We start from the raw sequence: 70,380 nt of genomic DNA on the forward strand, positions 1-70,380 counted from the left end.
AAGGGGCAGAAGCTTTTCCTGAGATTATCATTTGCCTTATGTTCTTGATGTGTTTTCCTTCTCCTATTCAGTCTTCCTTTTCTGATTTTATTTTCAAGATCTTGAGCAATTTTAGGGGATTGGACTAGGGGCTGGGGAGAGCAGAAAGAGGTGGTTTGGGGGAATGCCAAGGCCAGGAGTAGCAGTGCCCACCAGGGAGGGGCGGGATCTCAGGTGGCAGGGCTGGGCTGTAGAGGGCATCAGGGAAGGGAGCGCGCAGGGCCCAGGCCCCCAGTCACCAGTCTTGGCAAGGAAGCAGCACAGCCTCCCTGAGGCTTGGACGTGAGGCTCTCACAGGGGCCTAGACACACTGAGGAGTCAAGCCCCCCCACCCTCTCCCTATTTTCCGGCCTCATGTTAGGCTCCTGGCTTCTTGCACAGGCCTAGGGAAAAGAAGCCCACTCCCATCTCCAAAAGCAAGGAAGGAATTTTTCTGCAGTTCTGGTAGACGTGGAGTCAGATCTCATTTGATTTTAATGAAATAAAGAAGAGAGTTATTTCTAGCGTGCCAGAGTCCTGTTACATTCGCATAAAATGGATCTCTTGGGAGAAAGGGGGAAAGAGCACCACAGGGTGAGTCTGGCTCAGTCGTTCAATAACTGGGGAACCCTGAGACACTGACTTCACTTCTCGGACCCTCAGTTTTCTCATTTGTAAGATGGGGATGAGCTTCCCAGCCCACCAGGGTCCCCCCGGTCTGGGGCATGAACCCACCTGCCTGAGTTCTGGGCTGCAGAGCAGCTGCCCCTGGAGGGTGGTAGGTCCCCCTTGCCCCGTGCCAAGGAGCATCCAGAGCCAGCCCAGCCTGGCCAGCAGAGGGCGCTGCCGCGCCACACAGCCTGGTCCTCCTCAGCCTGCAGAACAGCTGCCCAGGCTCTCAGGGTGGCCTGGAGCAGGAGCCGGTGTCCAGCATCCACCCACCATTCAGTGGAGCGGCCCAGCTGCCTGGACCCTCAGGTCTCACTAACCTGTAGGCATGAGGTGACATGTCTCCAGGTCCTCTGACCCCTGAGGCTCCCACTCTCAGATCCACAGCCCCCTCAGCAATGTGCCCTGTTTGGAAGCCCCTGGGGTGTCTCACCTGGGATCACAAACCAATCTGTACCCACAGGGCACCAGTGCAGCTCTGCCAGGCACCTGGGTGTCCTAAACTCGCAGCAGCTCTCACCTGTGTGTGGACCCCTCTCCCAAGGGTCAAAACTGGGCAGTTGTCAGGAGAGAAAATGACCCTGCTCTCTGTGAGTCTCAGCTGTGAGTCCTCAGGGGCCAGAGCAGGAAGCACCTGCCTTTCCTGGGGCTGGGTCACTGGGTCATCCCCTCAGGCCCAGCCCCCAGACTACCTGGAGGGTCCAGGTTACCCCTACTGTGTGACTGCACTTAAACAAACCAAGACTCCCACTCCTACAGTGTGCCAGGCTCTCTCATACCTCTCCTGTCACTTAATCTGAAGGACATGAGATAAACATGTCACCACCACACCCGATGGGGAAACTGAGGCTCAGAAGAGCTTGAGAGACTTGACAGGTCATGAAGACAGGACAATTAATGGGGACATAGAGACAAGGTGAGCAGGGCCTCACAAGCCCAGGTGGGTAGGGAGCCCAGGCCACCCTGTCACTGTCCTGGCTGTTTCCTGATCTGGGCGTGGATTTCAGGAACACGGAGCTGATTCCCACTTTGTCCCCCACCTCCTAAAAGCAAGCTGGCTTCGGCCTCTCTTCTTCCCTCACACAGGTCACTTAATCAGCCCAGATTTGCCATCAGAGAAAATTCAGTTCCCCCAAATGGGAGACCCTGCTGTGCACAAGAGTCTAGGCCAGGCTTGCAGGAGTCTTGATAAGGGACCGGGACCAGAATGAGGGAGACAGACATATCCACAGACCAGGGTGGTCCAAGGTCAACAGGATGAGTCCAAGGTCGGGTGGGAATACTGGGGCAGCTCAGAAAGGGAGTGAGCCTCTGGAGGGGGTGGCCAGGGAGGACCTAATGCACAGACAATCAGCGGACAGAGCTTTACACTGGGAACAGGCTGAGCCAAACCAGGAGGTGGGGCGTGCAGGTTCAGAACCGGGCAGGCCTGGTGGGCTGCACTGGGAGGTGCTGAGGGCACTTGGCTGGGATGAACCTAGGAAGGTTGGCTGGGGCCCAAGTGTGGGGGGTCGTGCCAGGCTGAGGACATCATGGGCACACACCGCTGGGCAGCAGTTCAGAGTGGCAGCCTAAGATTCTGAAACAGATGGCACGGGCTCAAAACCCAACCCAGCCAATAACTAGCTGTGTGACCTTGGGGAGTCATTCAGGTCTTTGGTGTTCTAGTTTCTCACCCACAAAATGTGGTTAAAAGTATTACCTCACTGGACTATGGTGAGGATTAAATGAATTATAATATATGTAGCACTTAGCATTTGCCTGGCTCATGGTGGTGCTATTGCTCTTACTTCATACAAACAATAATGACAGCTAACATTTAGTGAGCACCTATGGTGTGCCAGACTCTGAGCTGTTTCCCTATCTACATCATCTCTTTAATCTTCACAGGAAACCTCTGAGGTAACTTACCATTTTTGCATCCATTTTACAGATGTGGAAAGGGAAGCCCTTGCCCATAGCCACATGAACTGCAAAATGGTGAGCCCAGGTCCCACTCGGGCCTCCCTGACTCTAGAGGCCAGGCTTGAAGGATCGCTGAGCCTCCTTGTCTCCTCTGGCTGCATCTTTCTGCCAGGGGAAAGGGGCTAGCCCCACACGTGTGGTTTGTGGATCATGGGAATTCTGAGCCCAGGGTTTTTTCCCAGGGGTGGTAGAAATTTTCAGTTCCCTACCCCCTCCTCTGCACACCCTGGCCCACACTGGGAATCCTGGTTTTAGGGAACAAGTCAGTGATGCCTGTTAAAAACAGAGCAGAGGAAAGGAGCTGAGCCTTTAAACAGTACAAACGTGTCCCTTGCCGCCTGATTCTCCTGGAGGCCCGGCGCGCACAGACAGAAGTTGTGTACACAGGATTTTAGTATTTCCTCTCCGGCTCCAGCCCCAATTTGAGGGCCTGTAAAAGCTTGAATGGCGTCCAGAGTGGCGTGGTTTGCCTAAGCTCGGCGCAGAATCAGGCAGCCCACAAGGGCCGGGGCGCCTGCTGGGGGGTGCCTCAGGGGCAGGAGTGCCCATCCCCAGGCCGCCCTGCCCAGGCTGGCTGCACAGCCCTCGGAACTGGGGTGCCTGATGTGGGGAGCGGACCCCTTTATCCCCCTGCACCTGGAGAAAGAAAGGGGGAGCTGGAAACCTCTCAAACATCGTGGGGGTGGGGCTCTGCCTGTGCCTGGGGGCTGGTCCGGGCAGCTTTTCTGGCACCTGTACCCCTGGTAGGGTGGGTGGAAGTCTGTCTAGTCCCAGCTTTCGGACATGCCCCCAGCATCTCCGCCCCTGTCTGAAATCGCCCAATCTTGTTCTGGACTAGCTACGTGAGTCTACACAACTCACTTACCCTCTCTGGGCCTCCACTCCCTCATCTGTCAAAGGGGGCTGGTGGTGCTTTTTCACCAGTCCAGCTGCAGCTCCCACTTCTTGGAGTCTGGGGAGACTGTGAGCAGCCTGGGCTGCAGGCAAGGTGCTCTCTGCGGGAGGGGACTGGGCCCCTTCCTCTGGGAGCTGTGACCCCCACAACCAGTCAGTAAGGGCAGGAATGTGTTTCAGGGCCAGGGAGGGACACCAGAGGGGCCCCCACACTCGGGGAACTGGCCACCCTGCACAGTGGCCTCCGTGGCCCCAACCCAGGTCACACAGGCCTCCACACGTGGGGGTGTCAACCTCCATGCTCGCTGCTCTGCACAATCGCTGCCCTGCAAGTCCCAGATCCAAAAGCTCTGTGTTTATCCCATTTACTGGTTATACTAATATAGTGCATCAACGAATATTAATATTAACTTTTTGATTACCAGGAACTGCTCCTCACCCTGTTGGTGGGGGAGGGAGTTACATAAGAAACACCATAGCACTATATTGCTTTTCTAACCCCCCTCAAAACAAAACTTTCAAAACTTCCTGGCCCCAATGGTTTCAGATAAAAAGCTGTGGACAAGTGAAAACTATAAAACAAAGAGAGTGAAAGAGAAATGGCTGTGGCAATGACTCAGTTGGTTCTGCCATGCATTCCACATAATGACACATGCATCACGATTCCTGGAGTGCATCATACCGAGAGCATCTCACAGAAGAGTGGCTTTGGTGTTTATACAGATGCTATGAACAGTATGGTCTCTGAAGTACATTTCCTTTTTGAGTGGCTGAAGATTTTTTTTTTGTCTTATTTTGAAATAATTGCAAATTCACACAAGTGCAACAAAATGTACACTGAGGTCCCATGTACCTGTCACCCAGCCTTTCCCAGTGTTAACAGCTAACATCACCATAGCACAGTATCAAAACCAGGAAGCCTGCATTGGCACGATCTTCAGAATGTATTGCGATTTTACCAGGTATACATGAATTTATTTGCGTGTGTGGAGCTGTTTGTAGTTTTATCACATGGGCAGCTTTGTGTAATCTGTCTTGGATACTCTTAGAAGGCTCTTTGACAGAGCAAAAGCTTTTCGTTTTTTCATTTTTCGTTTTCACATGAGGTCCAGTTTATCAATTTTTCCTTTTGTAGCTCATACTTTGACCTAGATCACAAGATTTTCTCCTATGCTTTTTCAAGTTTTGTAGTCTTGTGTTTAAGTCCATTTAAGACTGTGCTCCATTTTGAGTTAATTTTTTCATACAGCGTAGGGTAAAGACGAGGTTCATTGTTTGGCCTATGGATATCCAGTGGCTGAAAGGATTTTAAAAGCCATGTTGACCATATCCAGTTTTTAGCCTTAGCAGCACCCTGGTTAGATGAAGTAAAGGAGGCCTGGAGAAATTCAATGACTGTCCCCATATTACTGTGGTCATGAATGCTGCACACTGCACCCCTCCCACTCTCCCTCCCAGGCTCATGGCGGGCTCACACGCTGGGCCGCTCTGTAGCTGTTCGGGGCCATGTGACTGGTCCTCCCCAGTGAGTTGTGAGTGGAAATTATATGAGTCCCTCCCAAACCTGAGCATTCAGTGGGGGCGGGGGGAAGTGTGAGGCACAGAGTAGTTATGTGTAATATGCTACTATTTGTGAAAAATTGTATGTATGTGGGTATCTAAAATAGGCAAAGTCATAAGGACAGAAACTAGAATAGAGTTACCAGGGGCTGGGGGGAGGGTAAGTGGGCAGTTCATGTGTAATACGTTCTGAGTTTCAATTTGGGTTGAGAAAGAACTTCTGGAGCTGGATGGTGGTGATGATTGTATAACACTGTGGATGTATTTAATGCCACTGAACTGTGCACCTTTTTAACAAGAGTTTAAAATGATACATTTTTATGTTATGTATATTTCACCAATTCAAAAATCTCCCCCAAAAAAGCAGGGAAATAAAAACTATGCTTGAAGCAAATCTGTGCAACCACCTTACCAGATACTGAAACTAATTTGAAAAGAAGGGCCCCAAAACAAGAAAAGCCCCAGTCCACAGACCAGCAGTGTAGGGATAGCCGGGCAGCAGGGCAGGAGCCCAGCAGGTCCACGCTGGTGCCGTCTCCTGGCCACATTGTGTTATTAGTGAGGAGCCGCTGGACAATGACACCAGAATGCCACCGTAGAATATTTATGGCCATATGGACTTGAGCTTAAGTTTGCATAGTAAAACATATATGGTTCTCATGTCACAGTGTGGGGTCATTGACATGAAGACAAATCCTTCCATTGACCTCCTATAGTCCTGAGTTTAAACAAAGGGGAGGATCCCTTCAGCTGATAACCTGGGTGGGTAAATCTTACCTCGCTATGAAAATTGAGATTCTGCAGTCTGAGTGGGTGGAAAGCCACTCAGGAAAGCCCAGTCCCACCCCTCTGAATAGAATTCTGCCCAAATGAGGGTTTGATTCTGTCTGGATGTGTGACCCGTGCCTGTGACTGGGGAGAGATGACATTGCTGAACTGCACATTGGAAGAGACGGAGTGTGTCCACTGCAGCCCTGCCACCCCCTCTGTCCCTGAGGACTGCAGAGCCTGAGAAGGGAAGGGAGGGTGGGGGCTGGGAGCGGCTCTGAGGGCAGAGATCTGAGGCCAGGGAGGAGAGATCCACCGGTTTGCAGTTGGCGCTCTGCACAGCAGGGGAGTGAGCACCAGAACAGTGGGCCTCTCGGGCCAGGGAAAGCCTGACCACCTGTGACCCCCAGCAGCCTCACCTGCCTAGACCCCACAGACCCCTTCAGGGCGTGACAACCCAGGGCCCTCGTTAACGAGAGTATTGCCTGTTAAACGTACTAAGCAGCTCTCACTTCACAGAGTGTCTTTGTTAGGATAAAATTTGGCTACAGTGACAGAGATCCAAGGGCTCCCAAATTTTATTCCCATTATAGCAACTATAGCTCAGTGGGGTAAAAGAATAAGGCTGCTTGTGTGCCAGGGCCATTGGTCCTGGGATGGAGGTGATCAGGGGCTTCACAAACATCAGGGAGGCCCAGCATAGGTTGGAAAGCTCTGGTTTTATTATTACATGTTTGTCTTTCCCTCTCAGAGAGAAGACTGGGTTGTTAGGCTGACTCTGCTCTGTGAAGCCATCAGGGGCCCAGACCCCACCATGTTGTTGCTCCTCCAGCCGTTGCATGTTGCCCTCATCTGCAAGAGCCAGGATGGGACCCACACATCCACCTTCCATCCAGGGAGAGGGGAAAGGGGAAGGGAAGGCCCACCGGTCGTCTTTAGAGCACTGTTGCTGTAAAGCAGATTACCCTAAAATTTAGTTGCTCAAAACAGTAAACATTTATTGTTTCAGTTTCTGAGTCAGGAATTCAGAAGTGACAGTCAAGCTCTCAGCCAGGGCTGCAGTCATTTGAAGGGCTAGACTGAGGCTTAAGGATCAGCTTCCAAAATGGCTCACTAGCATGGCTCTTGGTATGAAGCCTCAGTTCTTTGCCACATGGGCTTCTCCACAGAGCTCCTTGATTGTCCTCATGACATGGTAGTTGGCTTCCCCAGAGTGGTTATTATAGATGGAGCAAGGAGGAAGCCAACTGCCTCTCTGTCCTGATCTCGCACACCACACACAGTGACTTCTGCCACATTCTATTCTTTAGAAGCAAGTCACTAAGTTCAGCATCTGCATAAGGGGAGGGGAAGGAGGTTTCATCTTAATGAAAGAAGGAGTGTCAAAGAATTGTAGACACTAAATATCTAAATGTCTAAATATCTAAAACCACCACAGGATCCACCCAGGAAGTCCTCCCTAGGTGTACCTCTTCTGCCTGTACCGCATTGGCTAGAACCCAGTCACATGAGCACACATAGTCCCAGGGGAGCTGGTCTGTATTGTCTTTATTGTAGTGACTATCCACCCAACTAAAAACTGGTGGTCTGTTACTGTGGAAGAGAAAAGGGACCTGAAAAAAGCTCTGCCTCAAAAGAAGCAAAAATGAAGGTATGCTAGGTGGAAAAAAAGAGAATCCTGTGGAATATGATTTATATTCTAGGAGAGGGAAAACATGTTTTTCATCACTGGCTCCCTTTAAGATGCTCATGACATATGGATGAGTGAAAAATGCAGGTTGAATAGCAGCATGATTCCAATTAAGACAATTTATATACATATATCTCAGTCTGTAGAGGCTGAGGGGTGACTGGAAGGATGCTTAATTTCAAAGGAAGGATGTTACCAACAGAATAACTGTGGTCATCTCCAAGTGGTTGAATGGCTGGCAATTTTTTTTCATATATTTCTATCATTTTTTTATATTATTTACTGTTATTTCCAAAACAGAAAAAGTTATGAAAAATATTTCTTCCTATCCTTCTTAATTGATGCACCTCTGCAAGCTGGTCTGCAGGAGGAGGGTGGGTGAGGAATTCCTGGGTGTCCTGCAGTGAATCTTGCTGGTGGATCTGTCAGCTCTGAGGCAAGCCAAGCACAGTGCAGGCAGAGGGGCAGGGCTGAGGGTCTGGTTAGACAGTCAGGATGTGCCAGTGGACATGACATGAAATCACAGCTAAGACCATGGGGTGGGGGGGTGGCATGCTGGGAATCATGAGAACAGAAGGTAGAGGCCGGAAAAGCAGGCCAAAAGTGGGAGCAGCCAAGGTGTGGTGCCCAAGGAAAGGTGCCAGGATCGCACAAAGTGCCCCTAGTTCCAACAAGCTCCAGGGTCCAGGAGAAAAGAAACTCCAGAAAGTGATGCTTGGTATCCATGGTGGTAGCCCGTGCAGGTAGAAAACACCCCAGGCATCCCAGCCAGAGCCCCTCTGGGCAGGAGCAGCCAACAGGACTAGAGCCCCAGTGCGACCATAAAGCCTCTGGGGAGCATGTCGCTGCCCCAGCAAGAGAGGCTTCTGTGGGGCTGGGGCTGACTGCACAGCCTCCTGCCTAGGCAAAGATGGGTGCATGCGTTTGATCTTGCCTGCCAACTCTCATCTGTGACTAGTAGCTCCCTGGGTTACTGGGTTGAGAAAGATTCTAAGGCTGAGTCTGGGCTTAAGGGGAAACCATTGAAGTGATTGATCAGTGATGTCTGGCCAGCCACAGAATAGAGTGTTGTAGGCTGAGTGCCATCATTCCAACAGCCCATCCTTTATCACTAGAGATTCACCATCACCTCTTTCCCCACTTGCCTGTCTCCCATAGTAGGGAAAAATTACCTATAATCCCCAACACCCCCACCATTTCACTGATTCACTGCTGGAGTTTGTAGATACAGAGAGCCTTTTTATGCCACTGTCGTCAGAAAGTGCATCCTAATTCTAACTGTGTTCTCTGCCTGGCATCATGACACAAGGATTTTCCCATGATTGTTTTTTAATTTCTTTATTTTTAAGTAACTCAAGTACATTGTAGAAAATACAGTGAACCACCACCAACAACGAAACACTTCAAAACATCTTTAATTCAGAAAACCAAGAGGACTCCAGAACATGGTCACATGGTGGCAAGCCAGGGGGATGTCACTCTAGAGCAATACAGAGCTCCAGAACATCCATAAGCATCAGAAGTACCTGGGAATTTCTTTTCAAGAAGTGAAGGTTCCCTCTACAAACTCATTAGTAAAGTTAAGCCATCCCCTGTGCCCCTCCAAAAAACAAACCCCAAAATAAACAAAGGCTATGGAACAAGCCCATTCATATAAATAAGAAAATCTCAAATGGCCAATAAATAAGAAACATGTCCTCTCATTATTCAGGAAAGTGAAAATTCAAAGAGATGCTTTCCTCTTCCTCCGACACACTGGCAAGAATGCAAGTGTGAAATCCCATCTAGTACAGGGGGGAAATGGGCATGAATTGCTATAACCTCTTGGGAAAGTAATCTAAAGTAATTTAGAGTAAAAATACTCCATATTGTGCATACATTTGACAGAACACCCTCACTTCCAGGATCTGCAGAAGTATAAATCCCAGAACATGAAGATGTATGTACAAGGACATCCACTGAAGCACCCACTCATTTGTTCAACAAATATTTGTTGATTACCATGTGCCAGGCATTGTTCTAGACACTTGTAATACAGTGAACAAAACACATGAAAATCTCTAATACCAAAATGTTTACCATCCAGAGGGAAGAGATAATCAATAAACATGTAGATTTAAAAGACATGAACATTGCATATCAACTATACTTCAATTAAAAATGATAATATATCTGATAATAAACAATAGAAAGTATAAGTCAAAATAAAAAGACACAGCATGTGAGTTAATGATGAGTACTATGGAGAAAAGTAAAACAGGGAAGAGAGAGAATTTCAGGGTAAGCTGAAGGTGGGGCAGTGGGTGGGGGTTGCACTTTAAAATAGAGAAATCAGGGAAGACCACACTGAGAAGGTGACATTTGATCAAAGAAATGAAGGAGGTGAGGGAACAAGTCATGGGGATACTTGGGAATTAGAGCTTTCAGGAGGGGAAATAAGCAGATGGAAAGGCCTAGAGGCAGGCGGGGTCTGGTGTGTCAAAGAACAGCAGAAGAGAGTAGTAGAAGGTGAAGTCAGGGAGGAAAGAGGGCAGGTGGCGCAGGCCTAGAGGTCACTCTAAGGACTTGGCTTTATTCTGTGGAATCTAGCCACCTCTGGGTCACAAATATAAATTTGAAATTTGACAGCCTACAAAAGGTGATACCTTGAGTGAGGGAGGAGAGAGAATATCAAGAGCTGAGGACTGAGCCCCAGAGCATGCCCACACACAAAGGTGGGCTGAGATGGAGCAACAGGAAAGGTGGGGGCAACCCAGAGGCCTGAGCTCCATTTCAGGGAGAGCGGTCGGGCTGCATCCAAGAGCTGACAGGTTGGGTCTGATGACAGTTAAGGGCTTTGCATCATGCACATCCTGAAGCAGACTGGCTGGAAGATGGTGGCCCTGGGGAAGGACTTTGATCATGGAGGGGGCCACTTGTACAAACCCTTGGGGGCGGGGGAGTAGAAGAGCCATTAAGAGCAAGGATGAGCCAGAGGGCAGCAGCTGACAGACCCTGACAAGCAGTTGCAGCCGGCAGCTGGGTTTCTCCAGAGAACAATGGAGTACCCTGTGTCCTTGAGCTCCCTAGGCGGGGGCCTCTCACCCAGAGCCGGGAGGAAAGCCATCCCTGTGTTAATTAAGTCTCATCAACAGCAAGTCTGTGCTGGCCAAGCTGCTGGTCCGGCCTGATCCAGGCCCTGCCTCTGAGGAAGCCTCCAGGCAGCCGGACAGGCGCTGGCTCCTTGGGAAAGTAAGTGCTCAGGCCTGGAGGAGGAAATGAGCCCCTGACCGCGGGCCAGAGGAAGGCCACAGCCCTGGGAGGGGCCCAGAGGGCCTGGGGAGAGGCCAGGCCAGCTGAGGCCAGTCCTGAGTGAGAAAAGCAGATGGAATTAAATGCTTCTTCCTTCCTGCTGTGGGTGATGCCTGGTGGGGCCTGGTAAGCTTAAAATGGTGAATTTAAAATAGAAATTAAGTGGATTTTTCACCCAGCCTGGTGTTAAGTGGTATTTTCTAGAGAGACTGGAGTCTACAGCTGGAAGAGGCTTTCGTCCCTATGTCCTCCAACCACAGATTTTACAAATGAAGAAACAGGGGCTCAGAGATGGGAGAGATTTTCTCTGGGTCACACAGCCAGCGAGGGCCCCTCACACCTGTGACCACCTGCCTGGCAGGGGGTGCCTGGGAAGTGCTATTGCCACCTGAATCCACTCACTGAGGAAAGCAGGCTGGGGAGGGAAGGCTGGAGCCGGGAGGGACACAGTGGGCTCCCACAGAGGAGTAAGGACAGAGAGGCCTGTCTCCAAGCAGGGTGCGCTGGGTGAGCCGGGAGAAAGCAGCCCTGGAAGCAGGCCATGCCTGGGGAGAGAGGGAGAGGGAGCTCCGTGAGAAGGCAGGCCCCACAGTGGCTCAGGCCTGGGAGGGAGTGCAGACTGGTGTAGGTAAGCATACCCCACCTCGAGCTGGGGAGAGGCGGTTTCGCTTGGATCCTCTCAACAGCTTTGGGGTGGAGACGCTTAGTCCTGTGGGGTCCCACAGTGTGTTCCATCCATTCCCACCCCTCATCCATGTCACGCTGAGAACACTCACCCCCCTTAATACCTGTCTCCCTCACCAGATTCTCTGCTGGCTCTGCAGGACAATCTGCGGGCTGGAGTGGGGTGGGCAGGACCCTCTGGGCTCGCCCTGCTCCCCTCACCAGGGCAGAGACCCCCAGGGAGCACCCACAGCCCAGGCCAGCAGCACTGTATGAGGAGGTCTCAAGTCCTGAGGGCTGTCAGCCGTGAGGAGACAGACAGTCCTGCTGCCGCCCTCCAGGCGCATGTGGCTGAGTCAGGAAGATGGATAGAGAGGCAGATAACTGTGTCCTGGGGGGCAGTGGAGATGTCCTGGGAAGCACAAGGCGTATGGAGTTAGGTCAAAGATTGAAGGGCCTTTAGTTGAAGAGGCAGGTCTGGGGGCTCTGGAGGTGACCAGTACCCAGATTAGAAGGATGAACACCCATTTATTTGTAATTTCTCTAAAGATGCTCTGTTGTTTTTGTTTTTAACAACTCCAGAAGGTCTTTGCTCCTTCGAATAATTCTCTGGTTCAAAAGATAATCCCTCCGGAGGAGAAATATAGCAGGCTCCATGTGATAAAGAGCCCATGTGGGAGCTGAAATTGGAGCCCTGAATTCTGGCATGCAGGCTGGACAAGGCAGTTTGGGGCCCAGGTTGGAAATTGCTGTGAGGGGCCTTGGAGGTCACAGAGTCACTGTCCACTTGTACTCAAGAGGGGTCCCACGCAGAATTGAAATATGGGCCACGCTGGACTCCAAGGTCCCAGAGGGGCTCATGTTCCCCCTGAGTCATGAGTCCGGGCGTTGCCTCACTCGCCTTTCACAGACCCAACTTGGGAGGAGAGAGCTGCAGCCAGAGGGGCTTGAGCCCAGGGCCCTGCCTTACCCCACTCATCCTCAGCATGTCCTCCTGCTAGAAAGGGGTCCCTGGGGGAGGTGCTGATGGGGAGGGGCAGGGAGCAGCAGGGGTCCAGAATAGCCGACCAGCTCCCTGGAGGAGCAGGACAGGGCGCATCTGTGAGGCTGCCAAAAGGGAGCCAGGGCCTCTCAGGCAACTGTTCCCCTCAAGCCTGGTGCCTGTCCAGTCCCATCATCAAAGCCGGGAAGGCAGCCCTGACAGATGTCACCAACACTGAGCTGTCAGTCACCGCAGTGGGTCCCACCGCACAGCAAGGCCGTGCGTCCTGTGAGGGATAGAGGGCAAGGCTCTCCCTTGCTTCTCCAGCGCTGGCCACTGACCACCCCTTCTGGTACTTCCAGGGCAGCTGTGTCTCTCACGGCTGCAGACTCTGTCCTGAGTCTGGAGACTGAGCCAACCAGAGCCCGTCTGGCAGTGCCTGGGGCGACCGCATGGGTAAGACAATCCCAGCCTGTGCAAACCCCAGACATTCACATTAGTGGCTGCGTATACCAGCGGTCCCCCAGCTGTGTTCCAGGGACCCCCATTGGTGTCCCATGAGAGATGGGGGCATAAATAAAGAGTAAGTGCCCTCCACTGACAGATGAATGAAAACAAAATGAGGTATAGCCACACAGTGGACACTTCTTCAGCCATGAGGAGGAACAAAGCACTGATACATGCTACACCATGGACAGACCTTGAGAACGTTATGCTTAGTGAAATAAGCCCAAGAGAGAAAGACAAATACTGCTCAATTCCACTTCTATAAGGTACCTAGAAAAAGCGAATTCATAGAGACAGAAAGTTGAGTAGAAGAGAGGCTACTAAGGGCTGTGGGGAGCTGAGAAAGGGGTGATTATTGTTGAATGGGGTTAGAGATTTTGTTAGGGATGATAAAAAAAATCTGGGGTCTAGAGAGTGGTGACAGTTACACAACATTATGCATGTATTTACTGCCACTGAATTGTACCCTTTAAAATGGTTAATGCAATAAATATTATGCTGTGTATATTTTACCACAGTAAAATTTGTTTTTAAGAATAAGTGCTCAAATAAGTTTGGGAGGCTCTCAGTTCTCAAAGTTAAATGAACTTTCCTACTGCAGGACTTTTCTAGCCTTTATGAAGGGAATATATTATGCTGTGGTCCCCAGTAGGCAGGATCATTGAACTCTGTGTTCCTAGAAGGCCTAGTCCTATTCATCTTAGAGCTGTGATCAAAATTACAATATTTGGCTTCCTAGGCTGCCTTTCACCTGGAAGAGGCACTAAAATCTTTGTCAAATCCCTTGCCCTAATATTTTTTAGAAGATAAAGGTCAGCATAGCTATCCCAAAGTGTACCAAAAAACTTGCTTTTTGTTCTATTTTCTTCTCCAAAAATGGAGCTGTCTTTTCTGGGACTTGGATGCATTTTGAGTTCTTTATCAAAAAAAAAAAAAAAAGAAGAAGAAAGAAAAAGAGTGTGTGTTGCATGCCTGTGTGTGTGTGCAAGAAGGAAATTCTCCCAAATCTTCTAGTTGTGGAGCTAGAAATGAAATCCCAGTGGATAGGATGTTGTCTGGGGGCCGGATGGCTTTGAAGGTGGCCTGGCACATGGTTAAGTTCCAGGCTCTGCCTGCTTCTTGGGGGAGGGGGCAGGCTCTGTCCTACAGTGCTGTCAGCAGCTGCTTTGGGGCAAGCCTTGGTTAAAGGAGAGCCTGGGAGATAGGAATGTGGCTGGTCCAGGGAGGCAAGACCCTGGATATCTGCTCTGCTGAGGGTGGGCCACGGCCCTGGCCTGCTGCCTTATTTGCTCATGGCTTTCCTATCGGGCACCATATTTTACAGTGTCATGTGTTCAGGCCTGGGTTTTGTAGTGACCTGAGGTTGGAGAGGTGAGTATAAGATTGAAGAAAAAAAAAGACTGGATTCAAGCTCCAGCTGTGGGACAACTTTGGGTGACTCACAGCCCAGAAATGTAGTGTCAGGGCATGAAGCCAGAGGGGAAAATATTTATAACTGCCGGAAACATGATGAACCTGTCAAAAATACACAAAATCAGCTAAGTAAATTGAGAATAAGAAGGCAAGGTCTTGTTTGTCCTCTTGTGAGTGTAAAAAAATTTTTTTAAACATCAAGAAAGAGAAAAATAATTCCTCTACACTCACCTGCCTTGTGTGGGGTTATTTTGGGGAAATTGAGGAAAGGTGGCTGTGTTGCCTTGAGCTGAAGCAGGTTAGAGAAGAGTTTAGCCATAGAAGGCAACAGAGAGATCATGAATTCCATGGACCCAAGAGAACAATGCCAGAGATAACCAGAGGACTATAAGCCCCCCAAGAATCCTCAGAGATCTGGGGTGATGCTGGTCTTCCCTCTGAAGATGGGGTGGATCTTGACATGTTTTTATCTGCATATGAAGAGGAAAGATGAGCCCTTAGGATGGGCGGCCAGGCACCCAGGCCATTGCTGTTGGGTAAAGCAGGGTCCTCAGCTTGCCCAGGTTCAAAGAACTAGAGCTCTGGGGACAGCCAGGCGGCCAGGGCACGTGGAATGCTGAGGAAAGTTAGATTTTAAAGGAGCTGTTTCCACTGCAGCAAACACTGCTGTTCAAAAAGAATCTTATTTCATGGGACATGACTGAGAAAGAGGGGCCGTTAGCATCGCAGGTCTGAGTTTGGCCACATCCCTAGATGGCCAAACGGGTCATAGAAACTGGGGAGATGTCGGATACCCTGGAGGAAAGGATGGGATCTTCTGTGAACAGGTCCCACAGGAAGCTAAGGAGCCTGGACTTTGGCCTAGAGGCAGTGGCCCAGGGGAGGAATAAACTTCAGAAATAAACATCTATCAGCCATAGGGGAGGAAGGGGCAGCCACACCAGTTTAGAGGGGGAGGCCAGCCAGGGGGCAGCTGCGTAGCCCAGGAACAGTAACAAAAGTGACCTCCTAACCTCGCTTCAGTCATATCATCCTGAAGGTGCCCCAGGAGGTTGGCAAAGAGAACGCATCTCTTCCAGTGATATACAGTGATGCCTGGAGCATTGTCAGAAACTCAGCTTCAGGGCCTGTGAGGAAAGAACTACCATTGATTGGTGATGTCTGCGGTGGAGTAGTGATCAGGTGTGGCTGCATTCATTCACTCATCCACACATGTTCAATAGGTGTTTATTCAGCACCTACTCTGTGCCCTGCACTTGTGCTAATGAGCTAACCTCTTTGCAAGAGCTCCATTCTCATAGGCTCAGTCACAGAAAGAGCAAAAAAAACCCCAAGCCAGGGCTCTGCTCTGCTCCGGACACTCTCCCTTTGAGACTCTTAGAGGCTTTAGAAAAGGTCTGCGTCCCATCCTTCTCAGGGTCTTGAACAAATTATCTACTTGGTAGTTATTTGTGGAAGGGAGAAAATACATGTGTGAATGAATTACCATATTTTCCATTTTTAATTCTTTTATTTAACAAAGAAACCAATATATACATTTTGCAAGGCCTATTCAAGGATTTGGTGATGAATTAGACCCAAGATTTGCCCTATAGGAATTCACTGTGCCATCTGGAGATTAGACACCTGCCCATATATCTGTAAAACAAAGTCGTTACTTACAAATCCAAGTTCCTTGAGGTGCCTCACTTCGGGAAGGCAGATATAGCTTGTCTGGGGTCCAAGGGACCAGAAGGGAGACTAGTGGGAAGGTGACAACCTGTAGGACAAAGGGTGAGGCCAGCCACCCCTCCCCTGCCCCTGTCCCACCCAGGCAGGGCCCCCTCCGTGCCTCCCTGTCCTCCTGGGGCCTGGAAACAGAACAGCTGTGCAGGTCTGGTGGCAGCAAGAGGTCAGAATGGGAGGGCAACACAAGCTCCCTGAAGGAAAACACATGAAGATGTTAGAGTCTTGCTCTGAAAAGGCCAGGTTGTTTGTCACCTGGGATCTGGCAATCATTCACATACTTTGTAGCTCAGGAAATAGTATGGAAGGAGGGAGGTGAGGCAGGCCCTGCACCAGCCCACTAGCAGGCCAAGTATGGCCGGCCCCCGCTGAGCACCTGTTTCAGCCTAATCAGCAGTACCCAGGACTCTGCCCAGTATCACAGGCACAGAGGGGCTCTGTCTGTACCTCCAGCTCCCAGTACAGTCCCTGCACTTGGCTAAGCTACCCTTCCCGGCCCTGGGGACCTGCCCATTCCTGCTGCATGCTGGTTCATGGGAAATGGGATGTTGTAGGGTGGGGATACTCAGGAAAGGAAACAGGGCAGCCCAGGGCCTGGGAGCACATGGTGAGGTGCAGGGAGGGAAGGAGGTCCCAGGATGCAGTGGTGGGCCATGTGGACAGGAGGGTACAGTGTGGGGAGATGGAATCCACCCTGGGCCCTGGTCAAGCTGCGAGTCCAGAGACGGGCCCAGGGACTCATGGAACCCCCTACCCAGAACTGAAACCTCTCTTCGGGGACTGCCTGAGGCCAGAACCATGAAGCAGTGCAGCCTGTGTGCTGCATTTTCGAGGAGTCTTGTCTGGTTGTCCTGTGAGTGGGCCTCTCTGACTACGGGAGCCATTCTTGGTGGTTTTGTCCTGTGGGGAGCAGGAAGCATGCACGCTGCAGACCCAGGCACACACACAGAGGTATACATGCAACATGTGTGTACACATGGGGGCCTCCCACAAGGGCACTCTCACACAGGCCCCTTGGGCCCCTCTGCGGCTGGCTGGCTGAGGAGCCTCCCTGGCACATGGGGGCCAGGACCCAGAGCAAACAGTGAAGCAGGAGGCTGTGCTGCAAACGCACCCATAGGGGCCCTGTGACCACGAACCTTCACTTGGACTGGGACATGCCCTCACAAGGCCCCATGAGGATGGCTCTTCATAGTTTTTGTTTTGGTTGGTTGCTTACAGAAAATTGTTTCTGAGACTGCTGATGAGCACCAATCTATCTGAAACAGATTTCTCTTACCTGGAAATGTACCCAAGTGTGTACCTGGCTGTGTATGCTCACACAAGGAGAGAGTGTGCACGTGTGTGCACAGGAACACAAGCTGCTGTACTGGGGAAGAAGCTGGAAAAGGAGAGAAAGGCATGGAGTTTCGATCATTCTTATACATAGGGATATGTGTGCATGTGTGTGTGTGCGTGTGCACATGTGCACACAGTGGTAGACACACATACATACTTCCATTTTTGGCACAGCCTGTATTCCATATGAGTGATTTTAAATCACTTTTTTGTCAGAGACCTGAGCCCCCTTAAACTCGTAGCTCTCAACCTTGACTGCATATTAGAATAATTTGGGGAACTTTTAGAAATCCCAGTGTCCAGGCCACACTCCACACCAATACATCAGAACTTCTGGAGATGGGACTTTGGCCCTAATACTTTATATCAATATCTAATAATCTCCTCAGATTATTCCAGTGTCCTGCCAGGGCTAAGCAGTTCTCTGCCTAGAAAGTCTTTCTCTCATTGCTCTGCACAGTAAACTTCTATTCATCCTTCAAGACCCAACTCTCAAAGCCCCTTTCTAGGAAAGCCCCTCCTGATACCTTCTCAGGGAGAGTTAGTTCTTTCTTTCCTGAGGCTCCCCACAACATCTTAGTCACCTGACTGTATCATAATTATCTGCTCTCTCTGTACAGAGCCATGAGCTCTGTGCAGACAGACATTACATGGAATCCATCTCTCTACTGCCAGCATCTAGCTTAATGTCTGATATGCAGTGATGATCAATAGATGCTTCAGAATGAAAGGGAAGCGTGTAATGAAGGCCATGACCAGGAGAGGGGAGGGGAGGGGAGGCCATGGGCTGTTTCTGGGTGGTAAGGGTGTGGGTCTGGTCTCTGGCTGCAGGATAGCTCTCCCTATCTTTGCTAACAGAAAGGGTCCTCTTTTGTGAAAAGTTGGATGTGACTGGTCCACATTCCCTGCTTCCTTAGGAAGTGCCACCAGAGTCACTCAAAGGTTTAGAGGGCCTACCGAGGGGGGCTGTGACCTGTGCCTAGAGTCCCAGGGTACCCGACCCTTCCTAACTGTCCTTCTTGGCTCCATTCCAAGCCCACTCTGGCCTATGGCCAGGGTCTCTCTGCTCTAAGGGGCACTGTCAGCACTCTGGGTCCCTGCTTCTGGCCCAGGTCCAGGACCAGCCCAGTGCCTGGGAAACCTGAGTGCATGAGGGAGAGGCACCCACAGCCGGCTCTGCCGGCAAACCTCCCAGCCCCAGCCCTGGAGCCCAAGGGGCAGACCGGGGGGAATCCAGGGACGATGTGCACCCTGCAGGAGCCAGCCTTCTTTCCTCCCCGCCTCCCCTCTGCTTGCGCAGCCCTGCCCTTGAGCACAGCCTGCCCACCCTGACAGACCTTTCCTAGTTCTGTCACCCTCCCTGGCCCCAGCGGGCCTTCCCGGTGCCCATCCCAGGCCCCCTGAGAAGCAAGCTGACAGGCCATGCAGACTCCGGGCGGGACTGGATGCTGGCTGGAGGGGTAGGGAGCACAGATCTGGGGTGAGGCTGCCCTGATCTGAGAACTGACTCTGGCCCTGACTGGCCCTGTCTCCTGGGAGCCTATTTCCTCATCTCTAAAAGGGGATTAAAATACAGTGCCTTGCCTCATAAACTCACGGGATGAAGAAGAAAAAGGTTCTCACATGTCCTGTCCAGGCCTCATGTCATAGTCCGGGCTGAGGCTGTGGGGGGCCCCCTGCCCCTCACAAGCGCAGATGCTCACACTCACATGCCACCTGCCTCCTGAAAGATTCCCAACCTCTAGGCAGAGACCCACCTCTCCCCTCCCCCACAGCACCCCCCAAGCTGAGAGGGGAAAGTCCTGGTGGTCACCCACAGAGTCCACTCAACACAAGCAAGTGTTTTCTTTACATGTTGGGGCTTTTACTTCAATTTGAAGCAGATGGTTGAGAACAGATGTGAACAGCTTTGGCCTTTTGAGCACAAGGAACGAGCAGACCTTGGCTCTGAACACACCTCCCCCCCACATACCAGCCCATTCCCCTGGTCCCTTCCTCCCCTCTGCCCCACTGCACATCAGGAACAGACCACCGGCTTCCAAGCAGGGCACCATCTTGTTTGCCCAGCCAGGAGGGCAGACCACGGGCAAGGAGTGACTTGCTGGGGAGCTGGGGAGCAAAGACCCTTAGGCAGGGCACCTTGGGGCAAGTCCCTGGGGTGGGGTGGCCTCACTGCTACTCTCGTCTTGCCACCTTCCCCTGATGTTCAGAGCCCAAGGGGCCTGGGCCCAGGGAACATTGAAAATCAGGGTCAGCGGCCTGGGTGGCCAGTGGGAAAGAGAAGGGGCCAGGATCTCAGATCCCATTCCCTGCAGGCACCCCAGCCTCCCTCAGGGACCCCAGAAGGCTCATCTTGCGCCCGCCAGCTCAGGGCCCCGGGTAGAAGAAGCATTCCAGGTCAGAGTCGAGCACTTCCAATGGTCACCAAATGTCCATCCCTTCCATGAGTTCCTAGTGGAATTGCTGATGTATCTTTGGCTTGAGATAGAACTTGGGCAACAGGAGGAGCAAAACATAGCACTATGGCGTGGCTTTTCACTGCAGGGTTTTATCATCACATTTGTTCAGTGTCTCTATGGAATCTTTGGCAATGAATTTCTGCAGCTGGACAGTGGGCCTCAGGCCCTGGGCAAGGGGAAGGCTCTGCTGTCCCCTCCCTGCCAGGCAGAGGGCAAAGTGCATAGTCACAGAGCGGTGGCTTGGGGAGGGCAGGAGGGTGGGAGGGAGGCAGACATGCCCCCGTCCCACCCTGAGAGGCAGCAGTCTGAGCATCTGGCAGCATCTTGAAGAAGATGAGGCTGGCTTTGGCAAGCTCGCCTGCTCCTCAGGCTTGACTGGGAAGGGCCGACGGCAGTGTCCTTGGTCTAGCCTGCAGTTGGTCACTCCTGAAAGAAACAACCAACCATCAGAGGCAGCTGTACTCTGACTCCTGTTTCCTGAAGGCCGACTGGTACCATGCTGGCACCCCTGGCGTCTCCTCTCCTTTGCTCTGCAGCTGCCTTAGGAGGGACTTGTGTGGCACAAGCAGGTGACTGCTTTCTTCCCCTAAACCAATCAGCTGTGACTAAGGAAGAAATGACAAACCTACCTACCTTGAGGGAGTCAGTAGGTAGTGGAGCCAGCATTTGGACCCAGGACTGGCTTCCTCCAAGCCCACTATCCCCACCCCCTCCCTCTGCATTTCAGAGCTCTTGCTGATATTGTCAGTTTGGGGGAACAGGCAGGGCTGCAGGGCAGAGGGAGCTCAAAAACCTGGTGCTGACACCACAGCCCCCAGGTCACCTCTGATGCACCTCAGAGTCAGGCCCTCTGCCCTTGCTTATTGCATCCGCAGCCCCTTCTCCCCGCACTCCGCACACAGGAGCCCTGCACCTACAGTCAGGTAGCTGACTCTAGGTGCAGCCCATCCATCCACTGACTGGGTGACCCTAATTTCAAACTTTCTTCTAAGCAGTAGAAATGAAGCCTGACCTGCAGAACTCTAACCTAGAAAACAGATGAACATGGTCTGGTCTGTTTGGAGTAGGAAGGTAGAGGGGACACAGCAGTGGGCAGGAGCAGGGTGGGGTGGACACAGAGTCCTATTACAGTCTCTCTAACACAGAGCCTGGGACATCTCTCAGAACCCAGGGTGCTAAGGACACAGTTTGAAAACCACTGGGTTAGACCATCTTTAAGTTCCTTGAAGTCCTGACCTTCAGAATCTTCACTCAGCAGCTGAATTTGGTATTGCTCGTGACAGCAGGGTATGGCTTGCTACGACGAAGGGACAGGAGATGGTTAAAGTCATGGGGCTGCTGGGACTTTAGCTTTTGGAGGAGGTCAGAGCTGGGGTGGGAGGGTGGGGGAGGGTGGTCTGCAAGGGTCCAAGTCCACCCAGAACAAGGAAAGAGTAACAGTAGTCCCCTAACCCAGCCCAACACACTTCTAATGAAGCAGTTTCAAATATGTCTTCTCTCTGATTCCTGCAAGAACCCTGAACAAACAGCTAAGGACTTATTTTTTAAGCAAAACATCTGTCAGCCACCTCCAGCATGCCAGGGAGCTTTCTCACATGCCCTTCTCAGAGGTGAGCAAGCACAGGCTCAGAGAGGAAGTGCTGTAAGTTGGCAGCACTAGGATTTGAATCCAGACCGGCAGTGTTTATTCTGCCACACAGAGGCTGCTCCTGCAGAAGCACAGGGAGCAGGGAGAGAGCCAAACCGCAAGGCTGGAGGGCCTGCTAACCACAGGCCCTGGTGAGCCTCAGAGGCCTGGGGCAGCCACACTAGGCCCACAGCCAAGGTGTGAGGCCAGGGCGAGGCTGGAAGCGGGGTGTGGGGAGGGCGAGGGAGCCGGGCCAGGAGAAGGGTGTGTCCTTCTGCTAAAAGAGGCTAAGAAGGGAGAAAGGAAAAGTGAGCAGAGGGAGCATCTTGATGTGGTGAGCCCAGGCTCACATTCCCAGAGCCCAGGGGGCATGGCTGGCCCCAGCAGGAATCTGCTTTTTGTTACTGAGTCTGAGGAGGATGATTAAGAATCCGAAAGGAAACCCAGGGGGATGGCACTGGGTCTGTGGCCCAGGCAGTGATTTACAGCCAGAGTCGTCCTGGCGCTGGCTGCCTGGGAGGGCCCTGCAGAGGACAGCTGGCCAGTGGAGCTCCTTCCTCATTCAGTCTGCCTGTGGTCTGGGGATGGAGGAAGGCTGGGTCGGATGGAGACGTCCTACTGGTTGCCTCTCTACCAGTCTCAGACCCTGCAGAAGCCACAGGTATCACCCAAGAGCAAGGGAGCTGGTTCCTCTGGCCAAGGCCTGACCTTCAATCCTGAACCCACCCTTTCCCTGGTGTATACTGGACCTGAGTTCCCACCACCCACCTCAGCCCAGGGATCCCAGCATATGCAACATCTGTCTGAGGAGGCCTTATGTCAAATGGGTGTGGTGGGAAGAATACTGGGAGGCCTTAATTGTTGGGACCCTGGGGCACTAGCTCTCCCTCTCTGTGCTTTAATTCCTGCACTTGTACAGCAAGGGGGCTGTACATGGACCAGCACTCCCCAAAGGTGTTCTGCAGAGTGCTAGCCAGATGAGGTGCACCCTATGAGTTTGGGGAACACCACAAACCTTGCCCCCATCTCAGAAAGTCACTATGCAGATCAGTATATTAAAGGCTCTGAAAAGTCCAGCAGTAAAGAAATTTGTGTGGCTTTATTTAATGCAGGTGTTTTCCTCAATTCATTTGATCATGTGATTGCAACTCCATTGTGAGGAATAGGAACTCATTCCGACCTTCTGGCAAAGCTTAGTTGAAGCTACCAAATGGCACTTTGCAATGGCCAGGGGAAGGTTTCCACAAAGGCAGAAAAGGGGTTGCAAACCTCAGTATGGACAATCTGTGGCCCTTTCTTCTAGGCACTGCCAAAAATGGAGCTTGGCCACTTCCAGGTACCTGCTTCTTTCTTGCCTACCAACCTGCTCTGTCTCTCAGCATCCCAGCCCTAACAGCAGAGGCAACTGAGGGGTCCAGCCTCCATCAGCTTTCTTCCCGTAAACCACTCAGCTGTGACTAGGGAAGAGATGACAAACCTACCGACCCAGGCAGCTCTTCAGAAGGAGCGGCATACACGTGTGATGATGTGTGTGCGTGGGCCTAACTGCAGATTTGGGGGAGAGGGCTGGCACGTCCTCACCACTGTGACAATCACAGCACAGACCTTTTCTCATGCAACCCCCAGCAACATCCTGGGTCGCCGCGTGAGAAGCACGGCTTGACAGAGCCTCTCGAATCGCTTCCTGCCCTGGCCTTCTGGGTGGTGTTCCGATGTGGGCCAAGGTCTGGGCACCACTGGCTTAGGCTGTGGCTACTGTCCTGGGAGCCCCTGCATCATGGGCCCTCAGCACTGATGATGCTCTTTAAACAGAGGCTCTGCCACTCAAGTAGACTTTGTGAATGACCATGCAAGATGGCTTCTCGGTCCCCTTCAGCTGAGTCTGAGGTGGGCGATTTGGTCAGTGCAGCCAAGGGGTTGAGTTTATCACGTTTAGAAATCCCGTTTGATCTATTTACTCAGTGTGGCCAGAATGGCAGCTCCATGAGGACCCGGCTGTGGTCTGTTTTGCTCGATGCTGCATCCCCAGAGCCTAGAACAGTCCAGACACACAATAGCATAGCAATAAATATTTGTTGAAGGAGTCAATAAATATTTCCAGTCACAGGCATTTTATTTACTGTAGCTTTCATATACCACAAGATATGTTTCCTATTTCAAATGTGACATTGAGCATTTTTGTATATGTGCCTGTAATTTAGGGGAATTTCATGGTAATTGTTGTGAACCCTGAAACAATTTTGCATCTTTTTGGCTTTTGTTCACTTCCAGCTTTTTTCTTTCTAATTACACATCTACTTACTAAGTTTGTCTTTGGCTTGAGTGGACTGCTTTCCTTCCCTGAGCACATCTTTGTACTACAGCACAACTTTACCACTTCGAAGCATTTAAAACACATTTTTTAAATTTGAGGTATTTTACCTTTTAAATTTATTTTCAGTCTCTGATATCCACTTTACCTACTTAGCCATTTTTCACTATTTTCAAATTCTACATCTTTTCTATTTTTAAGCTATTTGGCTACACCTACATGCAGAAAAAGATGTCCAATGGGATTGAAATCCTGACAGTATTTTTTTTTTATTGGTTTGTCCTGAAAAAGAACAGCCAGATTTCAAATGTTGTTTTAAAAGTAGAATCTGAAAGACAAGCCAGGAGGGCAAAGGGGAAGTAATTTTCAAGACCCACACTATTAGGCACTACTTTACCTTACTTTTAAGGAAGATATATGGGCTAGAAGGGGGAAATCATGTTTGGGTCTACATGCTGAGCACTGGGTTCACCTTGGCCCCAAAGTCAGTGGGCTGTGGGGCCCTGGGCAGGCTGGTTCATCTCTCCAAGCCTCAGTGACCTCATCTTTAAAAAGAGCACAGTAATGCTGCCCACCTTCTAGGTCGGCTGCAAAGAATCACTGAGCCAAGCCCCCAGGAGGGTGTGGCATACAGCACGAGCACTCGAAGGCACTGGCTCATGTTCCTGCAGAGCTGGATGCTCTGTTTGACTATCTGGTGTTTAAAAACATAAAATGGCATCACAGGCTGAAAAGTCTGTGGAATAAGTAGCCAGAAATGGTCACACTGCACCAATGTCCTCTTGATCAATTTGCTTTCAATGGATTCTTTTTAAAAAATAAACACGATTTAAAAATCTTCGTTAAGTCATGTCCATCATCTGATGAATGGGTAACTAAAGTGTGGTATAGCCATACAATGGAATATTATTCAGCCATAAAAAAGAATGAAGTACTGATAACATGCTAGAACATGGATAAACCTTGAAAACAGTATGCTAAGAAGCCAATCATGAAAGATTATGTATTATATGATTCCATTCACATGAAATGTACAGAACAGGGAAATCTATAGGTTAGAGGTTGCTCAGGGACAGGAGGGGACTTCAGGGTAGGAGTGATAGCCAAAGCATACAGGGTTTCTTTTTGGCCTGGTTGAAAATGTTCCAAAATTGACTGTGGTGATTCATGGTTGCACATGTGAAAACACCAAAAGCCACTGAACTTTATACTTTAAATGCATGAACTATAATATCAATGAAATAGTTAACACATTTTAAAGGACATAGGTAGTTCATGTTGATTACAGAAAAATTAGAAAATACAGAAAAATGCACAAAGAAAAAAATTTTAATCACCTCAGTTGTCCCCACCAAGAGAAAATTATAACATTGGGTGGTATTGTTCCAGATATATTTCCTAGGCTCAGACATACCTATATAGTATTTGAGGAAGTGGAATTACATTGTGCACACTGCACCATAAGCTGGTGGCTGTGTTTTCTCGAACATTTCAGCCCATATGTCTTTGCTTTTGGCAGATATGCATTCACATCTCCAAGGGACCCGCTCTGCTGAGGTTATTCTGGGCACAAGCGCAGGCATGGGCTGCTGGCCTCCAAACTTCCCAGGGAACTGGAAGCAGGTAGGGACCAGCCCACCCCCAGTGCCTCCCACCCCGCCTGGCCCTGGGCGCCAGGGGTGACAGGCAGGAAATTTATGAGCAGTTTGAGTTGGCTGCTATTTGCCGAGGGCGGAACATGGTGTGAATCAAGGATCACACTGTCTCCGGGCTGGGAGCGCCTTCAGAAGTCCCAGGCATCTAACAGTTGCAAAGTTATGGCCAGAACTCCTTGTGAGCCAGAAGAATCTGCCTGGGGACCATGAATTGGGAGAAAAACTCATTTACTCAACAGAGATGTCCCGAGTTCCTATTGGGTGCCAGTTCTGATGGGAACCGGGGCTACAGCCCCTGCCCTGGGGCAGCTTACAGTCTAACTCCAGGGAACAGCTGAAAACCACCACTGCTGGTAAATGCTGTGCACCCCACCTACCCCTGTTGCAGCCCTCAAGGCTGCTCACCAGAGGAGTGACTGGGATTGCCAGAGCTCCCAGCTGCTGTGTGCAGACAGCTGCCTGAGCCGCTAAGAGCCACCCTGCCCCATGGTGGGGAGGGGGGCATCCAACAGTCTAAACCCCTCATTTATGAGGCCCATGGATATGTTCAAATCTCAGAGTGAGTCAATGACATACAGAAGAACTCCCCTACCCGTGAGAAATCACCACCACATCGGACAATGTTGAGAATGAGAACAGGTAACCCTGGAGACCCCTCTTTTGCCAAGATTCTGGAAGTGGAGCCGGGTCCCAGGTTTGCTGGGCAAGGACTGGGTGAACGCTGCCCATGTCCCCACACACCGTCGTCCTAAAGCCTGTGTGCAGTTACGCCCGCCCACTGGAACAGTGTGCTCCAGGAAGACGGGGTTTTGTGGTTGTGTCCCTGCTGTCTCCCTCTGAGCCCGTGAGGGCCACTTCAAGTTCAGCCTGTCAGCCCCAGCCCCTACCTCCCTGCAGGCTGGGGAGAACAGGTGTCTCCTCCAAACTGCCAAAGTTCTGCATACTGACTCCTCAGACATCCTTCTGGGCCACAGTTAGTCGTTGAGACTGCCATCATCCCCTCGCTCCCCGACACACGTCCACAATGAGCTCCTGAGGGAAGGAGCCACGCTGCCCTGGCACCCTGGTCCTCCCAGGCCTTGAGACACGTGAGCAAATCCACGCTCAGAGCTACCATTCATTGGAGTGGCCTCCTGCCAGGCACCACACTGTGCTCCTTTGCATGTGTTGTTTTACACAATCCCTGGGAGGTGGCTAAGGCTGCTTCCATACTGCAGACAGGGAAGTGGAGGCCTGAACAGTCTCCTCATTTGCTGTGGGTCACACTGCTGGGATGCAGCAGAAGGAGGCAGGCCCTTTGGTCCTGGACTGTCCAGCTTCTTCACTGGCAAAGGGGACTGGCAATTCTCCAAGCCATCCAGCCAGCTGCCACCTTCCCGTGGTTCTCAGAAGAGCTCAGCCTTCATCCCTGGGAGCCCAGGGAAGGTGGCTGGCAGTGCAAAGCCCGGCACTCCTGGGGCCAGAGCCAGAGCTCCTAGGGAGCCCACTGAGCCTGCAGGGATGGCCAGGGAGATGGAGGCCCCCGCCGTGCTGACGCCTTCTTGGGCTGCAGGCCACTTTTTCTGGCTGCCAATCTCTGTCTCTCTCCCTGTGCTCTGCCTGTGTGTCTCTGTGCCAGCTCTCTCTTGGCTTCCCCTCTGTTTATCTCTCCATGTCCATCAACCTGTCTGGCTTTCCTGGCCCCCCTCCTAACCCACCCACAGAACAGGGCACTGTGAGGGTCGAGCTGGCCCAGGAAAGGCCTGAGGCCCAGCTGCTGCAGCTTCCCATCTGTTTCCCATACTGTGATGTTGTCCAGCCAATTCCACTCGGCTGCACATGGCTCTTCCAGACCCCAGGAGCTCAAGGAGCCCATGACCTTGCCCCTTACCCAGAGGAGGCACCAAGCCTGGAGGGGAACAGACAGCTGGGCAGACAGGTGGCCCAGCCAGGTGAGGGAGGGCCTGTTCCCTCAGCGCTTCCCAGAGGGCCCTGAGTCCTGACCCTTCCACAAACGCTCCCTGACACCACACACATACACACACAACCACTGTATGGGCGGATGCCTGTCGGGCCTGCCTCCATCCTGACTGGAGACTGTTCCCCATCACCCTTCCTCTCCAGTCCTTAGCGCCAAGTGACAGCAGGGGTGGTGGGGCACCAACCAGACAAGCCCCTTCACGCCGGAGTGCTGGCCAGCAGGCCTTTGCAAAGACCAGTGTGCCTCCAGGGACTCCCAGGAAGGAGTCTAGCTGTGCGTATTTCAGGACCAATGTAGGCAATAATGGGTGGTCATCAGGCCCCTGGACAGCCCAAACAATCAATTTCCACAATAACAGTGGGCAAGGGCAGTTTTAAGATGAGAAAAGCACCCCTTCTAGCTCCTCACTAAGCCCCTCATAGCTGTATTCTACAGCCACTGTGGGATCCAGGCAGGGTGGGATCAGGGCTCTTTACTCACTGCCACCCTGTCTATTAGTGACACCACAAAATGACAGCAGACACACAAGGGAGAGGCCAAGGTGGGAAGAGAAATGATTCTTGCACACACACGGACACACACACACTTCACATGCATGTGCACACACACACTGACAGGGAATATAGCACGGTGATTAGATGTGCCAGTTATGGCATCAGACAGCCTCTGTTTGAATCACAACTTCCTCATTCTACCAACTCTGTGACTTTGAGCAAGTTACTCAACCTCTCTGTGCCTCTTCATTTAAATTTCTTCACTTAATCTACTACATGAAGTTGTAAGGAGGATTAAAGGACATAACAGCCTCAAAGCCAAGCACTCAGCATTAGACAGCCGTAGGTCAGAGCACACATGTAAGCTATGTCCCCCCTTTAGACTGCCAGGGCCCCACTCAGTGCTAGGCACAGAGAAGCTGCCTATTAGATGTTCAGGACAAAACTGGAAACACCTCATCTCCCCAAGCTTCCATCCTTCCATTCGTTCAGCAAATATTTAGTGAGTGTTTAGACTAGGCCAGGCTCCTTTTGAGGTACTGGGGACCCACAGTGAGCAAAGCAGACAGAGCCCTGCTCTCCCCATGCTGACATCCTAGGAGAAGAGCCCCTGCACAGAAACCAATAGCCCCAGGGAAAGGAAACCTCATGTTTTCTGTGCCAAAACGGCTTGGCCGGCCCTTTCCCAGTAACCGATGTACTTCCCTGCATTCTCAGTCAGGCCTTACCAGATGTGCTGTAGCTTCTTTTGGACAATTCATGGTCAAGCCCAAGAATATCAGATGACAGAAGACTCCCCAGGTCCTTGGGGCTTGGGGATCCTTTACCCTGACACTGAATGGCCCCAAGCCTGTTGGCTCTCTGAGCCTCTGGAGTTGCCCCTTTTGTTTCTGTTTCTTCCCACACCATTAGGCCTCTGGCTGTGATGCTGTGTGTGGTCATTGCACCTGCTCCGCTGCTCCGGGAACCGGCTGGCTGCCTCAGCAGGTTGGTTCTGTTCAGCTGCTCTGACCTGGATGCCAGGGAGTCAATCTTGCAAGAACTGTGTGTAGACTAAGGACAGTGGGCTCTCCTAGGAACTTTGATGCATGGTCTGTGTGTTATAGCCCGGTGTGCCAAAGGGCAGGGCCTTTGTGCTGTTCTCCAAGGTGACCCAGCACCTAGAACAGGGCCTGGCACATAGTAAACACTCAGAAATATTTATTCCTAATAATGTGCAGGGCCTTCATGCTTTCTTCATCTTTTTCTGCTCACATAACTAAAGAGACTGAACAAGTGATAAGGCACTGTATGTATGATGTATGGAGGGGGCAACTGGGCCAAAGTGGATCAACTTTTGCAAATAACCATGCCAGCTGCCCACCCACACCAGGGGTGCATTGTGGTGGGGTTGGGGCTGCAGGAGAACACCGATGTCATGGAGGGGTGGGGTGATTCCCAGCAGCACCTTACTCTGCTTTCCAGGTTGTAAGTGGGCTCAGCACCAGGCTCTGCCCTGCCTGTTTTGGAGGGACCATTCCTAAGGGCTCCTGACCCCTGGGGGAGAGAAGCAAATTCTGAAATCCTTGAAGACCTCTGGGCACCTCCCCAGTGTACAGCCCCTTCCCACCATTGGGAGGCCCTCCACCTGATGCTGACAGGTGGTACCTATAGAAGCGCCAGCATACTGGGCACATGTGTGCACATGCACGTGTGCATATGCATGGCAGATAGCAGTGGGACAACCCTGTGTCCCTTGCCTGGCCATGGAATCAAGTCCTTGAGCAGCCCAGTCTTGTATCCTTTCTCTAAGTCACGGGCTGGGGAGGGGACACTCAGGGTCCCCGTGCCCACCCTTCCCCAGGAACCCCGCTGACTCTGCAGCACTTTAGTTACAAAGCCCTTCATGGCCATCGTTTCCTTGAGTCCTCCTCACCATGTGTTCCAGCCATGTGTTACGAGCTCAGAAAGGGCAAGTGCCTAAGGTTAAAATCTCATAAGCAGCTGGGCTGAGACTCAGACCTGCATTTCTGAGGCCCGGGCCCTGCACTGCCGGACACCCGCCTGCAGCTCACACCCTCACCTTGCGGAGAGCAGAGAGTGAGACCACCTGGGATCTGAAGCACTGGTTTCATGGGGCTGGGAGGCTCGTCCAGTGCCACCCAGCTGTGTGACCCTGGGTGACTTCACCTCGTTGGGTCCCAGCCTCATCTAGCTGCCATAGTTAGTATAGTACACCTCGGGGGGTTGCTGAGCGAGAGAATAACGGGTGCAAGGGGGCTCTGCAAACTGTAAAGTGCCTGGCCTGGTCACCTTGCTTCTTTTAACCTCAGTGCTGTCAGTTGGAAATGGGGTTATTGCACTCATTCTGCTGTGGTGAGGAGTGGGGGCTGCAGTGAGGAGGGGCAAGCTTGTGGAAACGGGGTTCTGGGACTGTGGTTAAGGTTATGACACTGGTTAGCCCCACTGGGAAGAAAACCACCCTGTCACAAATCAGGATCACTCCACCAGGGATGAGCCATGTGGCTGTTTACCCTGCTGCCCTTCCAGCTGAGAGGTCCTGATGCCTTTCCCTGTTTTAGAGGGAGCACTCCTTTCAGGTAAGATAAGGGATGTATGGACAGAACTAACTAAACTAGTAAGGAGAAAGACTTCTCAGCAAGGCCCCCACCCTGGATGCAGCATGAGGATGAAGTGCTCAGTGCTATGGCAGCCACTATGCAGCCATGAGATGAACACCCAAAGAAGCCTTAGAGCCTAGGAAGCAGTCGCTTTCCTTTAGTTTTTGTAGCTGTGAGAAACAGGAGCCCCTTTAGTTTAAGTTGCTGCCTGGGGCCGGGGGGGTGGGGGGTTCTGTGATGTGAAATGCAAAGCTTTCCTCACTGATTAAAGGGAACAAGAGCACAAGCTCCTCAAAAGGGGCCTGGAGGAGAGGGGCATTTCCTGGCTGTGTCCTGAAGCCCCTGGCTCACCTTCCCTGGAGTCCTTGCCTTCAGCACAGGAACATTCAGCCCCAGCTGTGTGGGTTTTAGGTGAAGGAATGGTATACCATTATTTGGAGGCCTACTATGTGCTGAGATACAAAAAATGAAAGGGCTCACAGTCTAGCTAGAGACGCAGGTACTAAACAAACACTATGTAATGTTTTGTAGAGTTATGTACCACAACTTACATCATGTAAGATCACCTAAAAAATATAAGGTAATGATATAAAGTGGGTTCTAGTATACCACATAATACAATACTTTGTACATTACTTCACAGTATATCATAAGATGCTCTTCTGAATTAGACTGTTCACTTCCCAGTGGTAAGGGCAGTGGGGCCCTAAGGAGGATACTGGGGTAAGAGGTCAGGGAGGGCTCCCAGGAGGAGCTGAGACTTCCAGAATGAACAGGAGTTAGCCAGACAGACAGGGGAGAAGGGCATTCCAGGCAGAAGGGATAGCATGAGCAAAGAGGCTGAAAATAGACCCTTTGGGTGAGGAGTTCTGCGACTAGAGTGTAAGTTGGGACACAGGGAGTGACTAGCTGAAGCCAGGTCACTTGGAGGGGAGGGTCAGATGTCACATAAGGGATATAACCTCTTCCCCTGGCCTGTGGGGAGCCCCTGAGCAGGGGAGTGAGCTGGTCAGATTGGCTTTTGGCCAAGCTGCTGGGAGGGGCTCAGGTGAGAATGGACTGAGCCAGGGAGCATCTGGCAGCCGGTCCAGGCCCCAGATGGCTGTGAATTCTGGGTGGAAAGCAGGAGGACCTTAAAGGAGGAAATGGCTTCCTACTTTGCCCTCTAGAAATATTTATATTAGGAGCTCAAGGAAAATAGGGTTTCATGTTTTCTCCTAGTGCCAGCTTTCTGGTCTGCTGGGACAGGTAGAAAAGTGCTGACCTGCTCTAAGACAGGTGGGAAACCAGGGCCTGCCAGTGTCCCTCTGTTCCAGGCCTTCTGCAGTACCTGGTACAGGGGCTCAAAGTTGGCAGTGGGAAGGGCATGCCTGGTCACTCCAGTGGGAGGGCAGCCCTGTTCTCCTGCTGCCCTTGTCCTCTGGAAGCCTCAGGGCTTAAAAGCAATTTCTGGTCACTGGGCTGATTCTGCATCAGCACCAGGGGCCTGGGGCCAGCAGCCACTCCTCCTGCTCAGGTCCTCCTCACCTTTGGCCCCACAAAGACCAGTTTCTCAGGCAGAAGACATGGGAGGGAGGGGGCAGTTCGCAAAGCAATTTCACATCCTTTGTGCCATTGGCCCCTGGGTAGATCTGGGTGGTAGGCTGGGCATCTTCCAGATAAGTCACTTGAGCACACACAGGGCAGAGCTGACATGAGCTTCAGAGGCCAGACCCAGACACCTGCCCACCAACGCCAGAGTGTGGAGGGTGCATCTAGCCCTGCACCAAGCCCTTCAGACAGTGAGATTAATGGACCTGAAGTGGCGATAAATATAAATATTTGGTCCTGCCTGCATGGCTGTCTCTCCAACTGACATGGGGAAGAGAGGAGCAGGGAAAGAAAGGGCAGGGAAGCGCAGAAGGACACACAGTTGCCCTCTGAGGCCTAGCACCCTCCACCTGTGCAAAGGCAGCCACCCACAGCAGCACTGGGTGACTGGGCTTTTTCCACTGCTAGGGCTTCTGGGTCTGATCGGACAGTAAGGGATGGGGAGGCGGCAGGCAGTGGAAAAGGGGTACAGGGAACTGAGGAAGAAAAGAGGAAACTCCCAGACTCTGGCCCCTGACCTATGGCCCCCTATCCCATTGCTACCATCTAACATGGGGTGGCAGGAGGGGGGTCTCTCTCCACCTCCATCTGGCAGCCCCAGGCCTGACTCTCAGCAACTCCCTGGGGTTCTGGGGGGTGTGAGGAAGGCAGCCAGGCCCTGGCCCTCCTCTCTTCTTTTCTCCTCCCCAGTGCTGGCCTCCCAGCTGCCAGCCCAGTCCCAACACCCCATGGCCCTGGACAGGCCGCCTGGTGACTGTTCCCAGGAGGTGCCCAGATTCCAGTCAGACATCTCCCAGAAGCTTCTGGTGGCATCTGTCAGTTCTTAAAAAAGGCTTCATGTCATCCTGCAATCAGCTGAGGGGCCCAGGCACTGGGCTGTTTATGAATGCCACTGTCCTCCTGGCACATCTCCACGACGCTCTCCGCTGAGCTGACGGGGCCTCCACCCGGGCTCCCTCTCTGGACACACTGCTGGCGTCCTCAGGCTCAGGCTGGTCACAGCCCTGTGCCACTTGTCTAAGACCCGAACATCCCTGCGCCTGGGCCCTGCCCACACGGTGTCCTCCCAGGCACCTTTTTTCTCACGGGTCCCTTCCAGCTGAGGTTTATGAAAACATTTGCTTCCAACCATCCCCAATTCTAACAGCTTTGAGAAGAAAAAAGAAAAGTTCGACAGCCTCCAGGAGAGCTAATTAGGTGGCCTTTGGCCACCTTCGAGAAGGAAGAAAAGTCACAACTGGTGTAAGAAGAGGAAGAAACAACATAAAAAGAAAACAAGGGGAAACAAAATAAAAACCAGAGATAAAAAGTCAAGAGAAAACAGCGGCGCCTGAGAAACAAGAATTCCAGCCGCCAACTTTTACGGCGTCCGGCCCTGTTATTCATAAGCGAGTTTCCTCTCCCACAAAGGACCTTTTGCACGGTTTTCCCTGCTGCCTCCAAACCAGCTGCTCGCGCTGTTGTATCCTGAGTGATGATGAGGCTCTGAAAGGGTTTTTTGGGAACAGATGGCCAGGGGAGAGCTGGGGAATGTGCCAGCAGAGGGCTGGGCGGGCTGCCAAGGCCTGCGGTGACTGAGTGCTGGGGCTTCCAGCTCGCGTGCTTTCCCTGCCCTCTGCCCTCCGTGGCGCCAGCAGGCCTTCCCAGCAAGCGCTCAGAACATCTGGAGTCTGGGGCTGCCAGGAGGGGGGGCCGCGGCGGCGGGGCGGGGGACCCTCTGTTCCAGCGGAGCTCCCATGGACTCACCAGCAGGCTGGCCTCGCAGAACAGCTAATCAAAACCACAGCACCCGAATGGGAACCAGGCGTGCTCCCAGCTGCAGCCAGAGGCCGCCAGGAGACTTAACCCGGTGTCAGGCCTCGCTGGCGGCACAGCACTGGGGGTGCTTGGGGCTGATGACACCCCACCCGCGGCCCACCCCACCCTGCACCACCCCCAGCGCCATCCCCAGTGGGCTATTGGCTCCCTGCAGCTAAATGGAGCCTCCACGTGCTGAAGCCTGGCTGCTTACATAAGAGCTGTTGCTCTGGGCACAGCACTGCTCCCGGCATTTGCTGGGGGCCTCCCGGGCACTGGCCACCCTGCTGGCCAGGGTGCGAGTGTGGGCCAGCTGGCCTCAGCAGTTGAAGAGCTCAGAGTTTGGAATCAAAGACACACAGACTCAAAACAGCTCCACCACTTATTAGCTACAGGTGCCCTTCTCTTGGCCTCAGTTTCCCCTCTGCACAGGGGGAAAGTGGTCCTAACTTGTGGGGTTATGTAATAAAGGGTAGTACACACAGTGGGCACTCACCGGGTGGGCGATATGATTGCTGGTGATAGTCTGTTTATCAGCATTATTATTGTGTACAACCAAACACGTTTCACGTGTTTTTTTGTATAAATCCATGAATTTGAGAAGCCCAGAGATTTCTGGGTTGGCTGTATGCTCAACCAGGGACCAGGAGTTTGGGCTGAAGTGCTGGAGAGGAAGCATCTCCCACTCAGAACTCTTTGTCTTCATCTGCCTTTGGTTGGCCAGTCACTGCTCACCCTGGGCATTGCTCTTTTCTGACATACTCCTGTCTGAGGGGTACAAGTGAAGTTGCTACCTTGTGGCTGTAAATTCTGGAGATTTCCTTCCTGGCACTCAATGAGAAAATGCCAGCCCTTTCTCATACAGGATCTTGTTTAATCCTTCCAGCAAGGGGGCAAGGAAGGTATGTGGGCTCTCACTTTATGGATGAGAGAATGGGGGATCACAGAGGTCAGGTAACACACCCGAAGTTGCACAGCTCAGAAGTGCCAGGGCCAAGACTCAAACCCAGGTCTCAGGCCCCAGAGATCTCCACTTCTACTTCATGACCTTGCTGAGGGTCTCTCTGTTATACTTTTATGTACCTTAAATTTAAATGACAGCATCACAGAGAACTAAAAAGAACTGCAGGGGTCTCTTGATTTAACCCCCACCCTCACAGACTCCTTTACTCGGGTGCCCTGAACAAGGGCCACTGAGACTCCGCAAGGGTTTCCAGAGGGGCACCTTGACTCAAAGGGGAGTTCCAGGGGGCACTCTGCAGGGTCTCTGTATCCCCAAGGTAGCCAGTCAGCACACTTCCCAGGTCTGTGTGACCTTCTGAGCATGAACAGTTGGTTCTTTCTTGCTATGCCCAGGGCCCCAAGCTTGCATTTCTACACAGTGCATTGGGGAGAAGGGTAGGATCTGTGAGTGCCGGTCAGGAGGGGAGCAATTTCAGAAAGGAGAAAAGAGGGGCTGAAGAGAGTGTGAAAGGAGAGGAAAGCAGCACTCCAGCTCCACCCCACTTCAGGACCACCCTGGGGACACCAGAGGGCCGCTTTCTGCCTTTCCAGGACAGCCAGCTCTAAGCTCACCTGTGAGGCGCCCTGGCCAGTGATCCCTCCAGCCCGGTCCCTGCCAGACTTGTGGACTGATGGTGTCAAATGTAAGAGGAGAAACAGCAGCTGAGAGAACACTCCGTGTTAGAACAAACAGCTGGCGACAAACGTCTATGTAATTGGAATGCCAGAAAAAATAAATTGCATCCCTTTTTATGACTAGAAGGGAATTTGACGGTGGTTTCCCACCCACCCCCTTCTTTTCCCAGCATAGATGACCTCCATGAGCTTTGAAAGCAAATGGCATTTAACTCAGTAACTTGGCCAGGAGGATTTGGAGCAGAACCTCGTCTCACCACCCCACTTCATGTAGGAGGCAGGATAGGGAGGTGGTAGGGGCCCTGGCACACCTCTCTGACCAGCTAAGTGGCTCTGGGCAAGTTCCTTAGACCTCTGAGCCTCAGTTTGCTATTTGTGCAATGGGGCCCCACCAGCACCCTGCAGGGCTGGTGGGAGGAGTCAACGAGGTGGTAGCATGGGAAGCATAATCACCATGCCTGGCACAGGACCAGGGTTCAGGAATGTCGGGTATTTTCAGTATTCTGGCGATGCATTGCACTGGGGTCCCTACAGTATCTGTGAGCGACTCTCACATCTGTGTGAAATGCCCTGATGGGCAGAGGGACAGTAAGAGTAACACAGTAAGTCACTTAGAAAAAGGGGCTGAGGTGACCTCAGCTTGGGAATTCCAACCAAAAAGGACCTTAGAAATCACTTCTGCCAGCAAGTCCCCTTATTGAAGTGGAGACCAGAGTCCCAATGGGGTGACTATGTACATGGCAGGTGGGAACAGAGCCGAGACAGTGGCCCTTGGCGGGCACTCTGGGGACACAGAAGGCCATGCACATGGAGGTGCTGAATCCAGCCAGAACAGGAGCTCTTGAGACCCAGCCTTGCATCCTCCAGGGCTCAGGAATGGTCCACAGAAAGGGCAGGTGCCACCAGGTCAGCCTGAGGCCTGGGCTCAGCCACCCAGACAGCCAAGGACCCCTGGGAACATCCTCAGCTCCCATTAATCCCCCCAACTCAGAACCAGTGTGTCACCTCAGCTTGTCCCCAGCACTGTGGCTACAGAAATTTGCACTTAAAATGTTCTTCCAAAGAGAAGTCAGGTCACCCTTGGATATGCTCTCACCAGAAAAAAGCCCCCCTTACCCAGAAAGCAGGGAAAATGCAAGAAAGAGGGAAGATGCAAGTCTGAGGGAGCTGCCCCAGCTTCAGGGCTTCCAGACTATCCACGCAGCAGGGGGCAAGCTCCCGGCCAGCCTTCCTGGGCTGGTAACAGCTACAGTCACAGCCCCAGGGTCCTTACTGCTGTCCAGGCCTCTGGTACCACCCACCCTCAACTCAGCACTTTAGGATTTGTCTTCTCTCTCCCCAACCCCATCCTGGGAACTGTGAGCAACTTGAGGGCAGGGACTTACTGGCCATTTATCACCAGGGCTTCAGCTATGCCAACCATGTTAGTAGCTGTTACTATTACTATTATTATTACTCAGTGGCATAAAATCTCTAGAGGGCGGTGCACTCAATTGTGGGTAATTGGTCCTTTCCTATTCTGCAGGTCTGGCAAGGCCCACCCAGTCCAGGTGCTGCTCTTCCTCCTCTTCCTCCTCCTCTTCTTCAGAAGCTCCCAGGAGTTGCTGCTTTAAAAACAGGAGCTGCAGAAACATGGCCCAGAGCCAGGTGCTTAACGTGCACTATCTCCAGCTGCAGCAGCCCAAGTCAGAACTGAGCTCTCCAGAGCCCTTCCACTCTTCCCGCCTGTCTCTTTGCTGGGCAGCCTCTGACACGGGACTCTCTGCACAACCTAGGCTTCCAAATGGAGCTCTGAAACCTCCAAGTCTTGTCGTGGGGCCAGAGATGGAGGACTCACTGGTTAACGGATGTAGCTCCCCACCCCCTGGCTGGGAAGGGTTGAGATAGGCAAAAGGATGCACTTGGGAGCTGGCGGCGAGCCAAGCCCACTTGGCAAGCTGAATTTAAATCCCACTCTTCACACAGGTCTGAAGGGACAAGGCAGCTTGTTAGACCTGCTGGGGGTTAAGACTGAGCACCATCTCTCAAGAAGGCATCCTGAGAAGGGATCAAACAGCCTCTCTGGGATGCATTAACCATGGGGAGCCATCCTCCAACAGGATAGCTCAAATTCCCAGGAGTCATACTGGATGGTCAGCCCCACACAGCCAGCATTCATCGAGGACTGCCTTCGAGCCAATCACTTACATCGGCACATGTTTTCTAGTTTCTTCTTTCTTCATTTTCTGTCTCCCTCATCAGGATGTAAGCCTGGCTCATGCCCATCCCCAAACCTTCAGGCTGACCTCAATGGCCACAGGGGAGGAGTACAGGTGCTTGATCTGCACCCCAAATCCATGTGCTCCATCTACAGGGACTATGGAGGGTCAAGCCCGCCCACCAGGAACACCCATTATGGTGCCATGTGTTCTGCGTAGGATTCCCGGTCTCTAACTCACTGCAGGTGCTCAATAAACACTGAATGAATTAATTAATTAATTAATCAATAAGTAAATGTATGAATAAGTGAATGAGTGTATCTCCAGGGACAGCAGCTCCCTTGGTTCTGGTTAACAAAATGGTGGTCTGCATCAGGCACTCAGGGTGGTTAACTGGAGACCATCCCTGAGAATACCTGGGAACTCATCTACCTGCATGGTGACAGAGGTGTAGGAGGGTACAAATGGTAAGAGAGGGCTGGTCCTGTGAACCCCTAACCTGCCAGGGTGGAATGCCAGGGCTGGAGAGGGCCTCAGGTGTCCAAGCAGCTCGAGGACCCTGCCTGCCTAAGTCCTCTTGGCAGTAGTGACTGTCCAGGCACAGCGCTCAGGAAATGGCAGCCCTGAGACAGTCCCCCAGCAGAAGGCGATGCATGAAGCAGGTTGCCCTGTGCCCTTCTGAGGCGAGACAAGACCTCCACTTGGACAGTCAGACAGGAAAGGGCCTTAGAAATCACTGATGATGTTGCCACCATCCCCACATATCAGCGAGAAAACTGAGGCTTTAATAGGTTAAAAAATAGATCCTAGATAACACACTGGTAAGTGGCCAAGTCAGGACTTGTAACTCAGGGCTGTTTGATGCTCTTAACCACAATCTGGCATCTCAGTCTTCCGGTCTAGAACATGGGGAGCTGGACCAAATGCTCTCTAAGGTATCTTAGATTTGAGGTGATTTGAGGGGAAGCCAAATGCTTGTCACTGCTGGGCATCTTCACCTCACCCCCTTCTTTCCTCACCTCCTAGGCCCCTCCCCAGTCCAGCACACTGTCTGCTCCGATCCAGGGACAGGGGAGGGAGGGAGGAGGCCCAATACCTTTCTGGCACTCCTGCCTTTAGTGGGTAAGGGGAGATACAGGGATGGGGAATGAGAGGCAGAGATGGAGCAAATGGTGCCTGCCCATCCACACCTCCAGGCAGCCCGTCCAAATGCCAGGGGAAGTTCACTGGAAGTTTACAAACCTCCTTTGTCACCGAGCCCTGCATGGAGCCATCAATCACACCCTTAATTTACCCGTGTCACTTTCCAGAGGAAAGCTGCCCTGAGAGCAGCCAGTGGCACTTCCTCTCTCACACTTGATGAGGATTCCATCTAATTGGTCCATGTTAAATCACTCTCAGGAATGCAATGTGCAGTTCCCACTGCAGCAGCAATGGCTGCAGTGAGCATGTTCTGTGTCCCTCCTCAGGGTGGGCAGGAGAGCCCACGGGGGCCTCCCTGGCTCGGGGCCCAGGGGCCTCTGGGAAACCTGGAGAACCCAGAGGGGAACCTGCTGGAGAAGGGGTCTGGGGGAGGAATGTCGGGGATAACAGGGAGGGGCGGGCAAGGAAAGAGTGCCGGAGGATGTCAGTCACCAGGTCCCCGTTCCCTCCCTATCCCTGGATGCCCAAGGGAGCCAGGCATCTCTCACAGCCTCCATCCGCCTACCAGACATAGCCAGTCCCACCCTGTCTTTCTCCCCTAGCCTCATGGGAACAGAGATCTGGAGAGTTGCCATAAGCCTTGCTCAGCACTGCCTGGCACTGACCCCAGATAGAAATGCTGGAAGCACAGGCCATCTGGGAACCAAAGTGGTGCCCAATACCTTCGCACATAATTCTCCAAACACATCAGGCTTTATACAAGCTGTTCCCTCACTTCAGATGCTGCTACCTGCTTCATCTGCCTGGTGACCTCCTGGCGGTCCTGCTGGTCCCAGCTCAAACACCACTTACATTAAGATACCCTTTCACACTCCCTTGGGCAGCAGAGGTTACCTGTCCCTCCTCTGCCTGGCCTTCCACCACCCCTAGCACATACCTCTGAGACCTCCTCACCAGACTGTGCCACCTTTATCTACTGGCAGGACCATCCTGTGGGCTGTGTGAGGACTGGGACCAGGTGTTTGTCATCTTTATATCCCTGCCCTGCATTTCAGGCACATGGCTGGGGCCCAGCAAATCTCCCCAGAATGAATGAAGGAATATATGAATCTCACTTGCCTTAACGCATGGCTTCAGGTAACCCACAGGCCGAGTCCTATTCCAAAAACATCCCAAAGGGCTCTCCTAGGCTGTGAGACGCTGCTTAGGGGATCTCATCCTGATACGACATCTATCAGGGAATTCAGCATAGAGCATTTAAGGCCAGTAAGAGCTTCAGAGATCAAGCACTTAATCCTCATTTAAGTGCTGAGCAAACCCAGAGGCCCTGGATGACTGTCCAAGGCATCCAGCAGCCCATTACCAGGAGAAGGGTCACCCCATAATCCCAGGAATGTGAGCAGCTCTGAGGCTGGGGCAACCCCCAGCAAACCTCCGAGATGCTAATATCGCTGGCCCCTTTGGAAGCCTGGGTGTGTGGGGTGCCCCAAGTTCCTGTTCCCCCTCGGCTGCCCTCCCGCAGAGGCGCTGCCTGAGGGGCTGGTGGGTACCTTGCGCTTCTTGGCACGGCCCTCAGCCTGCAGGGTGTGGGTGCAGCGCTGCACGCACTCGGAGAAGCTGAGGTTGCTGTGGTCAGCGCTGTAGTCAAGGTCAGCCAGCCGCGCCAGAGACAGGATGTAGTTACAGGCGATCCTCAGGATGGCCAATTTGGACAGCTTCTGCCCGTACGAGTAACACGGCACCTGGTGGGTGAGAAGGCATCAGGAGGAGCTGCCGGGGCCTCAGTGCTGAGCATGGCCCCATGGGGCCGGTCATGACAATGTCCCCACCACCTGAAAGGGGACTGCTGGGCAGTGGAGGTGGCCTATCTAGTCCCTCCACCTGAATTTAATTCTTGCTCTAAGCACCTGCTGTTTCTGCACACACAGCTCAGCTCAGTCACACTCACAAACTCTAGGAGGCATTCCCATTTTGTAGGGGAAGAAAATGAGGCTCAGCTCATGCCTGACAGTCAGTCTGAATGAATCACAATGAATCCCCACAGCGACCAAGCTCTGTCCCCCGCCCTCTCTGAGGCACGTCTCTAAGAGAACAGACTTGTTTTAGCTCTGATATTCCATTTATTCATTCCTTTCAGTGACATGTGTTTCGCTGGGCCCTTAGGGGTCTGACAATGAATATATCTTGGTTCCTGACTTACGGAGCTCACTCAGAGTGAGGCTCTACCACCCTCACGGAGGTAGGCCCCCAGGACTGTGGAAACATGGGAGAAGGAAGGCAGCGTGCTCAGCAGGATGGCACGTGGCTGCCTCCCTTTTCCTTTCCTCTTTTCCTTTGTGCCCTTTGAGCCTGGGGTCCTGCTGGGCACACAACTGCTGCATAGGAAGTCCTTATAGCCCCCACCAGACTGGACATGCTTGGCAGTGATGCAGCGCCAACCAGACACTCACTCATCACACAGAGGTATGTACAGCGTGAAGAGATGGTGCCTGTAACTTTTTAATGTTGTCCATAAATGTTTGTGTTGTGTGAGCAAATAGCTACACAGACCACAGCAGAGTTCTGTGTTATAACGTGGGCCCAACACCACAAAGTCCACGGGGCAGGTGCTCACCGACAGGGCCTACTGCTGCTATGATACACCCATCACCTAAATGGACAAATGTGCTCGCCCAGCAACCAAGAGTCCAGGCTCTTCCTCTCCCTGGCTCTGCAGGATCTACATGCGGCATCTAGCCCTACCACCAGCTGGTACTGATTAACCCTCATCCCACAGAGTGGGACCCCACAACAAGCCCATCTACGAGTATTTAGCAAGTAGCCCCACATGCCAGGCACTGTTCCAGGGCAGGCTCTCAACCAGGGATGATTTTGCCCCTCAGGGTACAGTTGGCAATGTCTGCAGACATTCTGGATTGTCCCTACTTGGCGGCAGCGAGAGGGAGGTGTTAATGGCCTCTCCTGGACTGGGGCCAGGGATGCTCCTGCAGTGCACAGGACAGGTACCACGGCTGGGGAGCCTAAACATATCATCCACTTTGATCTCACTTTAAACCTCACTTTGTCCAGGAGCTTTCCCTGACCTCCCTCCACAACCCTGACCCAGGCAGCAAGCGAGGAAGCAGTGAGGGGCACCTCCCTTAATAGGGCTGGAATAGCTCCTGTCTTACCTCCTGATTATTCTGACTCATTTAAAGGCCAGTCTCCCTGTAAGTTGTTGGGGGAAAGCCCGTATCTGTGGGACCTCGCCCAGCTCCTGCCCATAGGACCCTTGGAAGGGTTTGCTGAATGAAGGAATGAATGAACAAATGAATGGTCCCCCTTCACATCCACCAGATGACTCCAGAATGTTTAGAACTGGGTTCAAAAACCTTTCCTCTCTGAAAATGGAGATCTAGCTATTTGGTGCAGAGCTTAGACATGCACACCTTTTAGTCACCTAGCTTCAACTCCTGGCTCTAACTCTTCTGAGCTGTAAGACCCTGGGCAAGTGATACAACCTTCCCAAGCCCTGGTTTCCTCCTCATATTGATAACAGGCCTGATTTCACAGCATGGTAAGGATTCAGTGAGACGCTGTGTGCGTTACATAGAGTAAGGCCTGATGCAAGTCAGGGGCTTCTTAGTCAGTGGTGCGGGAATTCTCCAAAAAGAGGCTCCAGAGAAGATGAAAAGCAGGAAATCTGGAGCCAGAACACAGCACCTGCTCATCACCCCTAACATGGCAGCCCATGCCAGAGGCGAGGTTTGCTATTGCCTTTTAAAATCCTCCAGCAGTCAAAGAGTCACCCCTCACCAAGCTAGGAAACCCAGAGAGGGGCAGAGAGGTGACAGAGAGAACTCTGTCTCCTGGGCATTCCCCCTTCCCACCTCCCACTCCCAGCCCTGGCCACAGCTCCAGACCCATCCAAGAAAAACCATGAGAAGCCAGCAGAACAATGTACTTTGCCTGTTCCAACCAGAGTCCACAGAATCCTGCTTTATCAGCCTGAGCAAATAAACATGGTCTGTGGGATCCTGAGAGTCCTGGGGCAGGGGAGGGGGTCTTAGGGCGAGCCCAGCACCTCTGCCTCCTCTGCACCCTGGGAGGGAATGCCCACCTGGTGGAGGCCCTGGACACTGGGTGCAGCTCTGTGACACAGTCCCCTAGTATTGTTTTCCATCAGAGGCCACACTGGGAGTTACCCTGCTCTTTGAGCTCATCAGCCCTGAGAAACTGGGCTTCCCTGCCAATAGGGAGCAAGAATCTTGGGAGGGATCTCCATGCAGAGATCTAGGGTCACTGAGGGACTATAGAGCAAGAGATGAGGTCAAGGCCAACCCAGGATTCCCACACCAGGTTCTGGGCCAGTTTTGTGCCAAATTTATCACTTTGCTTCTGTCAAAACCCAGGTCTAACAAGAATACCATCTATTGAGCTCTAGTTGTGTATCTGGCACTGTGGTAGCTATTTACAAGTAGTTTAACCCCGTTTAAAACCTTCCCCCAAATAAAGATTGTTATCCCATCTGCACACTGAAAATCAGAAGTGACATACTGGGCCTCAGCTCACCCCACTAAGACACAGTTGGAGCCAGAAGCTCGTCTGTCTAGTGCCCCAGGAAGGCAGGCTGCCACAGGGCTCTCCCAGCTCCCACCACAGAGGTGACCATGCAACGGACACCAAGGGCCCCTCTCCCCCTCCGCCTCCCCTCAGGAGCTGCTCCTCTGCCTACCTGGCTAATTCCACATCCTCCTGGTGCCCACACCCCACGATGCAGCCCCTTGGCCCCTGCCAGCCCAGCTGAGAATCCCTGGCTTGGGCTGTCCCCACAAAGTAAGAGTCTAGCAGCAGGTTCTGGTTCTGGGAGGTTGAGGCAAGGGTAGAAAGAGCCGGTCTGAATCCCAAGCGCTTACCAGCAATGGGCTTTGGGCAAGTGCCTTCACTCCTCTGAGCCTCAGTCTCCTCATCTAGAGAGTGGGGAACACAATGCCTGTGTACCCTCCATGTCTCTTGGGACTAGGCCACCTCCTGCTATTTACTGTGAGATACTAAGGCCAAGCAGAGGGCTGGTGTTTTGAATACAATGCCTATATTCATCTTTACACAGCCCCAGTAAGGCAGAAATTATTATTACCACAGTAAGAAGACTTTGATGCCCAGAGGGTATAGAATTTCCTGAGTCTCTCAGCTTCTGAGACATGAGTTGAGTTTTCAGCTGATGCTGGGCTCTTTTCAACTGGCCAGAAACAATTGCTTGAGGATTTGGATGAGCATCTATAGCCTAAGGTGGGAAAAGGGCAGCCCACCCTTCTGACCTGGGAGATGCCATGGGACCCCAGCCTCTGTGCATTACCTCTCTGAGCATCCACAGCGAGGCCCAGAGCCCAGCCACCCCACCACCTGCAGAGACCCCACAGCAGTTGTCTGCTCACCCTGCTCAGAGGATACAGGCCAAAGGAGGCAGCATGGCCATGTGGTTGCACTCCCGGCAGGCTGCCCAGCTCCTGGGAAAGTAAGAAGACCTGCCTCATGCTCACCCCACATGGATTAAAGCTTCAGAGGGGCAGGCCTGGGGATTGCCATGAGGCCCCATATGCCCCTATATCATTCCATCCTACCCACCCTAAGCCGAACTCTCTCCAGGCACCAGGAAGCAGGAAAAAGCCAGAAGGGCCCTGGCCTACTCCTGGCCATCCATGTGACCTTAGGCAAGTCCATAATTTTAGGGCACCTCAGTTTTCTCACCAAAAATGGCCATCAGAATACCTGCTACCTCAGAATGGGAGCACAGTGGGCAAATGTAGGAAGTTACTGCAGAGAAACCTACCAGCCAAGGACCTCCCACCCAATGCAGGACAGGCCTTCAAGTCCTCACCCTCCTGCCTGTGTGCCAGCTACTCCCCACCCCTCAGCCCCAGCCCCAGATGCTCTCCTGGAAGTCCACCAAGACTCCTGGGCCCACAGAGCTCCAACATCACTCTGTCCACTTGATTTGAAATTATTCTTTAATCGCCTCATGCCATGAGCACTGGCTTCCTGGGTGAAGCCACTTCACCCAGAGCTGTTCAAGGTCCTTATCAACTTCTATTTAAGTAGATTATTTAAAATCCCAACTTCCTACACAGCCATGAGGCTGGACCCTGAGAACCTGGGTCTTAGTAGTTAAGAGCCATGACCCTAGAGCCAGACAGGCCTGGGTATACATCTGACTTCATCTGTCTCTGTAAGTGTCCTTGTCTGTAAGATGGGATGGCAGCACTACAGATACACAACAACAGGCCCAGGGAAGGCACTTCGCCCAATACAATGAGGCTCAATAACAGCCTCCCTGGTGACTGTGGACATCAAGCGGCAGGTAGAGACCTCTGTCACCCCCCACCCATCTGCATGGAGTCCCCAGAGCAGACCAGTCCTCCTGAGGAGACCAGCATCATCTGCTATGAGGTCATGGCCCCTGGCATCCTGCAGGGTCTGAGATTGAGGAAGGTGCAGGGCTGCGGACACTGTCCTCATGCCACACCCACTCTGGGCCAGCCTGAGTTCACTGGCTGAGGATTCCCCTGGAGACTCCAGGGGCAGCAGAGGAAGCACCCAGGCCCCACCTGCTTGGCACTTCCTTCACCTCAGCGGGTCCTGAAGGCTCCCTCCCCACTGCTGTCGGTCCTCTGCCCAGCAAGGCTGCCATTCCTCCATCTAGATTAAGGGGCTTCCTTCCAGCTTTGGGGGAAGAAAGGAAATCTGCACACACACCAGTGCCCCACGGGTGAGCCCAGCCTGTGAGCCATAAGGTTCTACGAGGAGGCAGAGGCCCACAGCTCTGGCCCCTCCCATTCCCACGGGCAAGGCTAGGCTTTCCCTTCGCCTCCCCCACCCCACCTGGCCCCAAGCAGCCCTGCACATGGGCCAGGCCCAGCTGTGCACACATGGCCATCACATGAAGCGGCAGAGAGGGCCCTATGCAGCTGGGCTGGTGGCAAGTGCTATGGCCTGACCATCTGCGCTGCACACCCATCACCCTGATCCCACTGCCAAGCACCCCCAAGACCAGAGGGCCTCTCCCTGACCTGCACTTCCTTAGCCAAGTAGCGTCACCATCCCCACTCCTCCATGGTTAAGAGGACAGCAGGTTGGACAAAACAGGAGGCTGTCTGGCTTCCCCTTGCTAAGAATGGACAGCTCCAGGGCATTCAAGCTGCTGAGAAGCAGAGCTGTTATGAGCCTCGGCACTGGAGCAACTCTCTGACTCTGACTCCAATCCAGGCTCAACAGTGACATGGCACACGGCTTCAAAGGCTGCACCTGCACCATGCCAAGGAGGCACCCGCACACTGAAGTCTCAGTGAATGGCAGCCAAGGAGGTGTGCAGTGCAAAACCCTCCAGGCCACATGTAGTGGCAAAGGGCTTTGAAATCTCAACCAATGTATGTAAGCTCTTGAACCTGTCTCACCATCTGTGAAATGGGTGGAGAGGTAATAATTCCTATTTCATTAAATGAGCTAATACACATAGTATGCTTATCACAGTGCCCAACACAAAGTAAGCATCTGACAAATGGTAGTTTCTGTGATTGTTGTTTAAATGATTACAGAAGTCTTATTTCTACATCCGTCAAGGCCTTGCCCAGCAATGAGGACATTGCAAATGCTCAAAATGTTCACTCCTCCTACAGCTCCTACCCCTTTCTTCATTCGCTCTTTGCACAGAAGCTGTGTATGGGGTATTAGCACCATTTTCCAGGCTTAGCAACTGAGGCTCAGAGAGGGAAAGTCACTTGTCCCTGGTTATACAGAAAACATGCCAAGGCACAACTCAAACCTCAGTCTCCAGACTCCCTTCCCGGGCTTTTTTCACCAAACCCGGAAGCTACTCAGGTAAATGAAACCCCAGATCAGATCCACTATCCCAGGAGGACTGCCCTTGATGCTGCAATAGCCAAGGCCTCATGTCAGGCAGACTCATCCTCTCTTTGCCTCCTTTCCCAAGGGCCCACTCCAAACAGTCAAGCCTTAGTCTAGATGCAGAGCTACAGCCTGTCTGGAATGGGGGTGTGTGTGTGTGTGTGTGTGTGTGTGTGTGTGTGTGTGTGTGTGTGTGTGTGTGTGTGTGTGTGTGTGTGTGTGTGTGTGTACAGCCTGTCTGGAATGGGTGTGTGTGTGTGTGTGTGTGTGTGTGTACAGCCTGTCTGGAATGGGTGTGTGTGTGTGTGTGTGTGTGTGTGTCTTTCCCTCCCAGACAACAAGCAGATGCCCACATGGGGTGTGTGTGTGTGTGTGTGTGTGTGTCTTTCCTCCCAGACAACAAGCAGATGCCCACATGGGGTGTGTGTGTGTGTGTGTGTGTGTGTCTTTCCCTCCCAGACAACAAGCAGATGCCCACATGGGGTGTGTGTGTGTGTGTGTGTGTGTGTGTGTGTCTTTCCTCCCAGACAACAAGCAGATGCCCACATGGTGTGTGTGTGTGTGTGTGTGTCTTTCCCTCCCAGACAACAAGCAGATGCCCACATGGTGTGTGTGTGTGTGTGTGTGTGTGTGTGTGTGTCTTTCCCTCCCAGACAACAAGCAGATGCCCACATGGGGTGTGTGTGTGTGTGTGTGTGTGTGTCTTTCCTCCCAGACAACAAGCAGATGCCCACATGGTGTGTGTGTGTGTGTGTGTGTCTTTCCCTCCCAGACAACAAGCAGATGCCCACATGGGGTGTGTGTGTGTGTGTGTGTGTGTGTGTGTGTGTGTCTTTCCTCCCAGACAACAAGCAGATGCCCACATGGGTGTGTGTGTGTGTGTGTGTGTGTGTGTGTGTGTCTTTCCCTCCCAGACAACAAGCAGATGCCCACATGGTGTGTGTGTGTGTGTGTGTGTGTGTGTGTCTTTCCCTCCCAGACAACAAGCAGATGCCCACATGGTGTGTGTGTGTGTGTGTGTGTGTGTGTGTCTTTCCCTCCCAGACAACAAGCAGATGCCCACATGGGGTGTGTGTGTGTGTGTGTGTGTGTGTGTGTGTGTCTTTCCCTTCCAGACAACAAGCAGATGCCCACATGGGGTGTGTGTGTGTGTGTGTGTGTGTGTGTGTGTGTGTGTGTGTGTGTGTCTTTCCTCCCAGACAACAAGCAGATGCCCACATGGGGTGTGTGTGTGTGTGTGTGTGTGTGTGTGTGTGTCTTTCCCTCCCAGACAACAAGCAGATGCCCACATGGGGTGTGTGTGTGTGTGTGTGTGTGTGTCTTTCCCTCCCAGACAACAAGCAGATGCCCACATGGGGTGTGTGTGTGTGTGTGTGTGTGTGTGTGTGTGTGTGTGTCTTTCCCTCCCAGACAACAAGCAGATGCCCACATGGGGTGTGTGTGTGTGTGTGTGTGTGTGTGTGTGTGTGTGTGTGTGTGTCCTTCCCTCCCAGACAAGCAGATGCCCACATGGGGTGTGTGTGTGTTTGTGTGTGTGTGTGTGTGTGTGTGTGTCTTTCCCTCCCAGACAACAAGCAGATGCCCACATGGGTGTGTGTGTGTGTCTTTCCCTCCCAGACAACAAGCAGATGCCCACATGGCCTAGCAGCCTTTCTGGGAAAGGGGCAGAATGGTTTAGGCAAGGAGGGAACAAAGAGGAGCAGGTGCCTCTGTGACCGTGCATGTGTGTGTGTTCTTAGGTACATGTAATGATCATGTGTATCGGCACAGGTGTGTGTACCTGGATGCATGTGCACACTCTCTCCCTGAATTTGTCCCTTTTATATAGAATTTCCCCACTGAAAGGGTAGAAGTGAAAGGAGACCATAATTAGTAATCTCATCTCAGAGTGTCAACTGTGTGTACACCCAGCTTCTGTTAACAAACACTCCCAGTTGGGACGGGGCCATGACACTGGTGGGTGGCACTGTGGGAGCATCTGGCCAAGCAGGCATTCCAGAAACTGCTGTCATCTTCCCCAACCCACTAGGTGATCCTGGACAAATCTCCTTCCTTCTTTTTCTAGGCCAGTTTTCCATTCCATGAAATGGGCTATTTCAACCTGACTGGGATGTTAAGATCAAATAAGATAGAAATTATTATTGAAATAAGTTAAAGCCACTGAATAAATGAGATGCATGTGAGTGTTTTGAATATTTTCTAAGAAGTGAAAGAAGCAGCTGAAGGGGCAAAAACGGTCTTGAATTGACAATTAAAGGAACAAGGTCCCAGCCCTGTCCTGTTACTCACCAGCTGTGAAGCTTGGGTGGGGCATGTGGCCTCCCCAAGCCAAGAGGGGCTTCCTTAGTTGCCAGGTGAGCAGGTGACAGGAATCTCTCTGCCCTTCTGTCATCCTTCCATCCTAGTGATGCCCTATGGGCTCCAGGCCTCCCCAAGATTTCTGAGACTTAAAGCCACTGCCCAAGGGTAAGACTAAATGCTCCACTGGGCCCACTGCTGAGGGTCCCAAATGGTGTGGCTATGGGCAGTGTCCCAGCCTGGTCTGTGACAGCTCCTTGACCCTCCACTCCACCTCTCTGACCAAACATCTCACCCAAACCCAAGCACGACACTTCAGCTCAAAAGTCACAGAGCTTCTTTTCCCTGGGAATTCAATTCACTTCCCATGGTTGGACACAGACACCTTGCCTGCCCACCAGCAGGAGGAAGAGGAGAATGAGATCCAAAAACAGGATCATGTTTTCTTAAATGCTTTGTCATTGGCTAAAGCCTAGAGAGGTTCAGTAACTTCCCTGGAGTAACACAGGAAGTCAGCTGCAGAGCAAGCAAAAACTCTGACGATTCAAAGCAGTTGCATCTACCCCCAACTCTACCCCATGCCCCGTGAGGGTTTGGGACAGGGAGCACTTGCCACTCGCTTCTTGGCTCTCCCTTCTCTCTAAGAAAAGAAGCCTAGAACCTCAGGGCAGTCCCAGTCTTGTCTAAAGTGGAATTGTAAAACGGCCCCTCCCCACTATGGGTAATTCTTGGACAAATACTCTTCCCCATTCTTTCAGAGAATGCCATCTGTGGAGGGCAACTCCCACCAGCCCCAACCTGAGAAGCCCCGGGCCCATCCCAAAACTAGGCTTCAAAGATCCTCCACCTAGCGGGTTCGTACCCGCAGCAGACCTGCCAGCTTCACCACAGGGTGGGGGGCAGCGGGAGAAGAGATCTGGGAGGCTCTCACCAGCCAGCTGCTGAGGCTGCCCCGGGGGCAGGATGCAGGCTTGCAGCCCTGGTCCTTAAGGGGAGGAGTGCAGAGCCCAGAAGCAACCTGACTGTAGGACATCCCTGCTGGCGGGCAGGGGCTGAAGAGCGGCTGACAGGCTGCCCCGGAATGCCCGGTGCCTTCAAAACCAGGTCGTTTCAGGCCCCCCAAGAGCCCATGCTCAGTGCCAGAAAGGGAAGAGTCTTCCTCCTTCTTCGCCCGAGACATTCCCCCTCCTCCACTCCCCACCGTGCCCCAGGGACTCCAGGAGACAAATACTCCCTGCCATAAAAGTGAACTATGAGGGCTTGAAGCCAGATGCGCTGACAGGGTCACCCCCGGGGTGGGAGGGGAACCAAGGCGCCCCTGAGGCCAGAGAACTTGAACCTTCAGCCCCACTTTGCGAACTAAAATCTGAACCAACGCTGTGGCCGAGGTCACTGGCCCCGGAGGGCCCAAACCTGTCCAGACTCGGGTCAATCGGACGCGGACAACTTGCCGCTTACACATACCCTCCTCCTCCTCCCTAAAGTCCCCCTCACCACTCACCCACCCACTCCAGCAATCGTCCCCGGGCGTAGTGAGGGTGTGCGGCCCGGAGCCGGTACCTGCTTCCTGAGCGCCTCGAAAGCTGCGCTGATGGTGTGAACCCGCGTCCGCTCCCTGGCGTTCGCCAGGAGCCTCCGGGTCTGCTGCAAGGCTTTGATCTCGGAGGCTGCGGCGGTCGCTTCGCCTGGCCGTTTCCTAGGCGACGCAGAGGAATCCGGGTGGTTATTGTAAATTACGTGTGAAATTGGCGAGTAAGAACTTTCCGCCGGGCGTGTGGGGGGCGCTGGACGCACGGAGGACTCTGGAGGCGCAGGGGGCGCCGACGGCGTGGGGCGTGCAGGCGGTGCGCACAACAAGATGCGGGGGCGCAGGCCAGGCTCCCGGAAAGGCTGTGCCTCGGGGCCCCCAGGTACCTGGCCCTGGGGCACGGAAGGCGGCGGCGGCGGCGGTGGCGGTGGCGGTGGCGGCGGCGTGGGGAGTCCCGGTCCCACTGCGCCCAGGGCGAAGCCGCGTTTCCGCGCGTCCGAGACCTCCGGCGCCCGGACGCCCCCGCGCTTCCCCGCCGTGTCCGCGCCCCCGCCTGAGGGAACGGCCGGCGCCACCGGGACAGGCACCGGGGCCGAGACCGGCTGCAGCCGCAGGGTCCTGTCCCTTAGCCCGTTGGTGGCGGTGGCGCCGTGCTCCGGCGCTTGCAAGTCCAATCGGAAAGTTTTATAGCCGTTCGCGCGCCGCGCCGGTTCCTTGGCTTTCCGCTTGAGCTTCTTGAGGCCGTTTAGCTCCTTCACGCACACGGTCTTCCATGGCCCGTCCTCGAGAACCGGGATGTGCTTCATGGCGCGGACAGCGCCCGAGGCACTGGCGTGGGGGTACCCGGGACGCGCGCCCGCCGCGCTCTCTCCGCACGCTGCGCGCCGGCTCTGCCCCGGCCGCCGCCGCGCTCTGCGCCTCGGAGTCTCTAGCTCTCCCCCTTCTCTCGCCCTCCCGCCCTCCCTTTCTCCCCCTTGCCTGGGGCAGCTGCGCCGCCGGCTCCGCGAAGCCGCCGGGCTGTCCGCTCCTGGAGCGCTCAGAGTGTCATCTGAAGTCGCTGCAGCCCTGCCAGCATTTCGGGAGAACGCCCGCTGAGCTCCATCTGTGTTTGTTTAGCCTCAGTTTACACAGAAGCCCAGTTCGCGAGATCAGTCAGCGCCGCCGCCCGGAGAAGAGGCAGCTCTCGCCGCCGCCGCCTCCCCAGCCCGGGCCGCCCGAGCCGCGAGCGCCTTTAAAGAAACAGGAAGCATTTTTCAAAACAGCTGGGCTGCCGGCCGCCTCCTTTGTCCGCGTCCTCGCTACCTCCCCCCACCCCACCCCTTCTGCCCAGAACCTGCCTTCTCGGCTCTCTCTCCCCGCCCCCTCCTCAAGTCCGGGGCGCGTCTCTTTTCCCAGAGGACAGTCTGCTCCCTACAGAACTGCCCGGAGCACGTGGCTTCTCGGCCCTTCGGCCCTTCCCCAAATCAGAGCTCGGCCTTCTCTACCCATCTCACTAACCTCTCCCGGACCAAGCATCTACCTTCCACACCCAGAACCTCCCAGTCCACCCCCAGCACACCCCCTCCGGCGCCCCACCGCAACTCGTACTTCTCCTGGGGCGTGAGGGGAAAGGGAAGCTCTCAGGACTTGCCCGAGACCCTCACGCTCACAGTACCGCAGACCCCATCCACTCCGTCACTTGCTGGAGCAGGGAGGCAGGGACTAGGAGAAGGCCTAAGTGATGGGGAAACTGAGGCTTTGAGAAAGAATGTGCTTTCCCACTGTCACACAGCAAGTCAGAGAGGCCGGCTAAGAGGCCAAATACAGCGGAAGCTTGGGATTTAGACCGACCTAGCATCTGTGAGAATCTGAAGTCATCTCGCCCCAGGCTGCCCACTAAGCCCAGATTTACTCAGCCATGAAATGAGAAATGCGGAGAACATCAACGCCTAAGTCACGACCTTGCTGTGAAGAATTAAACCCCAGGCACATAGGAGGTGCTAGTCAAATAGTAGCTTTGGCTATAATTATTATTAATAACACAGGCAGACTAGCTCCTAGAGGCAGATTTCTAGAGTCAGCCCTAGCTCTGCCACTTACACATTAAGCGACCTTGAGCAAGACAGTGAACCTCTCTGTGCCTCCAAAGGGCATCTGTAAAACTGAGGTAATCGTTGTACCTTCCTCCCAAAGCTGTTGTGACAACTGAGCATATATGTGTGAAACACACAGAGCAGTGCCTGGCATGAAGTAACCGCTTTGCAAATTGCCCACTGTTATGGGCAGGGGACAGAGGTCGACTCCCCAGACCCTTGGTCCTCTGTGCTATCCCACTAGCGATTCTGGAAACATGAGGTCAAACCACCTCTGCAAGATGGCCCTGAAGGACCAGCACAAGGCTTCAGCCCCCTTTCTCTGTGGCCATTCTTCCTTAAGGCAGCAGTGGGTGCTTAAAGCAGTTTGGGAGGAGAAGATGGACCTTGACCTTGGCCTTGAGCTCTGGCCTCTGCAGTCACTGGGCTCTTCATCTTTCTGGTTTCAGTCCTCCACTCCTGACCCCAGACCCATCAGATCTGCTAGGGGTTTTCCTGTGAACATGCAGGGCTTATACCCAGTCCAGAATGCCCTCTCTCCTCCAGGGGAGAATGCCCTGGTGAGGGCTGAGGGGGCAGATGACATGGTGGCCTGTGGCATGCAGTCCAGGGAAGTAGGATGGGGAAGTGGTCCAAGTAGGAGGGCCAGGAGCATAGAGCTGGGGCCAAGAGCCTGGGAGTAGACTCTCGCTTTTCAACTATCAAGCCCCATGACCATGGACAAGACATTTTATCCCACTGGGGTTCTGTTTTCTCATCTGTCCTTGAGGATGATATTTCTGTCTAGCCAACCTCTCAGGGCAGTTGGGAAAGTAAAAAGAGATCGTGGATGTAAAGGGCTTTGACATAAGGCTTCAAACATACACTCACATTCCACATTCACACAGGGACATGCACGTGAAGGCATGCAGTTTTCTGTTAACAATAAATGCAAACCTTATTTTTTCCAAGATGGGTCCCAGTGTCATAAGATGTGTGCTCCCTGAGGCACCCCTAACCCTGAACACCCAGCTTCTTCCTGCACCTTATCTCCCTCCTGAAGACCAAGGGTGTGCCCCAAAGAGGAGCCCCCATTCTTCTGCTGTTTTGCCACCCAACTGGGACCCTAATGCTCACAGGTCTGCCACATATTCCCTCTGCAGAGCACACTCTTCTTCACCTTTGATGACTGGCTCCGGTCTCCTCTTCTCCCGCGAGCCTTGGTGGGTCCCCACAGCCCCCTTCACTCTTGCTGACCTCCGCACATGCTCCCTCCCAGGTCCTGCTGAAGCTTATCCTCCACTGCAGACCTATCTGCCCCCCTGGGGCTGTGAGCACCTGAAAGGCCGGTCTTTCCTTCTTCCCTGTCTCCAAAAGTCAGTACCCAGGAAACCTTCACTGAAGGACAACCAGCCCTCATGCCTCTTTCATTCTGCAGATCCCAAGCAGAGGTTAAGACCCCAGCCTGCCCACTCCTGGTGCATGTAGCCAGTCAGTGGCAGAGATGGGGGAAAAGTCAAGCCCCCCTCTCTACAGACCTGCTAAGGCACTCTGAGCCTCAGTTTCCTCCTCTGTAAAGTGGAGATCATAATAGTGTGCCTCACAGGGCTGCCATGAGGACTAACGGAGGCTGTGGGTACAGCACTGAATACAGTGCATGAAGTAGAGGGGATGGTGGCCCTAAGCATCCTCTGGCTAGCTCAGCTGCCCGGGCTCCTTGTTTCCCAGCATCTGCCCCCAGACTCAGGGTGCAGTTGCAGGCTGGAATGTCCATGGCTAGTGGACCATGTGGAAGTCTCTGACAGGACTGAAACTCATACCTCAAGAGGCCAGGCTATGCCACAAGGAAAATCATATGTCTCGGTTGAGTATCGAGGGTTCCACTCTTGCTGATCCTGAGCCCCTTGTCAAGTCCCCACAAATAGAGGAAAAGGCTGCTGAGATCCAATGGGTTGGGAGGAGGGGGAAAGGAGTGGATAGGAATGGTCAGCTGTGCTGGGCGGATGTACAGTGGGACTCAGACCCAGCCCGTCTCCTAGGACCTGCTCTGTGTGGCCTTGAGCAGCTCCCTCATCTCTCTGAGCCTGGATTCATTGTCTGGGCATTATCCCCTTAGCCATAAGATGGGATGGCAGTATGGGAACAGGAGGCAAACTAAAGGGCCCGAGTGGAGAATCCCTGTTATTGCTATTCCCAGCCCACCAGGTGGCAGACTTTCAAGGTCCAGGCTAGCTGTCTATGGTCCCCAAGGGCAAATCTGTGTCCTAGAGCTCCTGACTCTGCCTTCCCTGGGCCTCTTTGAGAAGTGAGGTAGTGAGACCAGCCAGGCAGCGCCCCCTGGTGGTATGACGCTGCCCGAACTGCACACAACATATCCACCTTCCCACAAAGAACTTGCTGATTTTGGAGCCAGGAGAGGTGGCCCTGCAATGACAGTAATACTGATTTTGTGAATTCATAGAGTTGCAAAAATAAAAAGGCGTTTGAGGCTCCAGGTAGTCTCACCCCCTGTTTTGGATGGGACAACACAGACACCCCAAGAAAACATATGCCCTACATTAAAAACATCCCCCACAGATTCAACTATTTGAGGTTACCCTGGGCTGGCATGATTGTGCCATTGGGCGGTTACACATCCCTGGATGGCTGGTCCAGAGAACAGGAATGAAGCTAGAAGAGAAAAGAAGGCAAGACTTTAGCACTTAGGCCATCGTGAACAAATTCTAGAAACCCAGGCAGCAGGAATTACCACCACCAAGGAGCGGCTACAGGATCTAGGTCACTAAATCCCTATAACGACCCAAGGAGGTAAACCCATTCTACAGATAAGTGAAAAAGCTCCTAGAGGAAAACACTTGCCAACAGAAAGGAAATGAGAAAAGTGAGATTTGAACACAGGTCAACTGACCCAAAGACCAAAGCTTTAAACCATGGTACCCTGTTATCTCCTGAGATGTCAGTGACGAGCATCTGGGAGAGGAGTACTGGGCCACCTTGAGGGCTGGCCTGTTTGGTAGCCTGGATGGCCCTGCACATGCTGCCAGCCTGGGCGAGCTGCGTGCTGTCTTCCTTTCAGCTGAAGCCTTGTCTTCTTTTGGACCAGTGCAGTGCCCCTCCTGCTCCTTCCAGGTTAGGGTCAGATGGCAAGGGAACCACCTCTGGACATTTAAGGGTCTCAGGCATAGGGATCCCAGATCTTAGCATCCAGGCACCAGTGTCCTCCCAGCACATGCATCACCTTCGGGTGAGGACAGGACAGCTTTGCAAGCTGGCACCCAATGATAATCGTCTTCTTGGCTGGATGGGATGGAACCTTGGCTACTTGCTACGTGAAACTCCTATTCCTGATTCTGGAGTCCCTATTTCTTGCTGTTCAGATTGTTCCAAAGTGGGTGTGTCACCCATTAGAGAAAGGGAGGAAGAATGGAAATTAGACTGCCAGCAGGAAACAGAATGCTCTTGAGGTTTGCACCCTGGGGTTGTGCTCCCAGCAGCCCGGGACAGGATCACCCAGAGGAGTAAACAGAAAGTAGAATGCGATCAGCCTGGTGGCCTCCAAAGCCCCTCCCTCCCTCCCAGCCTCAGCGTCTGCACCCCACCATTAGCCAGCGGGATGTTGGATCTGGAGGACAGTGACGAGACATCCAGGCAGGAGCTCCTCTGGGCTCACTCACCCTTCTTCCTTCCACCTTCCTTTATCCAAGTGACCATCCCAGTCGTGGGAAATTGAGAGAGTCTCTGGGGCTGGGGCTGGGACTGGGACAAGGCCTGGATAAGGGCATTGCAGGAGGTGGCGAGGGAAGCCTCTCTGAGAAACACCCCAGCCTGAGTGGGCACAAGCTCTGTGGTTAATGGAGCAGATTCTCCTGCAGAGGTCAGGGCCTGGGGGCGGCACTCAGTCCCCTCTCCTGTTGGGTGATCAACAAGCAACAAGAGGAGCCTGGCAGGATTGGCAGGTGGTGCCAGGCCTCCACACAGTTGGCCAGGTATCTGTTACATAGGATATATTGCTCTGCTCAGAACCTCCCAGGGACTTCCTATTTTTCTCAGATGTGTTAGGGACTGCCATCAATTCCTTCTCTCCCTGTGTGCATGAAGAGGGGGTATCTGTTCCTCTACTGGGTGAACCTGGGCTAGCCTGCAACTGCTTCGGCCGATGGAGCTCCGCAGAAGTAGGAATGACACTGGGTGTTTCAGTTCCCTGCCAGCTGGAGCCCTTAGTCACTGTGTAAGAGGTGCAGCTACTCCACTGGAGAGCAAGACCACGTGGAGAGCACCTGCATGAACATCTGGCCCTGTGGAGCCTTCAGATGCTCCGGCCCCAGCCTCTACCTGACTGCAGCTACATGGGAGGACACAACAAGAACCACCCAGCTGAGCCCAGTCAACCCACAGAGCCACGGGAAGGAACAGTAACTTGTTGTGTTAAGCCAGTACATTGTGGAGTGGTTATGCAGCAGTAGAGAACTGTAACATTAACAGAGCAGCCGAAGTCAACTTCTAGTCCCCATTTCCTCTCTGACTCCACCCCCACACAGTCTCCCTCACACCTCTCCCATCACTCTACTCCGACCACGCTGGGCTCCCTAATACTCCTCAGACTTACCCAGCAAGCTCCCTCCTGCTTCAGGGCCTTTGCACTGTCTGTTCCCTTTGACTGAAATGCTCTTCCCCAGGCAGCCCCATGGCCCACTCCCTCACCCACTTCAGGTGTTTCTAAGTCACCTCAGTGAGGCTGGCCCTGAGCACCCTATGTAAAGCTTGTAACTCTCCCCTCTAGTACTTTCTACCTCTTCTCTGCTTTAATTTTTCAGAAACATACCATAATCTGACATACTATATATAGAGAGAGAAATGTTTTTTTATATACAGATAGATAAACATATATCTATAGATAGGTAGATAAATAGAACTGGATTTTGTTTGTTTGTTTGTTTGTTTGTTGTCCTCCCTCCACTAGAATGTCAGCTCCATGAGGGCAGAGAATTTTGCCTCTAAAACAATCCTGGGTACACAGCAGCCACTCAATACTTACTGATTGAATGAAGGCCCGCTGCTTGGTTTGGACCAGGGCTTGCTCAGCTATTCACCCGACTGCTTTGACAGAGGAAACCAGTGAACCCAGAGACAGGGTTGGTCATGTCACAGGAGTAGCTGCTCTGACCACTGAGAACTGGTGGTCATGTCCAATTCACTCTCTTTCCTCTGACTGGCGTCTCCTGATAAATAGAGTGGGAAACAATCGGTTCTAATCAACAGTCATTCATTCATTTAACAACTCTCGGGCCCAGCCTCAGGATGGGACTGAGGCAGAAAGGTGAAGCATCTGCGTCAGGAGCTCAAGTGCAGAGGACAGACCGCTCCCATCCCCTCCTTGGCCCACCTCTAACAATTCAGTACACATTTGTAGACAACCTGCTGAGGCTGGGGACACAGCAGTGAACAGAGCAAAACCTCTGCCCTCAAAGAGCTGACATTCTGGTGGGAGGAGACATGGCATCCATTTCAAGGTGCTCCAGATCCAGGAGAAAGAAAATACAAGTCTGGTAGGAACTGCAAGTTTCAGTACAAAATGATACAGCAGGCAAAGCTCTGGGAATTCAATGTGTGGCCGGCCGATCAGCTCTGGGAGACTTCCTGGAAGAAGGGACATTCGACTCCGGCTGGAAGGATGGTGGGATTTGGTTGGGCCAGACCACATCCCTGACAAATGCCCATGGCTTCCTTCCTTGCCTCCTCCAAGCTTTTGCTGTTAGGTCACTTCCTCCCTGAGACTCCCACCACCCATTTACAATGGGAACCACCAGCCCTCTTCTGCCTGTGACACACTATATGATCTACATATGTACATGTTTATAGTCCATGTTCTCACCAAAAGAGAAAGGAAGCAACAAGCAGGAGAGCACCTGCTCTTTTGCAAAGCCCAGTGAGGGTTCTTCAGTTGGAAGGAGGGATGGCAGAGGTGAGAGGGGACACTCACGGGGCACTGTCCTCTCCTGGTCCTTTCCCTCCCCTGACATCATACTGACCCCAGATTCCTTCCTTCTAACAGCCTCTGATGAGGAAGGCCCAGAATCTTCTGTTGCTTCTCCTCTGCTCCTCTTCTATGCCCTATGGGTTCTCTTTCCTCAAAACAGCATTATCCATCATATTAACTTAATGTTATTAATGTGAATTTTATCTCCTTTGTAGTTTTGTTTATCAAGTCGTTAATTCACTTTGGTTTATAGTTATATAAGAATTAAAAGCATCAGAGATAATGTTGTCCTAGGGCTCTGTGACGATATGTTGCCTTTTGAGACTGGGGCATACATTACTCAGGGTCAAGAAGCTCTAAGTCAGATGCTCTCAGAGTTTTCCTGCAGCTTTGACTTGCTGTTCTGGAAGTCAACAGATGCATTCTCCTCCTAGGACCAGCTGTGTACCTGCCTTTGGCACCTGCCTCCCCTGTCCTCTACTCCCTTCAAGCCTCTGTTCCTTCATCTACAAAATGGGAAGAGTAAGGGGCAGGTAGAGCCCAAGATCCATTTTAACATTTGTTTTAAGCCTTTTCAAAACCAGAGCACTGGTGAAGAAAAGAGAAACACTTTCTCAGTAGAAAGAAAGGTCTCCTGCAAGCCTGACGTGTATCACAGGCAAGGAAAGCTCTCTCAGGGAGCCAGTCTCTACCCCCTGGAACTCCGAAACCGAAACCGGATCAGCTAGGGGAAGGGGCGTGAGCCAGCTCAGCTCATTAGGGCTTTGCTCATCAGGACCTAGTTGTCAACAGCCTAACGAGACCCAACTTAAGCCGGTGGTCTCCTGGGAGCTGTTAGCAATCCTCACAGACGTGCTCTGTGGCTAGATGTGAGACTTTTTTTTTTTTAAGGAAAAGAACTTTAAATTCCCCAAGGAGCACATTCCTTCATTTTAAAGTATTCCCTTCCCATCTTCCCCATTCCCTCAGAAAAAAAAAGGAAACAAAATAGGCTTGGCTGCTTCTTCTGTGCAGACTTCTTAAAAAAACTATTTTTACAGCTCTCTGAAAAAGTCCCCACTGCTGGCGGCAGCCAGAGAACATGAGGGGGCAGAACGGAGCTGACGCAATGCACATTTATTAGCAGTGAGGAAAATTAATAAGGCACCAGCTCAGCCATGGCCCTGCTCAAGGGCACTCCACAGACCTGGGAAGCCCCAGGGACAGCTGTCGATCTGGTGGTCTCCAGGCTGAATCCTCAGACACCTAATAAGTTGCAATTCTAGACCTGCGCAGCTGGAGGGAGGCTTGGAGATCATATAGTGCCCAGAGGACAAATACTTTTTATCATGCATGCCAAATCTAATTGATTGGTAGGAACTGCCTGAAGCCCTGTGTTGAAAAGGATTCTGAGGCTGCATCTGGGTTCCATGGGAGTAAGTGTTGTAATTGATTAGTAATGTCTGCCATGGATGAACTAGGAAGAGTGGCAGTATTCACACCATGTGTTTGCCACTCCAGGTCTAGTCCAACTTTCCCAATTTATTGATGGGGAAGAGGGAGACTGAGTCCCAAAGCCTGTAGTCTACAGGGTGTTTCCAAGCCTTCTTGAGGACTGGCTGTTGTTGATAAGTGGCAGGTGGTGTAAATGTCTTTAAGGACCAAAGATGTCAGATCCAGAGGCAATCTCTGAAAAGCAAAAACAGTAAACTGGGTTTTGTTAGTTCAATCAGTTGCCTGTTTCCTGGAAATAATCGGTGAAATCAGTTGTCTCATGGTATTGACAAGTCAGTTCAACCAGTAAAGGTGTTTTACCTAACACTAGTGGTCAGGTCAAAAAGAGTCAATGTGTGACACTATCCAGTTTGGCCTCAGGACGATAAAATAGCCAGGCAGCCAGTGGAGTCATTCTAATCAGATAGATCACTATCCGTCTCATCTCTGCCCAACAAGTTTGGGCCTAACCGTCCTGACCGTGACTCTACCTCCCTTGCCCTCGCTTTCTCCTCCCCTGCCAGGCCTAGCCCATGTCCTTTTCCTCTCCCGAACCCCTGACAGACCTTGCTTCCTCTGGCAGAGAATCCTGCAGTGGGCTAGACACCTCAGACGAGCTCCTCTCACTCCCACCAGCACCCGCACATCGATCCCGCCATCTCTGATTCTCTCCCTCAATCGGTGGCAGCTCAGTGGGCGTCCAGGCCGCTCCTCACTTTGGACCTGGGGAAGCCAGACCTGAGCAGGGAAAGGACTCACCTGATGTTCCAGGAGGTAGGGGCAGCTCCTGGTCTCCGGGCTCCAACTATAGGATCATGCTGGTCACCCTGGGCCACTCCACCCTGGCTGGGTCGCCTGGGTTTTGTGCACTCCTCCAAGTAGCATAGGTAACTTCTGAGGACCCCCCCATGGAGGCAGTGCCAGAGTGAACATGTGGGGTGGGAGCTGACTTGGTGTGAGAGGGGCTGTGCTGGGTAACGCAGGAAGGGACGTGGTGGCTGGGAGGGCGAGCCAGGCTGCAGGGGAGGACCGGCTCAGTACGAAACCTGGTGGACAACCCCAGGGCCCAGGCACCACCTCCTGGGAATGGGGAAATCAGGCAGGTTCCTCTCTGCTCTCCAGAAACTTGTAACACTGTCCTCTGGGAAGTCTACTTTGGCACATTAGATCCCCACTGTGAATTTAACAATTCTCTTTCCAGGGACAAAAACACAAAAAAAAACAGAAGTAGGCTCTTATCTGGGGAACTTGAGTAAGATAGAAAAGGACCCTCAGTGTGGTGGCAAGAAGTCCAGCTTTAGAGTGGGACAGGAACATGGCCAAATTCCCTAATATCTCTGGACCTCAGTTTCCTCATTTGCAAAGTTAAGTAGAAAGATTACTGACCCTCACAGACTTGTAGGGAGCATTAAAGGGGACCGTCAATGTAAAGGGCTAGGTACACTGTAGCAATGGTATATTAAACATCTCTCTTTTCCTTTCAATGCAATACTTCATGCTTCAGGGCTCAGACCCTACCACACCTCATCCAGGAAGCCCTCCCTGAACACCCTCAGCCATTCACACAGCCTGCTCTGGGGAACTTCCAGGCTGACCTGTGTTCTGTACTAGGAGACTTGTTTCTCCAACTCTCCCATGAGTCACCAAGGGCCGGGGTGGTTAGCATCTCCCCTTGCTCCCAAGAGCCCCCAGCTCTGGGCTTAGAGCACAATGGGTACAGGATAAAGTAGCTGCACAGATCCTGGCACCCTTCCCTTCCCCCCACCCACCTAATTTCCCCAGTTCCCCTGATTTTCCAACCCCCTGTCTAGTTCTTCCTAATGCTTCTGTCTCCATGTCTCCAGGGCTCTGTTTGCAGGAGGGGAAAAAGTCTACACACACACACACACATGCACACAGCCCAGAAAGCATCCAGTTGCTCCCGGGCGGGCTGCCAGCGATTGAGTGACCTGCAGCTTCCCCCCCAAATCACATTCCACTGGCACAGATCTTGCCCCGCCTGACGCCAGCCTCCGAACTCGCCCCCAGAGCAAACATTTCCAGTTGGCAGCTTGGCCTTGTTTTTCTGAGGCCCTGATTCAGGCTCCCTTGTAGAAAACAGAAAACAAAATGCATGGGACCAAAAATGAATTAAAATAAAATTGGAAAGAAGGGGGGTGAGGTGGGAAGGCGTTCGCTCCAAGACACATGGAAAAATACGAGTTTCAGGATGTGCAAAGAGTTTCTATGAAGCAAACACACATGCTTACCACCCTCCTTCCCTGCTGGCTTTGAGGCTATGATCAGTTCATTCAGGCTGCCTCCCGCTAAAAGACGCTCTGTTCTCATTCACAGCTGCACGGGGAGGACAGGAGACAGGGTGGGGGAGGCTGCAGACCTGAAAGGAGGAGACGATCAGTGTTAAAGGGACTGGTGTTTGTTATAAAGGGGAAACTAATGAAAGAAAAATAAGCACAGCAAGCCGTATTTTCACGCCAGTGCGTGAGGCATCCAGGCGAGCAGGGGCTGTGTGTGTGCGTGTGCTCGCATGTGCACATGCCTCTGGGCCCTGCCGTGTTTGCCTTCTCAAAATAAAAGCCACTCAGTGGAAAGATGTCATAAGCTAGGTTCCAGCAGTTGGGGGACAGGCCAGCCAGTGAGGGCTGAGGTTGGCACCCAGGCCTGCCCATGGGGTCAAGCAAAGGCCAGGTGTCAGAACAGGAGAGCTCAACCAGGGACTGAGCATGTGGGGAGCAGATTTGGAAGGTCAGCCCCAAACTGGGTGCCCAGACCCTGGGGAAGAGGTGGGCAGAGGAGCGCCGCTAGGGAAGGATGGGCTCAGGCCTGGAATAGTGCTCATCTCAGCAGGAGAGGCCTGGGAAGCAGGGAGAGGCCCAAGGATAGGCAGGGGCTGCCTGGGGTGGAAGGGTAGGACAGATGACAAGGATGGTTAACAGACTCCAGAGCGAGCAATTAGCTCTGACTCAGCCACACTGCTGATCGGCAGGGCTTCAGAGAACCTCCTGTCCAGGAGCAAGGGTCCCATGAAGGCACCAGGTAGGGAGAGGGGCATCCCACAGTTTGAGATGTAATGTCCCAGAGCCTGAGAAGGGTTGTCAAGTGTCAGGGGCCAGGAGTGATGGGCTGTCACACGGGAAGCTGGGCATGTCAGGACAGCTCAGGAAGCCTTGAGAGAGGGTGAAAACAGACAGCTCAGAGCTCACACTGGGACCCATGTGTCTGGGTTCCTTCTCCATGGCACCAGTTTCCTTACATGGCGAAGGGCCTGGCATCTTAAAAAGACCTGGCATTAGCGAAGAAGTCCCAGAGTGAGGGGCCTGGTGAAGTGTGCAGACGCTGAGAGTGCTCAGTTTTGACAGTCCGCTACTGCTAGAACAGAAAATCACACAGGCCAATAGGAAAGATCCAGGAGCCCTGGTCCAGGGTCTCCCAGAAAACGGTAGCCAAGCCACCTCCGTCCAAAGCATCTGGGATATATAATAAAATGTACTTTACTGCCATTATTTCCATCTGCTGCATCAGACACCATCTGATTAGCCTGCTGAACTTTGGATAGCCAGCCCAGGAAGTTCTCATGCACATTCAAGGTGAAGAATTCCTGCCCTAGCTGATATACCAAGTTTTTTGACCCTCCCAGCTCCTCTTCTCTGGCTGTACCCCTATCTGTCTAGACTGCAGGAACCATAGGACTTTCCACTTTTCCTGTAAAACAATCTGTGAGGAAAGAAGTTAACAGACCTTTCCCAAGGGTACTTTGGCTTTGATTCAGCACATTTCTTAACCCAAAGAAACAAGTCTCTAGTGGTGGAGATTCAGGCCTGGGAGAGTTGGGAGTACATGAGAAGCCTTCCAACTAGCCCTCAACTTCACTATATCCTTGGGAAGCCCCAAAGTTAGCTTTCAAAAACCCTTTCCCTCTATTTATCATATCTCAGGATAATGAGTTAGTTTTCTCTAAGCATCCTCCGATTGTCTTTTTTATTATCATTTTGAACTTAGGAATTTAAAAATATTTGATGTCTTTTGATTCATGGCAGGGTTTTTGCGGGGTTTTTTGATACATAAATGATCCCTTCTGCCAAGTAGGAGCTCCCTCAGCTTGGCCCCTGGTCCTTCTGACATGGCCCCAGTGGTGTTTGACAGCTCTCTTGCCTTCTAGTACAAGATGTTCTAGGCTCATCTTGCATATTTGCATACATGGAAACCAAGAAGCCTTGGTTCCTTTCAGTGAGAAAAGATGTTTAGAGACCACATTTTGGTCACTATATGTGCTCAGTCAAAGACAGCTTATTTTCTTTCAGTTTCTTAATCCCTTCCAAGAAGAACTTGAGTCTTGGCCCAAGGACATCTGAAGGATGTCACACCCTGCCCCAGTATGTGTGTTTCTCCAAGATGCCAGGCTGTCTCCACATGACTTCTCTACCCACCTGTGGCAGCATTCTTCTCCTCTCCCCAGAGATTAACCTTGGTCCCCCAGGGTTGACCCATCACTTGGGTATTACTATAAAGTGAGCAGCACAGATACAAAAATTGGACCTCAAGAGAGTTCCTTACCTCTCTATGTCACAGTTTCTTCATCTGTAAAGTGAGGCTGAAAGTAATTTAAGTGAGAGAATTCAGACAAAGTTCTTAGCACAGGTCTTGGCTAACATTAAGCACTAGAACACTTTATAGATATCAGCCAGGGAAACCTACAAAGTCTTGGTGTATGCACATAGTTTCCAGAAGTCTCTGACATTCCCAAGGCAGACAGGTAGACCTCCACCTCGCTATGAAACAAGAAGAGGCAAATGCGATTTGTGGTTGCACTAGGCTTTTCAGAAAGGGGGTCTCCAACTGAGAAAGAAACCTTCAAAGAAAATTAGAAGTCTCCGGAGGGATATCTTAAGTTGCACATGGAAGCATGTGTCAAGATAGAGCTTCCATAGGTCTGAGTTCTCATGCCACCAGCATGTGCAGAGCCTTCCTTGCTGACCTGTGATGACAGGTCATGTGTGGTCAAGAATGAACTCTTGCTGGGTTAAGCCGCTGAGATTTGCAGGTTGTTTGTTTCTGCAGCCAAAGCTGGCCGATCCTGACCGGCTGCTCTCCCTCTCCTCAGTGGCGCACTCCTCTCCCAGGGAGTCTGTTCTCTCTCTGAATTGACTCCAGTGCTCTTCCCACTACCCATGAGCTTATTCTTTCCCTGGACTCCAGGATGGATCTTTCCTTGTAGCCTCACCTTTCTGCTCCCATATAACTTTTGCTTGCTTGACATTCTTCCATGGCCCTTCTCTGCTTCATGGATCTGCCTGTAATTGCTTCCTTCTTCAAAATCTCTTAGTTCAGAGAAACAAAGAAAGATTGATTGCCCCAGCCCATCTCTTCATGTTTGGTTGCATAGGTTGTTGCCCAGCCTTAGACCGGCTCTGTGGGCCAGATACCAATCCCAGGCCCAAATAGCTGTGGAGGAAGGGAACGAGGTGGGGGTGGATATCATGTGATACAAAATATGACACCTGCCTGAGAATCCTGGAGGGACATGGCCACCTGGAAGGAACTACGAGTGGGCAGGCCTCAGACAGCAGGTGGGGCAGGAGGAGAGAAGGATGTTTGCTTTTAAGCATTAAATCATGTTAACTTTCCATCTACAAGATACTCAACATCTGGCTGAAACAAGAACACTTTAAGAGAACATCTGGATGCTCGCTCTGCACAGTGTAAAGCAGCTGGATCCTTGGCAGCATCTGTGTGAGTAACTGATGTGGGGTCTCCACTGTGTGTTTAACATCACACTTGTGTTTTCCTTTGCCTGTAACAGAAAACCAGACTCAAACTGGTTTAAGTTTTTAAAAGGGAAATGATTAGCTCACTGGGCTGAAAAGTCCAGAGACGAGGCTAGCTTCAGGTAGGCATTAATCTAGCAGTTGAAAAATATCACAAAGGACCCAGTTTCTTTGTATCCTGCTAACAGCTTTATCCCCATACCGGCTCTCCTTGGAGGTCCCAAAAGGCTGCCAAAGTCCCCACCTTTACACTTACCTTGTTTAATCACAAGAGTAGAATCATATCTATCCCAGCACCTCTAGCAAAAAGCTTGACATTTGCTGATTGGACAGGGCTGGGTCACCTGCCACAATTGACCCAATCACTGTGACCTAAGGGTACTGAAATGTGCTGATGGGGGCTTAAGTCACATGCTCCATGCTAGGAACCAGAGATGGAGCCAGCTTCCTCAACCTGCAAGGATCTCCAAGTGCAAGCTGGAGAATGTTGGAAAATGGGAAAGAGCATGAAGGTTTATGTGCTGCTAGGTGCAGGGTTGGGACTAGGATGAGGCAAGTGAGGAACCCAGGGCACAGAATTGTAGGAGGCACTCACTCACAGGACTGGGTCTCAGATTTTGTACGCTGGGCTCCTCACCTGCTTCATCTTAGTCCCAGCCCTGGCTGCATAAGAAACTACCCGAAACCTGGTGGCTTTGAACAATAAATATTTATTATCCCACAGTTTCTGTGAGTCAAGAATTTGAAAGTGGCTTAACTGGGGGGCTCTGGGTGGGGTCTCTCATGAGAGTGCAGTGAAGATGTCGGCCAGGACTGCAGTCATCTGAAGACTTGGCTTGGCCTAGAAGACTGGCCAGAATGGCTGTTGGCAGGAGGGCTCAGTCCCTCACCACGTGGGCTTCTCTGTAGGGCTGCCGGAGCATCGTCATGGCATGGTAGCTCACCTTCCCCAGAGTAAGTGATCCAACAGAAAGCAAGGAGAGAGTTACACTTCCTTTTATAGCCTACTCTCAAAATTCACACGCCATCATTTCTGCTATTTTCTATTCACTAAAGATGAATTACTAGATCCAGACCACACTCCAAGGGAAGAGAATTAGCTGCCACCCTTTAAAGGAAAGACTGTCAAAGAAAATGTAGACATATTTAAAGGCACCTCATGAAGCAATGACAAGATGATTGAGTCACTAAAGATGCCTTATGGCTTCCTTGCCTCCCATTATCTAAGGCTGAGATGACACATGTTTTATCTCCTGAGCCAACTTTATTTGATTGGTAATGACTATCTGAGAAAGCGAGCTATAATTGATTATTAATGTCTGCCCTGGACCTAACCAACAGCCATGACTCTCTATTTCTCTGATAACAGAGTTTGTCTTTGTTCAGGATCCTGATGCAGTGTGCTCAGAGAAGGTGGGCCTCAGATGACAAATCATGATTGGCCTAAACCAATCATGCCATGGGATGGGGTGGTCCATTCTGTCTTCCCCCTTGCTGGTGGTTGGTGGAGGGATATTCATGTAACCCAGTCTAGCCAAGAGAAGGGGAATTCTGATGGAGAGATTCTGGGAAAGGTTTTTCCTCCTAGATAAAATGACACTGGTGAGAAGAATGCTTCCTTCCTTCAAAAGCAATCTGAGGAGCACGTAATGCTTGGAGGTCCAGCTACCATCTTATAACAAGAAAAGGAAAAGCTATGAGAATTTCTAAGAAATGGAGCCAGAGCCCAGACATTGTGGAGCTGTTGAATTAATGGATCCTGGAACTGCCCTCCTCCTGATTTCTTGTTTTGAGAGACATTACAACTAGCATTGAACACTTTGTTTGGGTTTTCTGTCACTTGTGGCCCAAAGCAACCTAGTTGTAAGTGGGATGGTCCCACATTTTGTGTACTTCCGTGTACCTTGATGAAAACTGGACAAATTCCTTCCTAACATCCTGAAAGAATATGACTCAGTATGACTTATCACACCCCTCTTCACAAACACCAAGCTCAGTAGCAAAGTAAAATACTGCATTTCATCTTCTTTCCTTTTTGTAGATGCAGACATTTCTCTGGAGATCCTCGCCAAGGTTTCCACAGCTCACTTTCAGGTCTGGGTCCAGGTGGCAGGTTAATAAACCTCTGGGAAAGGAGAAGAGCTCCTGGCCCTCAAAGAACTTGCCTATGACAAACCCCTAGACCTGGTCATCCTGGGGTGGGACCACATGTGCTCAAGGTCAGGCCTGGCCATGGGAGCAAGCTTCTCCAAAGAGTCTTTCTCTCCTTCCCTGCCTGTTCCCCTGCTCCTCCTTCCAAGAGCTTCTCTTCCTCTTTATTTCCCTCTGCCCCCATACCCACTGTCACCTTTCCCACTGCACTTTCTTTGTACTCTGGACATGTGGGTGCTCAGAACAGAGACAACAGCTAGTGTGGTAGCTAGAAGTAATGCTTGTGACTACATTCTGGCCAGTGTGGTGGCCAGGGAAGGGATGTGCACAACTCCCACACCCCTAAAGTGGGTCCCTAAAGTGAGGGTGTGCCCTTCCCTCACCCCTTCCTCCACACTGCAGCCTGGTATTGCTAGGCACGGTGGAAAGAGACGGATCCTGGGTTCCTATACTAGCCCTAGACCATTACCTATGGCTGTGTGTAAGGGAAACAGCCATCTTAGGTAAGCCACTATTATTTCGGGGTCTCTGTTACCTGTAGCCCAACCAACCTTTCCTCTTACCTCTCCTGCCTTCCTTTCTCCTCTCCCCTCTCTTGTTTTTTTCTTCCTTTTGATCTTCAAATCCCCTCATTTTCCCCTCTCTCTTCTCTCCAACCCCCTGGTCCCTCCCAAAGTGGCAGGTGGCTGCGTAGACAGCCCACGTGCCCATCCTGATCTCCAGTCCCTGGGAACATGTTCCTGTCCCAAGGGCCCTGAGCAGGTAAGGGGTAGTTCCCACCCAGAGGGGTCTCCCACCATGTCCAGCTCTGTGCTCAGAGAATGGCCTGCTCCCCCCAGGGAGAGGCAGAGAGCCAGGCAGGGCACCATCCCCAGACAGTGCACCCCGTGGCCTGAAGCCCAGGGCCTGACTACTGTCTCATGAGTCCATGGTGCCTGCTGGGATGCCTGGACCTGGGTGCTTCTGGGCTGGAGACCATCTGGCTGTGCCCTCTGGCTTCCCCAGAAGGGAATGCTCTAGATGTCAGGGAAACTGAAGTCAGCCTGCAATGGGGGCTGACCACTTCTAACTCTTTTATTCTTTAGTGCCAGGTCCAGACTTTGCACAGATGGGTGATGATGGCAGAAGAAGAGGGAGAAACAAGGGTACCCTCTCACCAAGGGGACATCAAACCACCGAGCAGGCCCCTGTGACTTTCCCCTCCCAGCCCTTCCCTCTGAATCCTAGTGCCAGCCTTCTGTCCCTGCTCAGCCCTGGCAGGCAACAGATGGTGACTTGAAGACAAGCGCTTGACTGGGGCCCAGGGTGCGGGTGTCAGCTGTGGCAGGGCGCTCCCCTTTCATCCTCTGGCATGCAGCTGGGGCAGCCCCAGCTCTTCACCTGGCTAAGTAGGGCTTAGTGGGCAAGGAGGGCTGGGTGGCAAGAGGCCATATGCAGAGCTGCAGTTAGGAGGCGGAGCCTGTGAATGGAGAGATGGCCTGGATCCCAGGGTGGAGTTAGAGAGCCCAGAACAGCCAAACCGGACTTCACCCACAGCCAACGATGGGAGCGCTGGGCCCCCCACCTGAGCCCAGGTCACAGGAGGTGGATGAGGGGCATCCGTTTGCTTCCAGGCTGCTCTCAGACTGGACACCCACATGGCCTTTCCCTATGCCACCACTCAGCTCCAGGTTCCCACCCGCCAAGCCAAGCTTGTCGAACAGAGTCAACCCCTAACAAGAGGCAAGGCTGGGAAGGACTCCACCTTGCCACTCCCTCCCAGATCAGTGACTGTCAGCGCAGTTTCATGGTGGTGTGATGTCACGTCAGAATTCTCAAAACATTTTCCATCTGGAGTCAATACCGTCCTTGCAGCTGCTCTGAGGGCCGCGCCCCATTGCCATCCATGGGATGAGATCAAATGTCCTTCTGGAGGCCCAGCATCAGGCAGGCTATGGGAGAACAAAGTTAGGGCAGGGAGCTGCTGAGGGGACAGGGACGCACTTGTAGGGCTGGAGTGCAGAAGCTCGGAGCCCAGAGGGGAGCAGGGAGAGGCCCATAGATGTCAGGGCTGGACCAAGGGCCCTGGGCAAGTGTGTCAAGGGGAAAGCCAGAGACCAGGAAAGAGATGAACACAAATAGGAGCCTTCTCTCTCTCTTTCTCTCCCTCTCTCTCTCTCTCTCTCACACACACACACACACACACACACACACACACACACACACTCCCATACCCACAACATCCTCTCTGAGCTATTGTGCTAAGTCCTCCCAGGCCTTTGAGCTTTGCTCACGCAGTCCCCTTGCCAGGAGTGCCCTCCA

At 52.3% G+C, this 70,380-nt stretch overlaps 1 protein-coding gene across 7 annotated transcripts; it reads right to left on the reverse strand.

Moving 5' to 3' along the window:
• Positions 1-19,291: 19,291 nt before the first annotated feature.
• Positions 19,292-51,948, reverse strand: ATOH8 (atonal bHLH transcription factor 8). Of its 7 annotated transcripts, XR_008995783.1 has the most exons (5): positions 50,695-51,948; positions 40,506-40,697; positions 37,156-37,236; positions 23,151-23,601; positions 19,292-20,368 (listed from the first exon to the last, which is right to left on the reverse strand). XR_008995783.1 is itself a non-coding variant. In XM_036931108.2 (4 exons), the coding sequence occupies exons 1-4, from the start codon at positions 51,466-51,468 to the stop codon at positions 20,363-20,365; spliced, it is 1,053 nt and encodes a 350-aa protein (XP_036787003.2). In that variant the 5' UTR covers positions 51,469-51,947; the 3' UTR covers positions 19,293-20,362. The 7 variants fall into 7 exon arrangements, 5 of the variants coding, with proteins under 5 accessions (XP_036787003.2, XP_036787007.2, XP_057353022.1 ...); XR_005033668.2 differs by lacking the exon at positions 37,156-37,236 and having other exon boundaries at positions 50,695-51,947; XM_036931108.2 differs by lacking the exon at positions 23,151-23,601 and having other exon boundaries at positions 19,293-20,368; positions 50,695-51,947.
• Positions 51,949-70,380: the final 18,432 nt, after the last annotated feature.

This window comes from Manis pentadactyla, chromosome 2, assembly GCF_030020395.1.
Source record: "Manis pentadactyla isolate mManPen7 chromosome 2, mManPen7.hap1, whole genome shotgun sequence".
Taxonomy (NCBI): Eukaryota; Metazoa; Chordata; class Mammalia; order Pholidota; family Manidae; genus Manis; species Manis pentadactyla.

What these genes read in the sequence shown, in the direction of transcription:
- ATOH8 (XM_057497039.1), bottom strand. Translation starts at nt 51,468, where the DNA reads ATGAAGCACATCCCGGTTCTCGAGGACGGGCCATGGAAGACCGTGTGC. An exon ending in GCCGTGCCAAGAAGCGCAAG is followed by an intron (nt 37,237 to 40,505) that starts GTACCCACCAGC and finishes ATGTTTCTGCAG; the next exon opens with CTCCTGTTTTTAAAGCAGCA. An exon ending in AAGAGCAGCACCTGGACTGG is followed by an intron (nt 25,733 to 37,155) that starts GTGGGCCTTGCC and finishes CATGGTCCCCAG; the next exon opens with GCAGATTCTTCTGGCTCACA.